Here is a 72,089-nt window from a genome sequence, read left to right as displayed (position 1 = left end):
TTTCTCAGATGAACAATCAGTCAGCAGTGACACATCAATAAACCACACGTATTCAATGGCTCTTCTTGTTCATCATTTGTTCCAAGCACATTACCCATGGCTTCCCATCTCCGAGACGATATATTGATCGGTTAATTGTAAATGTACAGAATTGATCAATATTTACCAATACAGATGAGGAGATGATGAAATGATTTCGTTTTTGGTTATTTCCTTGTTATCCCCAAGTACAGCCATTAACCCTCTGGGTACCAAAGTGCAGCAATTAACCACTCCCCCCTCCTTAGTAAATAGTGCAGCCAGTATCTGCCCACTCTTCCCCCTTAGCTATCAATGTGGCTGGCACCTGTCCCCCTCCCCCCTTGGCAGGGCTGCTCAGATACCCCTTTTCGGTATCCGGATCCGATTCGGATCCGGATACCCAGATATCCGATCCGGGTCGGATATCCGAGTTCAAAATTTTCTGATCCGAATCGGATATCCGACCCCAGTATCCGGGATATCCGGGCAAAATCGGATATCTGGATAGAAAACCGGAAGTGGCCTTTAAATTGCTTTAAAAACGTTTTTAGGGTAAATGAGGCATGTAGCATCATTTTTTAAAGGGGAACACTAATTGATGATGTGGGGACTTAAAATCCCCCCCCCCCCCAAAAAAAAAAATGTCTGTCAATTAACATCAGGCCTAGGTTCCAGACAGAGGTCGTGCAGCCCACATTGTGTCCAAAAGTCCAACCGCACAACTGGGACATGACAGTGTTCAGCCAGGACACCTCCAAAAAATTATGCAGCAACTGTGTTTTGGGTTAAATATAGGTGGTATCAGCACAGCAGCAGTGGCCTGTGGCACCCTGGCGGTGGGAGCTGCACAGGCAGCAGGAGCAGGGCAATGCAGCAGCAGCAGGTGTAACGTCTGCCAGGAGCATGCCAGACGTGGCACTTGGCAGTGGCACATGGCATGTGGCACTTTGCACTTGGCACTTGGCACGTGGCACTTTGCACTTGCAAAGTGCCAAGTGCAAAGTGCCATGTGCCAAGTGTAAAGTGCCAAGTGCCACATGCCAAGTGCCGCGTTACACATGCCAAGTGCCACGTGCAGAGTGACAGTCAGACAGCAGAGGAGAGGACACTAACTGTAACGCTGGCACTGTTCAGCAGCACAGCAGTTCTGTAGTAAGCTAACACAGTAGTACTACTACTCTGACAACTACTAGCACTGACTGCAGTACTACAGTACTAACTACACAATAACACAGCAATCCTATTCCCTAATTCCTAACCTAACCTATACTGTAGCTAGCTAAGGCTAATAGCTAGCCAGCAGGCAGCAGCTGGCCTGGTCTGTGCACAGCACACACACAGACAGACACATAGCAGCTGCAGCAGCCCTGCAGCACACACTCTGACTGTCACACAATGAAATCAAGCTAATTAACAATATAACAATAGTTTAGTGATAGTGAAGGGGTTAATCACTGAACAGCTTTAGGTTTATAACTGTGTACAGCACTTGCTAGGCCAGCAGCACTGGAGCATGTCTCTCAGTGAGCATTCACAAGCAAGGATGATATGTCTCATCACGGCAGCCCTCCTTATTATACAGGGGGGGGGGGGGGTGATTGGCTCAATAAGGTCAGGTAGCTCTGATTGGCTCAATAAGGTCAGGTGGGGCTGACCAGGGTTCCCCTCTGTGATTGGTTGCTAGGGCTTCTGCTGGGAGCCCTCTGATTGGCTCAATGACGTCATGTACTTAGTAACAGTATCTCAATAGTCGGATTTCTGCAGATATCCGCATTGCCAGCCAACTATCCGCAGATAGCTATCCGGATTTCCACAGAAATCCGGTATCCGAATCCGAATCGGATAGCTGAAAAAAGGTCGGATATCCGGCTTACCCAGATATCCGGAATCTGGATGAGCAGCACTGCCGGCAGTCATTGCTACCAGTATCTGCCCCCCCCCCTTTCTGGCAGTCATTGCTACCAGTATCTGCCCCCCCCCCCCCTGTATCTTTTCATCTCCCTCCTTGTTTCTATTGAGGGACGTTGATGCATGCTGACCGCCACAGTGAAGAGAGGAAAGAATTTCCACTTAGACTTGTGTTCTTGGATAATTATGTTATTTAGTCTCTTAATAAGTGATTTGAAATTACAAGTCGGTATGAAGCCGACTGCAAGATGTGAACTTTGGGCAGCAGGTGTTAGAGAATTAAGCCTAGTTCACATTATAAATCGCCAGTACAATCACAAACACTGAGTGCTTTTGTGAGCACAATTTAAAGCGGGAATGTCACCATAAAAATCAAATTTCAACAGCAACTGGTCTGAGTGTATTAACCTCCTTAGCGGTATGCCCGACACTTTGTCGGGCATACCGCCGGCTGTCCCCAGGAGTCCACCAGTATAATTTTAAGTGATCGCATAGCTGTAATAGCTTCAGCTAGCACTACGCTAGCTAGCAGTGGTGGCCGGCATCCCCCGATTACTTTTGATCCCCACGATCGCCTACGAGACACTACTGCAGCCATATAGACCAGCAGGGCTGCCAGGCAACTGGTATCATTTAAAAGGAAACAAATATGGCAGCCTTCATATTCTTCTAACTTCAGTTGTAGAGGTGACACCACTTGTGTCACCTATACTGGGCCTAAAGATTCACGGACACCTGGCTGGCACCCATTGCAATTGGCCGGGTTCAGTCAGTCGCTTTACATTAGTGACCACTGCTGCCGCCGTTGCCGTCCCGGATATCTGCCTATCAGGAGTCGAATTAAAGTTTGGAACTCAACTGTGGAGGAGGAGTTGGTGTTATTCCCCTGTGGAAAGATTGTTTTGGTGGCTTTAAAGGAACAGTATATCCATCTGTTGTCTAAAGTGGCCATTATCCGGTGAGCCCCTTCACTGTTGATGGGGGTGCTATCTGTTTGTCCTCACTGAGGGTGCCATGTGGGGATTGGCTGTGCACCCGGGTGTTGCTTGAAACGGTGGCTTGCTTATGTCATTTTGAATCTACACAGGTTACACTATGTTAGTTTTTTGTCTCTCCTTTTTAGGGATTGACACATAGTAGAGGTGAGTGCAGGTGGACCAATAGATTTTTTTTAAAAACTGCTTTTCTGAAGTCTCTGACTCTGCAAACCCATCTACTGAGAGGAGACTATTGATTTTGTGACTGGAGCAGTTCTAATCAAAGTTAATACCCATGAATCAAAAAGCTATCACTAGGGTGACAGCTTGGGGACGCAACGCAGTATAGATGCATTGCTATGTTGTTGCCTAGCAATGTATCTATACAGCGCTGGAGTTCCCAAACTGTGTGCTAGAGATCGCATGCTATCGCTACAGATGCACAGGCTGGCGATAATGGTACACTACATGCCAAACTAGTGATGAAATATGGCATGTATGGTATCATTGTAACCAGGACAAGCCAAATAATGGATTTTGAGGTGCTTTAAAACTGTGGCACTTGTCATGGAAAAAATAAAAAGGATGAAACATAAAAAAAAGTTTTAATTTTTGATTTTCTGGCTTATTTTCCTCATTAAAATGCCTGTGAAAATTAAACAATACTTGAAAAAAATATTACCCAAAGAAAGCCTAAATTGTCTTGAAAAAAAATATATGTATCACCTTGATGGCATAGGTAATAAAAAAATGATTGCTGTATCAATAGTGACACAGCTGATATGCCAAAATTGTCAGGACTCTTAAGGGGTAATAACCCAGGAATGCGAAGTGGTTAATTGAAAAGGAATATGAGTAAACGTGATTCAAGACATGCCAACGTGACACTGAACTCTTGTGCCCATAGTTATGCAGGTGATTGGCCACAGGTGTGTCATTTTTGGTTTCTGAACTTAAAATAGATGCATTGTTTGTTTTATTGTCTCCACAACTGATATTGGCACACCTCTCATAATTATGAGAACGAGATGCCACAGTTATGTTGGTGTGTCCTGAGCCACTTTCCTACCTAGGAGTGGCGACAGGTACATCAGGGGCAAACCCAGGATTTCAAGGATGGGATTCCTGGAAGGTCTCCCTTAGCCACGCACAACAGAGTATAATAATATGGTAGGACATCATGCGGGGTACACATAATACAATTTCCTGTCTGACTGACAGGATCTGACAATTATTTCTGACATGTCCGATCTGCTCCCGATCGACAATAGGATCGATCAGGAGCAGTTTGGATGCAGATAATAATGAGGACAGCCAACATTGTTAATGAAGGGAAAAGTGAAGCATTCACACAGCAGGGCACAGGCCAATGCCCATACCTGACTCTGTGCTCTGTACACACGCTGCTGCTCCATGCTCTGTACACACGCTGCTGCTCCATTCTCTGCACACACGCTGCTGCTCCATGCTCTGTATACACACGCTGCTCCATGCTCTGTACACACTCTGCTGCTCCATGCTCTGTACACACCCTGCTGCTCCATGCTCTGTACACACACTGATGCTTCATGCTTTGTACACATGCTGCTGCTCCATTCTCTGTACACATGCTGCTGCTCCATGCTCTGTACACACGCTGCTGCTCCATGCTCTGTACACACGCTGCTGCTCCATGCTCTGTACACACGCTGCTGCTCCATGCTCTGTAATACACACGCTGCTGCTCCATGCTCTGTACACACGCTGCTGCTCCATGCTCTGTACACACGCTGCTGCTCCATACTCTGTACACACGCTGCTGCTCCATGCTCTGTACAAACGCTGCTGCTCCATGCTCTGTACACACGCTGCTGCTCCATGCTCTGTACACACGCTGCTGCTCCAAGCTCTGTACACATGCTGCTGCACTATGCTCTGTACACACGCTGCTGCTTCATGCTCTGTACATACACTGCTGCTCCATCCAAAGTCATCTGTAGCAGGGAAAGAAAGGGGGCAGTGCTGTGAGCGGCAGGATGCCTGCAGATATTCTGGTGTCTCAACTTGTACTGCCCCCAGACACTGCACCGACCCTGGTCTGAGGGGGATTCTGGGCAACTGTAATCCCCTCCTGCATTTGCCTATGTACAGATTACTTACTGGTAGGATCTAGGTGGAAACACAAACTTAATTGTATGGCACTAAGATAATTAAAAGAAAATGTATTTATTTTTAATTGATTATTAAACGTATTCATTCGTAATGCCATACCTGTCACATTTCTGTGAGATGTCGAGGGAACCTTTTTAGGCATAAGTTTTACTACTCAGAACTGTCAGTTGGGTGCAGGGTAAGCTGAGTGGCCACTCACCGTGCTGCCGCTGAATTTCTGGGTGGTGTTAAAGTGTACAGAAGGCAACATGTGACATAAGATAAACATGTGCATGTACTGTACAAACCATATTAATAGCCAGGCTGTTTCTCTTGTTTTATTTTGCTGCCTGGAAGAGTTCATTTCAAGGCATTGAAGTGACAGCTTCTGTCTTGTGATAAGCAAATTACAGCCATAAAGGTTTTCCTGTCAGAATACAACTTCTGAGGGCAGGGAGGGATAAAATACATGAACTATTGACCTTTTCTAACTCTGGGACACTTTATAGGCTGCCACTGATTAGAGACAATAAAACATTCAACCTACTTTGTATATATTTAAAACTATACTTCAATTTGCTATCATGATGCACACCTGTGCAATGGTATACCATATAACCAGGGTAGCACTCTGGTTTTTGTTTACTTCCTCTTTCAGGGCCAGCGCTATTGGATAAATCTTCTTGGGGGCGTGCTTCTAGTTGTTGAGCAATGCAGCGTCAATCTCCATCGATTGGTACACACTTTCAATCTTGATTGGTCAATCACTTTCCAATGTTACCCCTCCGAGCAGTATGAGAATTTACCTATACAAACTGTTCAAAATGTATTGTCCCTAATACTGCATGGAAGTGGTATTATTGGCCAGTCAATGGTCACTCAAAATTGAAGGTTTGTACCAGGCTTTAGGGTGCATACACACATCCAATTGTAGTTGGTCCATGATTGGTCAATTTTACCGATTCTATATAGTATGAGAGCTTACCTACACCAACTGTTCATAGTATTCAAAGACTGTTAGCCCTCGTGCTACATAGAAGTGGTAAAATTGGTTTGGTCAGTGATTGGCCAATCAAAATTGGATGTGTGTACCAGGCTTTAAAGAGACTTTGTAACAAATTTTTCAGCCTTAGTTCTTCTATCCTATAAGTTCCTATGCCTGTTCTAATCTGCTCTGGCTTACTGCAGTCTTTCCTAACTGCACTGTCTCTGTAATAAATCAATGTATCTTTCCTCTGTCCTGTTTGTCGGGCTAAAGCTTGATTGTGTGGAATGTGCAGGGCTACTTGTGATTGGTAGAAGCGATACACACCCTCTGCAGGCCCCCTGCATACTCTGAATGACTCATACACTATGCTTAGCTGAGCCTATTAGAAGCTGGTTAGTTTGTTTGTAAACACTGCCTAAAACTGTTAATTACAAGCCAGGATTGCAGCAGAGAGTGTCAGAAACAGCACAGAGGGGCACAGGAGAAAATAAGGAATAGAATGGTATGCTTTTTATTGTAAGAATATTAGAGTACAGATTCTCTTTAAGGTGGCCATGCATGATTATTTATTTTTTTTTTCAATTTGAGAATTACAATCAATTTTTCTGATTGATTCCAACAGTTAAAAAATCTGACCAATGTATCACACACACACACGTGTTTTTAATTTCCCCAATTGTGAAAAAAAAGATTAAAAATGCTGATAAAATTGCTTGGGTCATTCTTTAAATCAAGAAATTGATAATGTAGCCTACACCAATGAATTCTCTGGAAAATTGTACAGAAATCTCCGACATTCTCAACTGAGTTTTATAAAAAAAAAAATTAGATCAGGTTTCTTGCTTGAATAAATAAATAATGAAAAAAAAATTAAACTTTTCTGTACCCCCCCCCTAAACCCATCAACTATCCTGGACTCCTGAAATTTAACTTGTAACAACTCATACAGGAATAGCTCTTATCATTAACCTCCCTAGCGTTCTGGACGAGCTCAGCTCGTCCAGCAAAAACTTGCTGAAAGTGTTTTGGACGAGCTGAGCTCGTCAATCCCGCCAGGGAGATTTCCTGTTTCTCTGCACCGCCCGCTGCAATTTTCCCTCATCAGAGGGATTCCCCAGGATGGCTGGATGCCTGACTGCACGCTGTGGATAGCGATCTGTGCTACCCCCAGCATACAGAACAAGCATCCAGCCACCCTGGGGAATCCCTGTGCAGCTGGCGGGGCAGAGAATGTGCTGCGTGCAAGGATTCCCCCTATGTGTGCGGACGGGTGTCCACTCTGTGCAGGGGGATTCCCTATGCGGGCTGGTAGTGGCCGGCGGGGATCCCCTCTGTGCAGCAGGGGGGGGGGGGGGGGGGGGTGTCCCGTTCTATGCTGGCTGGTAGTGGCCGGCGGGGACCCCCCTTCTGGGCGGGAGGGTGTCCTGGTCCTTTGCAGGCTGTGGGTGGCCGGCGGGGACCCCCCTTCTGGGCGGAGGGGGGGGGGTGTCCCCGTCCTTTGCGGGCTGTGGGTGGCCTTTCCCTCCCCCCTCCCATCCCCCATGCAAGCCCCCCCTTCCCCCTGAACCCCTTCCCTCGGTGTGAGTCCTGTTCTACTCACCAGGCTGTCTCCAGCGGCGCCAGCAGAATCCCTTCTTTCTCTAACGCCGAAGTCCCGGCCTGTGACGTTACTGCTACGAGGCTCAGTGACGTCACCAAGCCTCGTAGCGGTAATTACACAGAGCATGAGACTTCGGGGATGGAGGAAGAAGGGATTCTGCGCCGCCGCCGCCGCTGGAGACAGCCTGGGTGAGTAGAACAGGACTCACACCGAGGGAAGGGGTTCAGGGGGAAGGGGGGGCTTGCACGGGGGATGGGAAGAGGGAGGGAAAGGCCACCCACAGCCCGCAAAGGACGGGGACACCCCCCCCCCTCCAAAGGATGGGGACACCCCACAGCCCGCAAAGGACAGGGCCCCCCTCCCTGCCCAGAAGGGGGGTCCCCACCGGCCACTACCAGCCAGCATAGAATGGGGACACCCCACAGCCCGCAAAGGACAGGGCCCCCCTCCCTGCCCAGAAGGGGGGTCCCCACCGGCCACTACCAGCCAGCATAGAATGGGGACAACCCACAGCCTGCAAAGGACAGGGCCACCCCCCTCCCCCCCCCAGAAGGGGGATCCCAACCAAATAAAAAAAAATGATTGCAAAAAAAAAAAAAAAAAGTTTAAAATGATTGCAAATTAATTGAACCACTTCTTGCACGGAAATCCTGGGGAAATAGAACGCCAGGGAGGCTACAGGGGAACTTCAGCCTAAACAAACATACTGTCATTAAGTTACATTAGTTACTGTATGTTAATTAAAATAGATAGGTAATATACCCACCCTGTTTTAAAAGAACAGGCAAATGTTTGTGCTTTCATGGGGGCAGCCATCTTTTTCATGGGGCAGCCATCTTTTTGGTTGAAAGGATGTGACAGGGAGCATGAGACACAGTTCCAACTGTCCTGTGTCCTGATTACCCCTCCCAGCTGCGCGCTATAGGTTTCAAATCTTAAATTCAATAAAAAAAAAAAAAAATTGCCCCAAAACAGCAGGACGAGAGCAACAACATCAGAAATCCCATCATTCTTTGCACAGCATCAGGAGAAAAATGCCCGGGCAGTTTTCTTCTGTGCAGCTAAAAATGAGGCTTGGGTAAGAAAAACAAAGTTCTGATGCTGTGAAACTGTTAAAGAAACTCCAAGCCTTTTCAGTGCTGCTGAGTAGATTTTTAGTCTGGAGGTTCACTTTAAAGAGAGTCTGAAGCCATAATAAAAATGGCTTTTTTGCTTATATATAGCAGGGGCATGTGTGCCCCTGCTAAAACGCCGCTATCCCGCGGCTAAACGAGGGGTCCTTTCCCCTCTAAATCCCCCCCCCCCCCCCCTGCAAAATCACGACCAACTTGGTAGTAGATTTTGCTACCCCTGTGCGCTTCCGTGTGAGGCAAGGCTATGAGCTGCAGCCCTGCCTCACACGCGTCTATCAGCGGCTGATCTCCGCCTCTCCCCCGCCCCTCTCAGTGAAGGAAGACTGAGAGGGGCGGGGGAGAGGCGGAGATCCGCCGCTGATAGACGCGTGTGAAGCAGGGCTGCAGCTCATAGCCCCGCCTCACACGGAAGCGCTCCCCGGGCAGCACAGGGGGGATTTAGAGAGGAAAGGACCCTCGTTTAGTCGCGGGATAGCGGCGTTTTAGCAGGGGCACACATGCCCCTGCTATATATAAGCAAAAAAGCCATTTTTATTATGGCTTCAGACTCTCTTTAAGCATTTACTTATTTCAAAGGGGAACATCTGTCAATACAGAGTGTTTAATCTATATCTTTTCCAGGTGATTTGTATACTAGGACTAATATACTGTATATACCGCATTTTTCTGACCATAAAACTCACTGTTTCTCCCCAAAAACTGGGAGGTGGGGGTTTAGTGCGGCTTATAGTCCGAATAATACATATGGGTGTCTGCTGTACTCCTCTGTCCTCTGTTACCGTATCCTCTTTCCCCCTGTGTCCTCTGTCCCCATATACATACATGTCCTCCGATTAACAGGAAGTTGCCGCACCTAGCCTTCAGCAATCTTTGGGAACCATTCTACTAATCAGGCGGGAAGGGGGGGCACTAGTGGCAGTGCCCACATGTGATTGATAGAGGAGTTCTCGAAGCTTGCTGAAGGCTACATGCGGCAACCTCTTATTAATCAGAGCGCACAGTGTGACACGGCTGTCCCCCTGGGGGACACGATAGCGATTAGCTCTTATAGGCAGAAGCCTATGACAGCCGATCGCGTGATTGGCCGACTGGGGGAGGGAGGAGATTGGTAAGAAAAAAAATAGACGTAGTGAAAAATAATGAAAACATATAAACATAAATATTTGTCAAAAAAAAAATAACTGGGGGGTGATCAGACCCCACCAACAGAGAGCTCTGTTGGTGGGGAGAAAAGGGCGGGGGAATCACTCGTGTGCTGTGTTGTGCGGCCCTGCAGCTTGGCCTTCAAGCTGCAGTGGCCAATTATGAAAATAAGAGCCTGGTCTTTAGGGGAGTTTACCACTGTGGTCCTCAAGTGGTTAAAGGACACCCGAGGTGACATGTGACATGATGAGATAGACATGGGTATGTACAATGCCAAGCACACCAACAACTAGGCTGTGTTCCTTTTTTCTTTCTATGCTTGAATGAGTTAAATATAAGGTAAGTGGCTGACTCAGTCCTGACTCAGGCAGGAAGTGACTACAGTGTGGCCCTCACTGATAAGAAATTCCAACTATAAAACACTTTCCTAGCAGAAAATGGCTTCTGAGAGCAGGAAAAAGATAAAAAGGATCAACAATTCATAGATTTTTACCTCTGGCATACTTCAATGAATGTGTCATTGAGTAAAAACAATAAAACAGTTAACTCACTGCACATTGATTGCTGTGTTTGTTGTCCCCGTTTTATTGCCTGAAGAAGTGGGTCTGTTCCCACGAAACGCGTTGCAGATTTTGGGGTACTATTGAATAAATGTATTCGTTTGATTTGATGACAGACCTTGGTGTCTAATTATTGAGGGGAAGTCCACCACTTTCCCTCCCGGCAATTTTTAACAATTTTATATTAATTTTATTCTGCTGGCGCCTCTGATCACCTACCAGTACACAACTGAAGTAGTTCAAGCCTTTCATTGTTTTAATATTGATGATTTTGGCATACAGCTCATGAAAACCCAAATTTCCTATCTCAAAAAATTAGCATATTTCATCCGATCAATAAAAGAAAAGTGTTTTTAAAACAAAAAAAGTCAACCTTCAAATAATTATGTTCAGTTATGCACTCAATACTTGGTCGGGAATCCTTTTGCAGAAATGACTGCTTAAATGTGGCGTGGCATGGAGGCAATCAGCCTGTGGCACTGCTTGTGAGGATCCACGTGTCTGCCTGCGCAGACAGTCAGCCTTTTGACCACTGTTCAGGTCTGCATTTTGCAGGTCTCTGGAAGAGAGACCTTCTGTCAGTTTTGCAGCTTGCTGCAGAGGAATTTGCATACGTTTGTCATGCAAATTGCCTAGCCACATCCTTTGTAGGCTTGCACTATATATACCATGTGATATCACAGATCTTTGCTGGTCATAAGGGTTCTTCTGTGAAACACTCCTGGAGGAGTGTCAGCCTTGCTCTTTGTTTGAAGATTAGCTTATAGTAATTCCTGGGACTGCACTAAGCAGGTTTCCCTAGTGCAGTTAGGATTGCATATCTGTTTTGTTTGTCTGTTGCGATTGTCCTGTCCCAGCGGTGGCCGACAGGAGGTCGTTCTGATCTTTGTTCTTGGAGTATAGCTGGAGCAGCGGTTGCTACCAGCTATCTCATCTGATCTGTCTTGTCTGGATCGCACTCGCCTTGCGCAAGTGCTGTGGATGCGTCTGATGTCCATCTCTCTTTCTATACTTGGATCGCACTCGCCTTGCGCTAGTGCTGTGGATCCTTCTGGTCTGCTACTCTCTTGCTGTACTTGGATCGCACTAGCCTCTTGCGCTAGTGCTGTGGATCCTATCTCTCACTTATTCCTGTTTTCGCGTGTTTGTCTTGTCTGCTACGAACGCTTGCTGGAGGCTCGGTGAGGTAACCGTTAAGCAAGCGCTCGCGTCCTCTGTTTCATGTTTGTCTGTCGGTGGTTAGTTAGGCGTGCTTGTCTCTGTTGTGCTTATCACGCGGAGACTGCGCATAAACGCGTGCACTGTTGCGAATGAGTGCGGTGTTCGCGTTTAGCTAGCGTTTGTTATTTTCCTTGTCTCCTCATTGTATTATTTGCTGTGCCTTTGCTACTCTCGTGCTCTGCCTTGCTGTAGCCTTGTGTCACGTCTGGCGATCGCACTTCTCCCGATCCCGTTCCTATTTCGTATCTGCTGTTGTGTGTGCACTGTCGCGGGTTGGCGACTGGTTTGGTGCACACACATACAATCTGTCTCTGTGCTCATCCTCAATCGCTTCTCTTGCGATTGCGTTTCTTCCCTTCGTGCAATTCCTGTCTGGCGTCTGTGGTAGGGCAGAGGATCTGTTCCTCTGCACTCCACAGCTCCACCTGCCGACAGGAATTTCCCTCTACAGGTGCATTGCACCTTTTGCTGGGTTCCCGCAAATGATACGCTTGTGGAGGATTTCCGCAGTGTCAGCGCGCGTCTTGCGCGCTGATCACAGAGAGAATCCCACAATCGTTACACTGCTCAGGTGTTATGGAGGCCCAGGATGCTTTGATAGCGGCCTTAAGCTCATCCAGAGTGTTGGGTCTTGCGTCTCTCAACTTTCTCTTCACAATATCCCACAGATTCTCTATGGGGTTCAGGTCAGGAGAGTTGGCAGGCCAATTGAGCACAGTAATACCATGGTCAGTAAACCATTTACCAGTGGTTTTGGCACTGTGAGCAGGTGCCAGGTTGTGCTGAAAAATGAAATCTTCATCTCCATAAAGCTTTTCAGCAGATGGAAGCATGAAGTGCTCCAAAATCTCCTGATGGCTAGCTGCATTGACCCTGCCCTTGATAAAACACAGTGGACCAACACCAGCAGCTGACATGGCACTCCAGACCATCACTGACTATGGGTACTTGACACTGGACTTCAGGCATTTTGGCATTTCCCTCTCCCCACTCTTCCTCCAGACTCTGGCACCTTGATTTCCGAATGACATGCAAAAGTTGCTTTCATCCAAAAAAAGTACTTTGGACCACTGAGCAACAGTCCAGTGCTGCTTCTCTGTAGCCCAGGTCAGGCGCTTCTGCTGCTGTTTCAAAAGTGGGTTCGTGCTTCCATCTGCTGAAAAGCTTTATGGAGATGAAGATTTTATTTTTCAGCACGACCTGGCACCTGCTCACAGTGCCAAAACCACTGGTAAATGGTTTATTGTGAAGAGAAAGTTGAGAGACGCAAGACCCAACACTCTGGATGAGCTTAAGGCTGCTATCGAAGCATCCTGGGCCTCCATAACACCTGACCAGTGCCACAGGCTGATTGCCTTCATGCCACGCCGCATTGAAGCAGTCATTTCTGCAAAAGGACTCCCGACCAAGTATTGAGTGCATAACTGAACATAATTATTTGAAGGTTGACTTTTTTGTTTTAAAAACACTTTACTTTACTTTACTTTTATTGGTCGTATGAAATATGCAAATTTTTTTGAGATAGGAAATTTGGGTTTTCATGAGCTGTATGCTAAAATCATCAATATTAAAACAATAAAAGGCTTGAACTACTTCAGTTGTGTGTAATGAATCTAAAATATATGAAAGTCTAATGTTTATCAGAACATTACAGAAAATAATGAACTTTATCACAATATGCTAATTTTTTGAGAAGATCCTGTAGTTCATTTCATTGTGATAAGTAATGATAAAGTTATAGACGAATGAATGGAAGGAGCGCTGAAAGGTGAAAATTGCTCTGTTGCTCAAGGGGTAAAACCCCTCAGTTGTGAAGTGATTTCAGAGCCATTCTAGGCATGTTTAAAAACGTTTTCTAAACATGCCTAGCATTTTTTGGAGCGGTTTTGTGTAGCAGATTACAAATATTGTTACAGTAAAAGCTGTTACTGAACAGGTTCTGTAACAAAAACGCCTGGAAAACCGCTGTGATCTATCATTTTTCAGAGCAGTTTTCCACTTTCCTATACTTTAACATTGAGGCAGAAACGCCTCAGAAATCTAAAAAATGCTGCAGCCCCCAAGTTTGCGTTTGTGGAAAAAAACGAACTGCTCTGGTGTGCACCCTCCCATTCACTTTCCCCCTGCAAGCATTTAAAAAAACGCTCCAGAACCGCTCCGGTGTGCACCAGCTCAAAAAGAGTCGGGGAATTACTGGTGTACAGTATGTAGAAGTACAAATAGGAAAGGGAAAGCTTGTCTCATAACAAAATAGCACCATTCTATCATTTATATAACAATACTTTATTAAAAAAATGGTCAGGTATACTAAATCTTCAAATGAAAACAATTAAAGGAAAACTTAACCATTTCATCATTAAAGAGAGTCTGAAGCGAGAATAAATCTCGCTTCAGAGCTCATATTCAGCAGGGGCATGTGTCCCCCTGCTAAAACGCCGCTATCACGGGGGTCCCTTACCTCCCAAATCCCCTCCGTGCAGTGAGGGATCTCTTCCGCATTGAGGCAGGGCTAATGGCTGCAGCCCTGCCTCACGCGCGTCTGTCAGCGCGTATCTCCGCCTCTCCCCCGCCCCTCTCAGTCTTCCTTTGCTGAGAGGGGCGGGGGAGAGGCGGCGATGCGCCGCTGATAGACGGCGCTGAGAGGCAGGGCTGCAGCCGTTAGCCCTGCCTCAACAGCAGCAAAATCTACGACCAAGTTGGTCGTAGATTTTGCAGGGGGGGATTTGGGGGGTAAGGGACCCCCGTTTAGCCGCGGGATAGCGGCGTTTTAGCAGGGGCACACATGCCCCTGCTGAATATAAGCACTGAAGCGAGATTTATTCTCGCTTCAGAGTCTCTTTAAGTCGTTTTTCACCTTATTCATTCAAGCAATTTTAACCTCCCATTCATTTGCCAATGACTTTATCACTAACTATCACAATGAATATATGTATATCTTATTTTTTCCGCCACTAATTAGGCTTTCTTTGAGTGGTACATTTTGCTAAGAATTACTTTTTTTCTAAATGCATTTTAACAGGAAAATGAAAAAAAAATGAAAAAAAACAACAACATTATTGCTCAGTTTTCGGCCATTATAGATTTAAAATAATACATGCTACCATAATTAAAACCCACACATTTTATTTGCCCATTTGTCACGGTTATTACTCCATTTAAAGTATGTCTATATCACAATGTATGGCACCAATATTTTATTTGGAAATAAAGGTGCATTTTTTCAGTTTTGCGTCCATCACTATTTACAAGCTTATAATTTAAAAAAGAATTAGTAATATAATCTCTTGACATGCATATTAAAAAAAAGTTTAGACCCTTGGGTAGCTACTTAAGGTTTTTTTTTTCAAATTGTAGTTTTTTTTTATTTTTTTAGTTAAACATTTTATTTGGGTATTTCTTGGGTGTGGGGGATAAACAGTTATTTTTAAATGTAATTTATTGTGTTTTGTGTAAAAAAAATGTATGTACATGTAGTTTTACTATTTGGCCACAAGATGGCCAAAGACATATTTTTTAATTCCATCCTGTAAGCAAGCACTCTTTCTTACAGGAAGTATAACGAGGACGTGTTTTTCTTCTTTTTTTTTTGCTCAGAAAGACCAAAGCTTCTCATAAGAAGCTGTCGGTCTTTCTACCGGGGAATTAGATCAATGAATGGGAACTAAGTTCCCATTCATTGATCTCCGGGCTAATGGGGGGCAACACGGGAGCGCACGCAGAAACGCCACAGCAGCCGTTTGGACATGACAATCACGTCCAAGCGGCTAAAATGGTTAAGTCAGAGTAAAAAAGCCAGTTTTACATACCTGAGGCTTCTACCGGCCCCCTGCCTTGTGCCCACGCTGGTACTCTAGGATCCTCAGGTCTCCCTGCGCGGCTAAGTTTTGATATCGCCGACTAAGTCTGTCGCCAGCCACTGTGGCCAAGCACATCCTTGTTTGCGAGAAAATCTCTACTGTGCCTGCACAGGATGCTCTCGGTGACGGGAGAGCGAATGAGGATGTGCGTGGCCAGGACCGTGCAGGCACAGTGGCCAGCGACAGGAGAAATCGAAACTGAGCCGAGTTCGGGGGCCCAAAGGATTGGTTAGTGTTGGCGAGGGCACAGGGCGACTACAGGGGGCCTGTAGAAGCCACAGGTAAGTAAAACTGGCTTTTTTACTTTGACTTAAAGCGGATCTGAGATGAAAAACTAACTATAACAAGTAACTTGTCTATATATCTTATCTAAAATTTAGATAGTTTACACAGCAAATCCAGCTGCAACAGCTTTAATGGAAAATGATTATTTCTTCCTGTGATACAATGACAGCAGCCATTTTGTTTGTAAACATTACACAGAGGCAGGCTTATCTGTATCTTGAGCACTCAGCCTGTGAAAAAACCTAATCCCTCCCCCTCCTCCCTCCTCCCCTCTGCCTCTGAAAGTTGCTGTCAGTTATATATCAGCAGATGTCAGTTACAACTGAATGTGCAAGGTAATGTCCACGTTTGCCTATGGCTCAAGTGGGTGCTATTACAGTTTAACATTGTGCTGACCAGGAAGCTGCTATGGGGTAATGGCCATTTTTAAAATGGAGGACGAAGAATTTCATTGATCACTCCAGACAAATGGGACACAGGAGAGGAGAAAGAGATTGAGGAGTAGACTACACAGGAGGTAAGTATAACCTGTGTATGGTTATTTTGACTTTTTTATTTTCAGTTCAGGTTCTCTTTAAAGAGACTCTGTAACAAATTGTTGAGCCTTATTTCATCTATCCTATAAGTTCCTATACCTGTTCTAATGTGGTCTGTGTTACTGCAGCCTTTTCTAGTTGCACTGTCTCTGTAATAAATCTTATCTGCTTTCCTCTGTCGGCTCTGACAGCTGAGGCTGGAATGTGTGGAATGTGCAGCACTGCTTGTCATTGGCAGAAGCTTTACACACCCTCTCCAATCTCTGCATGAGTCACACAGTAAGCTGTTCTCAGCCTATGATACTCTGGTTAGAAACCAAGTCTTTTGTTTGTAAGCACTGCCTAAAACTGTTAATTACAAGCCAGGATTGCAGCAGGGAGTGGCAGAAACAGCACAGAGGGGCACAGGAGAACATAATGAATAGAATGGTATGCTTTTTATTGTAAGAATTTTAGAGTACAGATTCTCTTTAAAGTTAGGATGCAGTGCTGCGATAATATGAGGACATGCATGGGACTTTGGGGCTTTGTAAACACTGGACTGGACGTAGCTTATTGGGCTATCAGCACATCATTCTTTTCACTTTTCACTCTACACTGTCAATAAGGTCTTCTGTTGGATACTTGTAGAGGATAACCAATTTTGTGGCTGAAAGACCTAAAAGAAAAAGAAACATTTATTTGTAAAAGTAGCTAGATATATGTTTTCACAATCCATGCCACAGAGGCCTCCAAAACTGACATTACAGGGAACCAGAAATGAGAGAAATATAAGCTACCACCTTGCTATCAGCTTTTAAACATGCCATCTGTTTGGCTGCTGTATTATTATTTCTTCTTACCGTATATACTCGCATACAAGCCGAATTTTTGACCCCCAAAAAGGGGGTCAAAAGTTGGGGGGTCGGCTTGTATGCGAGTCTTTCCTGGTGGTCGGGTGGTCCGCGCCCCCCTCCCCCCGCGGCCGCCGCTGCTATTACCTGCTTAGGCAGCGGCCGCTTCCTAATCCGCGTTCTCCTTCTCATGTTGCATATACTGTAAGTGTATCACAGCAGCGCGCCCGGCGCTGCTGCTGTGACAATGAAGGGGGGCAGGAAAGAGCGGTTCCCCTGGTAACAGTGATACAGATCGCTGCTACAGGGAGCCGCGCTCTTTCCTGCCCCCCTTCATCGTCACAGCAGCAGCGCCGTGCACGCTGCTGTGATACACTTATATGCAACATGAGACGGGGAACGCGGATTAGAGGAAGCCGCTGCCTATGCAGGTAATAGCAGCGGCGGCCGCGGGGGGAGGGGGGAGCACTATACTTGGGCACTATACTAGCTATACTGGGCATTTTACTAGCTATACTGGGCACTATACTGGCTATGCTGGGCACTATACTAGCTATACTGGGCACTATACTAGCTAAACTGGGCACTTTACTAGCTATACTGGGCATTATACTAGCTATACTGGACACTACCTACCTATACTGGGCACTATACTGGCTAAACTGGGCACTTTACTAGCCATACTGGGGCACTATACTAGCCATACTGGGGCACTATACTAGCCATACTGGGGTACTATACTAGCTAAACTGGGCACTATACTAGCTAAACTGGGCACTTTACTAGCTATACTGGGCACTTTACTAGCTATACTGGGCACTTTACTAGCTATACTGGACACTACCTACCTATACTGGGCACTATACTGGCTATACTGGGCACTATACTGGCTAAACTGGGAACTTTACTAGCTATACTGGGCACTATACTAGCTATACTGGGCACTACCTACCTATACTGGGCACTATACTGGCTATACTGGGCACTACACTAGCTATACTGGGCACTTTACTAGATATACTGGGCACTTTACTAGCTATACTGGGCACTATACTAGCTAAACTGGGTACTTTACTAGCTATACTGGGCACTATACTAGCTATACTGGGCACTATACTAGCTATACTGAGGCCCTACCCACCCATACTGGGCACTATACTAGCTATACTGGGACACACTGGGGGGCTGCACCAATCCAGCATTTCCTACCCCCGGCTTATATGGGGGTCAATCATTTTCCCCTAGTTTTTCAGGGAAAAGTTGGGGGGTCGGCTTATATACGGGTCGGCTTATATGCGAGTATATGCGGTATTTGTTATTTATACAGCACCAACATCTTCTGTAGCGCTGCACATAGCACAATACAAATATTGGGGAACATTATCTACATGAGAAGTTCAAGACACTGTACAATCATGACATCCATAGTTACATAGTTTGGTTGAAAAAAGACATCCATCCATCAAGTTCAAACAGAAAAAAAACAAACACCACCCTGCCTACACATGTCTCAGCTGGTCCACGGGAAGGTGAAAAAACTTACATGCCCTGGGCCAATTAGCCTTAAAAGGTAAAAATTCCTTACCGACTCCAGATGGCAGTCAGATAAATACCTGGATCAACTCTCCCAGGAATCACCTAGTAATTATAGCGGAGGATACCGTTCAATGCAAAGAAAGCATTTCAACGCTCTTTAAATGCAGATATTAGGGATGGTCGGAAAGGGCGATTTTGGATTGCGTGGAAATTCGGAATTCCGTCAGAACGAAATTCCCTAACCGTTACATTCCGTTGGTATTGCGCGGAATTCCACAGAATTCCGCGATCCGGCGGTACAATTTCAGTAATCTCTTTGAAAACCTTGTTTTTGAAACATTGTGGGCCATGGGACCTAGTGGCTGTTCCACCGGTCATTTTTTTTTTTTTGGAGCAGCAGGAGTTGTCTTAGGCCATGGGACCTAGAGGTGGTTCCACAGCAGTCATTATAATTTTTTTGGGGAGAGCAGCAGGAGTTATCATAGGCCATGGGACCTAGAGGTGGCTCCACAGCAGTCATTATAATTTTTTTTGGGAGCAGCAGGAGTTGTCACAGGCCATGGGACCTAGAGGTGGTTCCACGGCAGTTGTCAATATAGCAACATTTTAATTTACTCTGACAAATCTTGAATCAGTGAGATGGGCCTTGTAATTGTCACTGATACATGACTCGTTCATTTTTATGAACGTTAGTATGTCCACGTTGTCTGTAACTAGCTTCCAGTCCCTCAGACTGGGTAGAGTGTTCCTGATCTAAATAATCGACAACTCTCTTCGCCTGCTGCTCTGTCAATATTTTCCTGCATGCGAACACAGGGAAGAGATCTCTGACCAGGGGGGAACGCTTCCTGCTGCTGCCACCCTCAACCTGATCACGTACTTTGCATGATCCACCAACACCACCATCACTCCATTTTCTTTTAGGAGTGGCAGGAAATTGCTGCTGCTCTTACTCCATTCTTTTGGGGCCACAAACTTTATTGGGGAAGGGGTATGAGCGACAGAACAGATAAGAAAATAAGGGGGTGAAATAAAAAAAATAAATCCAAAAAACAAAATAAAGAAAAAAAAATGAACTTAGAAAACAAAAAAACAAAAAAACTTGCAGTACACTCAACTAATCAATCACCTAACTCACTCTCACTCTGACACTAAGCCTGCGGCCTGGCTGGTAAAGGCCCATACACACGGGCTACAACTGTCACCACAAACACGTGGCACACGCATGTTGCGGCGACACGTCCTCCGTGTGTATGAGGCGCGCACCACGAACTGTCGCTACTCAGAGCTGTCGCCTGGCGATTGACTTGGCCAATCGCCGGCAACAGCTGTCACAGCAACCGTCGTGTGTATGTGCGGACTAGCGAGAGCTATCCACAGCCAGAAGGGAGCTTCCAGCGGGGGGACGAAACTTTCGGCGACAGCTTCCACCGCATCTCTGCCTGTTGGGCAGAGACGTGTAGCAACAGGCAGAGACGTGTAGACAGTTGTCGCTCAGGTGGAACTGTCGCCGAGCTGTTGCGCACACGTCTCCTGTGTGCTAGCAGCAGCAACAACGGTGCCCCGTGTGTATCAGCCTTAACCCTCTCCACACAGCAACTACTAGCACACTATACTACAACCTATCACTCAAAAAACTACTGTCTACTGTCACTACTGTCACTCTCTCACAAATACACCTAACTACTACTAATAATACCTCACACTCAATCTAATTCTCTCTCTCAGTCTTTAAAAAGACTTCTGTTTACTATACAGTCTTTAAAAAGACTTTTGTTTTATGTTGAAACAACTAATATGGGTCTGTCTCTCCTCTCTCTCCAACAGCAGACCCACAAGCTTCGTGACTGCACACCTCTCTTATATACAAAATGGGTGGGATAGCTGATGATAGGTAGCTAGGAGCTGGTTGCTAACGTAGGATTGGTTGTTTTTTGTTAAGACTCTAATTGGTGCTGAAATTCCTATTTTCATGCAGAAATCCTGTTTTCACTTTTCAGCTTCTGTCTAGGGTCTTCCTTCTGGTTGGCTTAAAAAATCTGCATTCCGACGGAATTCCGCATAGCAATTCCGGAATTACCGTTTAGCGCTAGAGCAATTCCGTTCTGTCGCATCGGAAATCTGAATTCCGCGGAATTCGGTGAGCATCCCTAGCAGATATAGAGTGTGCCATAACTACTACCTAAGGTAAGATGTTCCAGAATTTAACCACTCTCACTGTGAAGGATCCAGCAATACAAGCACAAATACATACATAATGTGTGGTTTGAGGTAACACTAAATTTGGTACACATTCATATGGCATTTACAGCAAATTTGGCAATAAATTTGTGCATGGTATCCCTCAATTCATTTTGGAACATACCACCTAATTACAAAGGATGAGGGTAGATCCAAAATGAACTTTGACGGGTGAGAATGGGTGGAAATTGTGATCCTGGACACACCTCCACTTGTCTAAGGCTGGGCTCCGACTACAGCCTAAAATGGCCTGATAGACAGAAAAGACCAAAATGGACAAAATGGAAATGTGGACAGATCCTATGTTAAATGACCAGTACTGCAAAACATTGTAAAATGTAAAATTCATGTGTACACAAATACACATGAAGTACATTTGTTCTAGAGTAAAATACTTTATAAATTACTTTTCGCCTATGTTGCTTTTGCTTGCAGTGCATAGATTTGACCAGTTTTATACTAGTCCATCTCCTTATGGGGAATTCTCTGTGTTTCCTTTATTCTTTCCAAAAGCACTCCCTGGACAGGACCTATTCCATATTTCTATGCACTCTATCTTGGCAGTTGGACTAAGCAACTGCCGTTCAGTGAAAACCCTGAGAATCTCCTATGAGGAAATGGACTATTCCAAAATCTGTGAGATGTTACAATCTACTGTAAGTGACAGCAACATAAGACATAGTGCATTTTACTCTTGGACAAATGCACATTTTATACATATACATGCACATATATTTTATATATATTTTTGTATTCCTTTATCATTTGTGCTAATGCAAATATCTGCTAATGGGAGTCAATAGCAGAAATTTGGACAGCCAATAAATAGTGGGTGCTGGGCCCATACTACCATTTTTTTGTTTGTTTTTTAAATGATTTTCAAAAGATTGTTTTGACATTTTTAAATGTATTGTTTTTGAAACGTATTTTTTTGTGTTTATATTATTTGAGGCAAGGGTGGATATGTGGGAAGGCGGTTATGTTTAGGCATCAGGAAGGGGGGTTTTAAAGTTAGGCGTCAGGAAGGGGGTTTTTAGGGTTAGGCGTCAGGAACGGAGGTTTAGGGTTAGGTGCTAGGAAGTGGGGTTTTAGGGTTAGGCGTCAGAAAGGGGGGGTTAAAGTTTATTCATCAGGAAGGGGGGTTTTAGGGTTAGGCAACAGGAAGGGGGGGGGGGTTAAAGTTAGGCGCCAAGAAGGGGGGTTTTAGGGTTAGGCGTCAGGAAGGGAGGTTTAGGGTTAGGCGTCAGGAAGGGGGGTTTTAGGGTTAGGCATCAGGAAGGGGGGGGGTTAAAGTTAGGCGCCAGGAAGGGGGGTTTTAGGGTTAGGCGTCAGGAAGGGAGGTTTAGGGTTAGGTGTCAGGGAGGGGGGTGGTAGGGTTAGGCGTCAGGGAGAGGGGTTTAAGGTTAGGCATTGGAGGCAGGAGGGTCCTGTGTGAGAGTAGAGTTTAGTTGTAGTAAAATATCGGTAACATTTACCAATGTTTTACTAGCGTCATTACCACGGTAATATTTTTCTGTTTTCATTTGGTGCCCAGTTCACAACGATATTCATCGTTTAGATTTATATCAGCTTCACCTGGCACCCATTTTTTGTCGTGCCCCTTTTTCATGCATGCCCAAGAACCACCACATGCTATAGCTGCACTGTGATACCAGTACAATGCAGCAGGTGGAGCTGCAGAACAAATGTGGAGGTATAGCACTTGGTAGTACTTGGTTTGCTTGACAATAATAGTATAGGATGCTTAGATTTGGTACCAGATAACTAGGTTATTGGCATATGTTATTGTTGCGATGCCCAAATATCAGCCGGTGGATTCAAACTCAGCTGCAGCCTACTGTAGCTGAAACCGAAGTGGCCTGGCACTTATACCAGGCATCAGGGCTGAGCCGAGGCAGAGGCGAGAGAGGCTCCAGCCTCAGGGCGCAGTATAGGGAGGGGCACACAACTCACTCAGCTATCATTCCCCTATTGTGTTAGAAGCAGAGAGAAGTAAGAAAAGGGGATACATGGCAGTGGCTGCAAGCCAGATAACTAGAGATTAAGATGTTGGGGGCCCTGGGGTGCCTAACCCTAAGACGCCCCTAGTGGTGCCTAACCCTAAGACCCCCCTGGTGGTGCCTAACCCTAAATCTCTCCTGGTGGGGCCTAACCCTAAGACTCCCCTGGTGGTGCCTAACCCTAAATCTCCCTTGGTGGTGCCTAACCCTAACCACCCCCCTGGTGGTGCCCCACCCTAAAGCCCCCCTTAGTGATCGCTTTATTATGTGGAGAATAATGTTTTACAAATAGTGACTGTAAAAAATATATTACAATTTACTTTACGTACTGATCGCTTTATTTTGTGAATAATAATGTTTTACAAACAGTAAGGGATAAAATATAAAATAATGTTTTAGTTAAATATGATAAATATGTTTAGTATTTTTGTAAACGTTATTCGTCACGGGCGCATTTTCTAAACTTAAATCATCACAAGCGCCGTTAGAAAACATTAAAAATCTCCGGACGCCGTTTGAAAACGTTAATAATCTCCGGCGCCCTTTTTCCCTGTTCGGCGCCCATCAAACGATATTTATTATGGGAGTGAATGGCGGCGCCCTTTTTGTCCACTTGCCTCATGCGCCCAAATTTCCTGCTTCCGAAGGGTGGGCCAAACCAGGGACAAGGTAGCTATACCCCCCCCCCCCCCCCGTATAGTGGTGCTTGCAAGGATTAAATCGCCCACGGATAACCCCCCCCCCCCCATACACACCACCACCACCAACCACCTCCTTTAGCCCCCAAATTTGGTTAACTTTTGTCACTGCTTAGCAAATATGTTACAAGGTTTTAGAATACTCACACAAAACAATTGGGCTTTCTCAGTTGATTTGCAATGCTTAGAAGTTCCCACAATAGTACATAAGCAGCCCAGTAATATAATGGCGGGAATAATATATATAAGTAACTTCAGATCATCTGTTTCCGGTCCTGTGGAATGAAGAGAAACCATCAGAAAAAACCCAATTAAAGTAGAATGTCCTCCTGTTTTAAAGCATAGATGTAATTACACATATAAATAACATGATCTATTTGCCCTCAAAAGTGAAACACTAAAATGCCCCCCCCCCCCCCCCCACCTAAATTGTTTGGATTCAGAGATCCAGCTACTGCAGTAGTGTAGTGCCCTTCTAATGGTAGTGGGTGGGGAAATGGCAGTTTACAGCTTTTATGCTTAAAGAGGAACTCCAGTGAAAATAATGTAATACAAAAGTACTTAATTTTTACAATAATTATGTATACATGATTTAGTCAGTGTTTGCCCATTGTAAAATCTTTTAAATCCCTGATTTACATTCTGACATTTATCACATGGTGACATTTTTACTGCTGGCAGGTGATGTAGCTGCTGCATGCTTTTTTGGCAGTTGGAAACAGCTGTAAACAGCTATTTCCCACAATGCAACAAGGTTCACAGACAGGAAACTGCCAGGAGTACCACAATCCTCAGAGTTTCTTGTGAAAAGGAATAGATTTCTCATGTAAAAAGGGGGTATCAGCTACTGATTAGAATAAAGATCAATTCTTGGTCGGAGTTTCTCTTTAACTACCGGATGAGGTGGAGGCTTTCCTATCATTCAGCACAAAATTCAAGGACCGCCACTCATCTACTAGTATTCACTTTATTGTATCAAAGTTAAAATTGACAACAACGGACCCTCCAAAACCCCCCACCTATTAAAACCCCCAAAACCCACACTGGAATTCAAAGGAGCGCTCCTGGTCACAACCATACTCAAACACCCACATTCATCCACCAAGGATTGATCAATCCACTAACTAGATGAATAGAGGCTAATATACTGATTTTCAGTCTGCGGTGGCTCAGTCCACTTCAATTATTCACTCCGGAGTATGACTTCCAGATAGCTAATCCTGCGGTATGGATGCACAGTCCAGAGTTTTAATCTTCAATAACTGCAACATACTTCTGCATATCCATGTCTTTTAACACTTCCTTATGTGAACGTAAGTGTACAGTCCCTCTTCTGAACACCATGCCATCATATTACAACCTGGCTTCCGCCCGGCTGGATGATTTTCAAACAAAGTTTCCCTTCAGCATAAAGGTATTACCTTCTCGCCGACGATTCTAATGGCAAGGACTTCCTTCTGCGGCGTCCCGCAGTATACAGGTACCTGTATTCGTGACTGTTTGCCGGCTGACCGTGTATCACGCATCCCTTCGTATGGACGCCAGTGCTGCTCCTCGTATCCAGCGTGTAGGCCACGCCCACATACGCGTTACGCCCACCAACGTGAGCTTCGTCAGTGTGATGACACTGTGGCTGGGTGATAGTGGGAACACCCTCTTCCTTTTAAAAACATGAATGTCCTATATCCACGCCTCTCTTTGGGTTCACTTTGATTCTGCGCTCTAGGTGTTTTTGGAGATGTGTTAGGAGATATATATCTCCTTAAATTCAAAGTAAGGGAAACTGAATCAAACTGAATCAAAGTGAACCCAAAGAGAGGCGTGGATATAGGACATTCATGTTTTTAAAAGGAAGAGGGTGTTCCCACTATCACCCAGCCACAGCGTCATCACACTGACGAAGCTCACGTTGGTGGGCGTAACGCGTATGTGGGCGTGGCCTACACGCTGGATACGAGGAGCAGCACTGGCGTCCATACGAAGGGATGCGTGATACACGGTCAGCCGGCAAACAGTCACGAATACAGGTACCTGTATACTGCGGGACGCCGCAGAAGGAAGTCCTTGCCATTAGAATCGGCGGCGAGAAGGTAATACCTTTATGCTGAAGGGAAACTTTGTTTGAAAATTATCCAGCCGGGCGGAAGCCAGGTTGTAATATGATGGCATGGTGTTCAGAAGAGGGACTGTACACTTACGTTCACATAAGGAAGTGTTAAAAGACATGGCTATGCAGAAGTATGTTGCAGTTATTGAAGATTAAAACTCTGGACTGTGCATCCATACTGCAGGATTAGCTATCTGGAAGTCATACTCCGGAGTGAATTATTGAAGTGGACTGAGCCACCGCAGACTGAAAATCAGTATATTAGCCTCTATTCATCTAGTTAGTGGATTAATCAATCCTTGGTGGATGAATGTGGGTGTTTGAGTATGGTTGTGACCAGGAGCGCTCCTTTGAATTCCAGTGTGGGTTTTGGGGGTTTTAATAGGTGGGGGGTTTTGGGGGGTCTGTTGTTGTCAATTTTAACTTTGATACAATAAAGTGACTACTAGTAGATGAGTGGCGGTCCTTGAATTTTGTGCTGATCGATTGATATTGGTCCTGCCTTCCCTCACATTGTGTGAGGTTTACTAGTGGAATTACGATCTGTGCGCCAGATTTATTAATATGGCTTTCCTATCATCTTGGGCAGCATAAAGCAGAAGAGAGCTTGACAGGTGTTTAATTGAAATGGACATATTTATGTGGACTATAATAGTCGATGCATGAGGCGCCTCCTTCTAATTGAAGTTTATATATTAAAATTACCTGGCTGTATGGGTCTCTTACTTCCGTTTATTTTCTGTAGAGGTGAGTAAGTTTACTGGACCTAAAGTAGTCCAGACTCCTCCCCCTATAACATCATCACCCACAAAAAAATAGTTGGGGGGGGGGTGCAGTCTTTCCCCGTCAATGCAATTTCCCGACCCCGCCGTGATGGTAAGAGATTCATTCTTTGTGACCAGCACTGCTGGAACAATAATATACACTCTTTGTGATATACTTTTCTATACGGATCATGGGTCATGTGGATGACATTTCCAAAGGGAAGTTCTCTGGAACAGCTCCATCAAATATGAATACTGTATGAGCAATTACTGTACATAGTCACCTATGCACCTTTCCTGACAGAGATATAAGTTTGATGTTGGCAGACATGAGAAATGAGAAACCACCACCATCAAAGGCACGAGCTATGCCTAAATGCCCACTGCAAAACCTGGCTGCCTGGTAAGTCTGCTCCCAATATTGGGTTGCAAACAGTGTAATGTCCAGGAATAAAACCCAGGCCTCTAGTTCTGCCTGGCAAGCCCCCGTGCTGTAACAACCAATCTCCATGCTCATGGCTTTAGTGGCCACAAAAGAGCACAAGAACTGCTGACTCCATGGTGGAGAAGGTGCTTTTGTCTTAAAGTTGCAACAATTGGAACGGGGTTCCTACAGCTAGGTGAATTCCTGCCCAAATAGTCTAATGCATAGGGAGTTTCTTAGACTGGCTCACCTACATTGATTATTCCTTGAAGAAACCCTTAAAGTGTACCCGAGTCGAAGCTCGGGTATACAAAATCAGATACTTACCTAAAGAGAGGGAAGCCTCAGGATCCTACTGAGGCTTCTCTCTCTAGTGCGGCCTCGATCTGATTGGCGCTAATGAGATCAGGGCTGCACAGCTCCTCTTCCGTATTAATGACTGCACAATACTCGACTGAGCCCGCCCGTGCATGTGCAGTAAGCTGGAGCCATGGGCTCAATGCTACTGCACATGAGCAGGCTGGCTCAGGCGGTTACAGCACAGCCATAAATACGGAAGTGGAGCTGCGCGTCTCTGATTCGGAGGGGGACCGCGCTCTGCAATGGGGGGCTGCCAACAAGAGGGGGAAACCTCAATAGGATCCTGAGGCTTCCCTCTCTGCAGTTTCACAACTTGTTTTGAACCTGAGCTTCGGGTTCACTTTATAGTAGACCAATATTAATGTTGATTATTGGCCATTGTGGACAAGTAAGCTGGGTGTTTATATGTCAATCTGTAAACCTAAGTGGAAAATAAACAGCACACTCACATAATAATACAGATATTTGTACTCTGTGGCTCCTCCCCCAGGTCCAGTGGAAAAAAATATGTGAAAGTGACCATTCTGTAGTGCCATGCTAGCCTCCCCCCCATCTCTCATGTGACACCACTCCATTGGCACTGAGGCTATGTGGGGAAGCAGCCACAACTTGGCAGCTTTGGAAAGTGCCATGAGCACCAATATCATGGCATATGTGCACAGATTGGGGGACATACCAGGAGTGTGGAGGGGAGTTCTTTGGAAGGCCCTGGAAGATGTGTGGATGGGAGGCAGCTGCACACAATGACAGCAAGCCTGCTAAGATTCAACCTCAGTGTTTACCGTGAGAGTGACACTATAGCGAAAAAACAAAAACGTATGATATAATCAATTGTATGTGTAGTACGGATAATTAACCACTTCCCAACTGAGGGGTTTTACCCCCTGACCACCAGAGCACTTTTCACCTTTCAGCGCTCCTTCCATTCATTCGTCTATAATATTATCATTACTTATCGCAATGAAATGAACTATATCTTGTTTTTTTCACCACCAATTAGGCTTTCTTTAGGTGGGACATTATGCCAAGAATAATTTTATTGTAAATGTGTTTTAATGGGAAAATAGGAAAAAATGTGGGAAAAAACTTATTATTTTTCAGTTTTCGGCCTTTATAGTTTTTAAATAATGCATGCTACTGTAATTAAAACCCATTAAATGTATATGCCTATTTATCCCGGTTATAAAACCGTTTAAATTATGTCCCTATCACAATGTTTGCCGCCAATATTTTAGTTGGAAATAAAGGTGCATTTTTTTCAGTTTTGCGTCCATCCCTAATTACAAGCCCATAGTTTATAAAGTAACAGTGTTATACCCTCTTGACATAAATATTTAAAAAGTTCAGTCCCTAAGGTAACTATTTATGTATTTTTTTTAAATTGTAAGTTTTTTATTATTTTTTTTAATTACAAAAAAAAAAAAATTGGGGAGTGTGGGAGGTAAGGAGTTAATTTTTTGTGTAAAACAAGTTTATTTGTGTGTAAAAAATGGTTAGGGTGTAGTTTTACTATTTGGCCACAAGATGGCAACATTACCAATTTGTTTCATGCGACCTGCAAGCGTCCTTCCGGACGCTTGCAGGAAGTAGAAAGAGGCTGGGACTTTGTTATTGCTCACAATGATCACGCTGCTCAGCCGAGCGGCAGCAGATCATTGCGGGGCTGAGATCAACGAACGGGAATGGATTTTCCCGTTCGTTGATCTCTGGGCGAGCGGGCGGCGGCGTGTTTACTAGCGGCGGGAGTGCGCAGAGTACGGATTTCTCCGTCCCTGGGGGTGAAAGGATGGAAAAAGGGCCGGAGAAATCCGTACGCGCGGGGGTAAAGTGGTTAATACAACATCAGTAACAAAGAAAAGAGTCTTATATTTTTATTTTCAGTTATATAGCTTTTTTTTATAGCATTGCATCATTCTCTAATATTTGCAGTTTACAAATTACACTCTGCATGTTAAACTATGAAATACAGCAGAGCTAATGCTCCTTTGAACTCCTCTGAAGGAAAATCTTATCTGAAGTTTTCTTTCATTGTTTCTTTGATATATGAGTGTCATAGGAGCCCTGGTGGCTGGAACGCGAAATGCCTTCCAAACGGTTCCAGCGCACAGAACGTGCAAACTGTGGTCACAGTCAATGCGCAGAAACCGTTGGGAATTGGCCGCAGACAAACCAGAAGGGAGCCTGTGGGTTACGGAAATACACTTTACACACTATTTCAGGGTATATCTGCCACCACCACTGGTATGGGCCAGTCTTCCCTGCCGCGTGACTGACTGAACCTGCAAATAAAAATTTCAGGGTATATCTGCCACCACCACTGGTATGGGCCAGTCTTCCCTGCCGCGTGACTGACTGAACCTGCAAATAAAACGGTTAAAACACGCTGTATTCTGTCTAGATATCAATAATAGTAGCGACTCTTCAGAGACCTGAGTTCAGTTTCTGTGTATGGCTGTATAGCAGGTGTAGCGGAACAGTAAACGACTTTGATAAAGTCTTTATTTACGTGCAATATAAATAATTAATATATACAGAAAATCGTTAAAATCAACAATTATAGAGACAAATGATAACACAGTATAAAAGAAACTAAAAGGAATAAAAAATACTTAGATTTGTAGAAATATGTCCTTTTGTGGGAAAAACTTGTAGAGTTCCTTTTGTTTCAGTTCAAAGTTCAGACCAGGTGGATGCGAGCATATCCTCAAGCTGGCACAGATGTGATCAAGATGGTGTTTCAAGGTGGAGGACACTTGCGTTTCAGCCTGTCAATAGTTTTATCACCCATCGCTGCGGGGAGTGGCTATGACAGGCACAAGTCCAGCCTCGGGAGGATGGAGCAAGGGCTGTCCCATCCTTACAGACCCTCAGACTGACAGAATTGTAGTTCGGCCCGTCTTGGGGTGCACGTGGGGGCAGTTAAAACCTATACCGCATATTCACACTCAGTATGATTTTACGAATCCTAGGACATGAAATATGACAGGTCTATCATGAAAATCCCCCCCCCCCCGTCTCTTCAAACCCATATTGCTATGAGAGTTTAGGGGACAGAGTTCTGGGAATTTCACAGAACCAGCACCGGGACTCATGCTACACTTTCCCCACATTTGGCGAAGCTGCCATCTCAGAAACCCCAGAAATATGACAGAACTGGGGAGTTATGGATTATGCTATGAGCCTCAGGTCATTCAGGGTGTGTGCTGGCAGCTGGCTTCCCTTTGATCCTTCCCAGGGAGCAAGGTGTCAAGTCCTCCCGGGGATTTTTAGCCTGCCTGGCTGAAGCTAGGCCTCCATATCAGAGTGAAACAGCTGGCATATCCTCTGAGGGTCCATTAGCTCTCCAGGGGGCCGGAGAACCAGCTTGTTACAGCTATGTGCTAAACGCAATTAACTACCTTTCCCAGAACTGTCTATATTAAAACCAAAGTTTGTCATTCTGAGCCCTGCAATAGATGTGCGATCGATTGCGGTGATCAGAAACGACTGCTGGATCTGCGATTTTTATGCGTTTTGGACGACTGGGCGTCGCCTGGCGTCACAATGAGTGCTTCAGAAAACAGCACTGTAGCCCACCAATTTTGGTTGGAGAGCTCAGAGAAGCTCTTTTGCATAGATAACAAGCGAAGTTGTATTGAAAACAATATGAGACTCGTACCTTTGCTACTAATGTCCTGTTTCTTAGCTGCTCTACAGATACAATTCATTACATCATAAGTTTATTTTCACTTCAGATTCCCTTTAAGTGACAGGGATAAGGGATTTTTTGTCTCCTCTAAATAAATAAAATTGCTCATTGCAACATGGTTATTATTATTCTGATCATATTATTTTCTGAGTTACTGACCCAGAATGACTATGCAGATCATCTGCTTTGTCTCAAGTTTGTCTTCTCTGGTAGTATGCTTGTTGAAACATACTTGGCTATAAGTCGAGAAATGTAGGTCAGATTACTTGAAGCAAAGTATAGGGGGAAACTTATATTCGCATACAGTGGTGTGAAAAACTATTTGCCCCCTTCCTGATTTCTTATTCTTTTGCATGTTTGTCACACTTAAAGAGACACTGAAGCGAAAAAAAATGATGATATTATGATTTGTATGTGTAGTACAGCTAAAAAATAAACCATTAAGATCAGATACATCAGTCTAATTGTTTCCAGTACAGGAAGAGTTAAGAAACTCTAGTTGTTATCTCTATGCAAACAAGCCATAAACTCTAAGACTTTCAAAGTCGTGGAGAGGGCTGTTTTCTGACTTTTATTATCTCAACTGTTCCTGGACTATTTACTTTTTCTCTGCTAGAGGAGAGGTCATTAGTTCACAGACTGCTCTGAAGGAATCATTTTGAATGCTGAGTGTTGTGTAATCTGCACATATTATAGAATAATGCAATGTTAGAAAAAAACACTGTATACCTGAAAATAAAAATATGAGAATATTTTCTTTGCTGCTAATCTTCTAGTAATTATTCATAGTACACAACCAATTCACTATATCATATTTTTTTTTTCGCTTCAGTGTCTATTAGCCAAAGATAACATAATTGAACACGAAATGCAGTTTTAAATGATGGCTTTTATTATTTAGTGAGAAAAAACCTCAAAACCTATATGGAGCTGTGTGAAAAAGAAATTGCCCCCTGAACCTAATAACTGAGTGGACCACCCTTAGCAGCAATAACTGCAATCAAGCGTTTGCGATAACTTGCAACGAGTCTTTTACAGCGCTCTGGAGGAATTTTGGCCCACTCATCTTTGCAGAATTGTTGTAATTCAGCTTTATTTGAGGGTTTTCTAGCATGAACCGCCTTTTTAAGGTCATGCCACAACATCTCAATAGGATTCAGGTCAGGACTTTGACTAGGCCACTCCAAAGTCTTCATTTTGTTTTTCTTCAGCCATTCAGAGGTGGATTTGCTGGTGTGTTTTGAGTCATTGTCCTGCTGCAGCACCCAAGATCACTTCAGCTTGAGTTGACGAACAGATGGCCGGACATTCTCCTTCAGGATTTTTTGGTAGACAGTAGAATTCATGGTTCCATCTATCACAGCAAGCCTTCCAGGTCCTGAAGCAGCAAAACAACCCCAGACCATCACACTACCACCACCATATTTTACTGTTGGTATGATGTTCTTTTGCTGAAATGCTGTGTTACTTCTACGCCAGATGTAACGGGACACGCACCTTCCAAAAAGTTCAACTTTTGTCTCGTCGGTCCATAAGGTATTTTCCCAAAAGTCTTGCCAATCATTGAGATGTTTTTTAGCAAAATTGAGACGAGCCTTAATGTTCTTTTTGCTTAAAAGTGGTTTGCGCCTTGGATATCTGCCATGCAGGCCGTTTTTGCCCAGTCTCTTTCTTATGGTGGAGTCGTGAACACTGACCTTAATTGAGGCAAGTGAGGCCTGCAGTTCTTTAGATGTTGTCCTGGGGTCTTTTGTGGCCTCTCGGATGAGTTTTCTCTGCGCTCTTGGGGTAATATTGGTCGGCCGGCCACTCCTGGGAAGGTTCATCACTGTTCCATGTTTTTGCCATTTGTGGATAATGGCTCTCACTGTGGTTCGCTGGAGTCCCAAAGCTTTAGAAATGGCTTTATAACCTTTACCAGACTGATAGATCTCAATTACAGTACTTTTGTTCTCATTTGTTCCTGAATTTCTTTGGATCTTGGCATGATGTCTAGCTTTTGAGGTGCTTTTGGTCTACTTCTCTGTGTCAGATAGCTCCTATTTAAGTGATTTCTTGATTGAAACAGGTGTGGCAGTAATCAGGCCTGGAGGTGACTACAGAAATTGAACTCAGGTGTGATAAACCACAGTTAAATTATTTTTTAACAAGGGGGCAATCACTTTTTCACACAGGGCCATGTCGATTTGGAGTTATTTTTCTCACTAAATAATAAAAACCATAATTTAAAACTGCATTTTGTGTTCAATTATGTTATCTTTGACTAATTGTTAACGGTTTTTGATGAGCAGAAACATTTAAGTGTGACAAACATGCAAAAGAATAAGACATCAGGAAGGGGGCAAATAGTTTTTCACACCACTGTAAGACCTACATTTCTGATTTATAGCCTGTATAATTTCTGCCCCTTCACCAGCCTGACTCTATTACCAGCCTCCCGGATTGCTGCTAGCCAGGTATCAAGTGCTCAACAAGCAGCTGCCCCTTTCCCTGCTCTCCCCAACAAGCGGGTGCCTGATCCCTGCTCTACCCATCAAGTGTGCTGCCACTACGATCCCTGCTCTCCCCAACAAGTGTGTCTCTTTCCCCGGTTGCCACAAACTCTTCTTTCCATAGAGCCCCAGCTGTAGATGTGCAAAAGTGCCCTGCTGTCTGCGGGTTCACCTTTTCCTGGTCGTCTGATTGCCGATCTCCCCATCCCTGCCAGCAGGGCCGCCATCAGAAATTTTGGGGCCCCTCACAAATCATCAGTCCGCCCCCCCCCCCCCACACAAACTGAGAAATGTGCGTAGCCATTACATGTTGGCAGAGCTAGTTGGAGGCTTGCTGTCCACAAATTAATCACGAATAACCACGGTGGATACTCGTGATTCAAGTTAGCTCTAATTGCCACAGCTGAGCGGCTAGATGCGGCGGGGTTAATTACCCAGAACGCCGCTCTCCGCCCAGCGTTTCAACGAGGTGCAAGTGTCCGAATGGACGCGTTGCAAGCCTCGATATCGAGCACTTCCTCCTTCAAGCCGGAAGGAGGAAGTGCTCCATCATTTTTTTTAGAACCTCCCAGTTTTATTTTCTGTTTAAAAAAGCTAAAAAAGTAGGTGTAATGCTATTGTCTCATATGGTAATGATTCAGCTTTTCCCATAGTCTCGCAGTTAGCAATCATGTGACCCCCAACAAGACAAATTCAGCAATCATGAGGCCCCCAACAAACCATGAGGCCCCCAACAAGACAAATTCAGCAATCATGAGGCCCCCAACAAGACAAATTCAGCAATCATGAGGCCCCCAACAAGACAAATTCAGCAATCGTGAGACCCCCAACAAGACAAATTCAGCAATCATGAGGCCCCCAACAAATCATGATGCCCCCAACAAATCATGAGGCCCCCAACAAGACAAATTCAGCAATCTTGAGGCTCCCAACAAATCATGAGGCCCCCAACAAGTAAAAATGCAATCATTAGGCCCCCAACAAGACAAATTCAGCAGTCATGAGGCACATAAATAGACAGCATTTCACATAAATAGGCAGAATGCCCCCTTATTATGGTAGACACCTCTCACCTGGATTCTGACAGGGACCCCCAGGTTAGGTAGTGAGTGACATGGAGCCCTTTAGGCAGTGAGTGACAGGGAGCCCTTTTAGGTAGTGAGTGAGTGACAGGGAGCCCCTTTAGGTAGTGAGTGAGTGACAGGGATCCCCTTTAGGTAGTGAGTGAGTGACAGGGAGCCCCTTTAGGGAGTGAGTGAGTGACAGGGAGCCCCTTTAGGGAGTGAGTGAGTGACAGTGAGGCCCTTTAGGTAGTGAGTGAGTGCCAGGGAGCCCCTTTAGGTAGTGAGTGAGTGACAGGGAGCCCCTTTAGCTAGTGAGTGAGTGACAGGGAGCCCCTTTAGCTAGTGAGTGAGTGACAGGGAGCCCCTTTAGGGAGTGAGTGAGTGCCAGGGAGCCCCTTTAGGTAGTGAGTGAGTGACAGTGAGGCCCTTTAGGTAGTGAGTGAGTGACAGGGAGCCCCTTTAGCTAGTGAGTGAGTGCCAGGGAGCCCCTTTAGCTAGTGAGTGAGTGCCAGGAAGCCCCTTTAGGGACTGAGTGAGTGACAGTGAGGCCCTTTAGGCAGTAAATGAGTGACAGGGAGCCCCTTTAGCTAGTGAGTGAGTGACAGGGAGGCCCTTTAGGGAGTGAGTGAGTGACAGGGAGCCCCTTTAGGGAGTGAGTGAGTGACAGTGAGGCCCTTTAGGTAGTGAGTGAGTGACAGGGAGGCCCTTTAGGCAGTGAGTGAGTGACAGGGAGCCCCTTTAGGGAGTGAGTGAGTGACAGTGAGGCCCTTTAGGTAGTGAGTGAGTGACAGGGAGCCCCTTTAGGTAGTGAGTGAGTGACAGGGAGCCCCTTTAGCTAGTGAGTGAGTGACAGGGAGCCCCTTTAGGGAGTGAGTGAGTGCCAGGGAGCCCCTTTAGGTAGTGAGTGAGTGACAGTGAGGCCCTTTAGGTAGTGAGTGAGTGACAGGGAGCCCCTTTAGGGACTGAGTGAGTGACAGTGAGGCCCTTTAGGCAGTAAATGAGTGACAGGGAGCCCCTTTAGCTAGTGAGTGAGTGACAGGGAGGCCCTTTAGGGAGTGAGTGAGTGAGTGACAGGGAGCCCCTTTAGGCAGTGAGTGAGTGACAGGGAGCCCCTTTAGGGAGTGAGTGAGTGACAGGGAGGCCCTTTAGGGAGTGAGTGAGTGACAGGGAGCCCCTTTAGGCAGTGAGTGAGTGACAGGGAGCCCCTTTAGGTAGTGAGTGAGTGACAGGGAGCCCCTTTAGCTAGTGAGTGAGTGACAGGGAGCCCCTTTAGGGAGTGAGTGAGTGCCAGGGAGCCCCTTTAGGTAGTGAGTGAGTGACAGTGAGGCCCTTTAGGTAGTGAGTGAGTGACAGGGAGCCCCTTTAGCTAGTGAGTGAGTGCCAGGGAGCCCCTTTAGCTAGTGAGTGAGTGCCAGGAAGCCCCTTTAGGGACTGAGTGAGTGACAGTGAGGCCCTTTAGGCAGTAAATGAGTGACAGGGAGCCCCTTTAGCTAGTGAGTGAGTGACAGGGAGGCCCTTTAGGGAGTGAGTGAGTGACAGGGAGCCCCTTTAGGCAGTGAGTGAGTGACAGGGAGCCCCTTTAGGGAGTGAGTGAGTGACAGGGAGCCCCTTTAGGGAGTGAGTGAGTGACAGGGAGCCCCTTTAGGCAGTGAGTGAGTGACAGGGAGCCCCTTTAGGCAGTGAGTGAGTGACAGGGAGCCCCTTTAGCTAGTGAGTGAGTGACAGGGAGGCCCTTTAGGGAGTGAGTGAGTGACAGGGAGCCCCTTTAGGCAGTGAGTGAGTGACAGGGAGCCCCTTTAGGGAGTGAGTGAGTGACAGGGAGCCCCTTTAGGGAGTGAGTGAGTGACAGGGAGCCCCTTTAGGCAGTGAGTGAGTGACAGGGAGCCCCTTTAGGCAGTGAGTGAGTGACAGGGAGCCCCTTTAGCTAGTGAGTGAGTGACAGGGAGCCCCTTTAGGGAGTGAGGGAGTGACAGGGAGGCCCTTTAGGCAGTGAGTGAGTGACAGGGAGCCCCTTTAGCTAGTGAGTGAGTGACAGGGAGCCCCTTTAGGGAGTGAGGGAGTGACAGGGAGCCCCTTTAGGCAGTGAGTGAGTGACAGGGAGCCCCTTTAGGTAGTGAGGGAGTGACAGGGAGCCCCTTTAGCTAGTGAGTGAGTGACAGGGAGCCCCTTTAGGGAGTGAGTGAGTGCCAGGGAGCCCCTTTAGGTAGTGAGTGAGTGATAGTGAGGCCCTTTAGGTAGTGAGTGAGTGACAGGGAGCCCCTTTAGCTAGTGAGTGAGTGCCAGGGAGCCCCTTTAGCTAGTGAGTGAGTGCCAGGAAGCCCCTTTAGGGACTGAGTGAGTGACAGTGAGGCCCTTTAGGCAGTAAATGAGTGACAGGGAGCCCCTTTAGCTAGTGAGTGAGTGACAGGGAGGCCCTTTAGGGAGTGAGTGAGTGACAGGGAGCCCCTTTAGGCAGTGAGTGAGTGACAGGGAGCCCCTTTAGGGAGTGAGTGAGTGACAGGGAGCCCCTTTAGGGAGTGAGTGAGTGACAGGGAGCCCCTTTAGGCAGTGAGTGAGTGACAGGGAGCCCCTTTAGGCAGTGAGTGAGTGACAGGGAGCCCCTTTAGCTAGTGAGTGAGTGACAGGGAGGCCCTTTAGGGAGTGAGTGAGTGAGTGACAGGGAGCCCCTTTAGGCAGTGAGTGAGTGACAGGGAGCCCCTTTAGGGAGTGAGTGAGTGACAGGGAGCCCCTTTAGGGAGTGAGTGAGTGACAGGGAGCCCCTTTAGGCAGTGAGTGAGTGACAGGGAGCCCCTTTAGGCAGTGAGTGAGTGACAGGGAGCCCCTTTAGCTAGTGAGTGAGTGACAGGGAGCCCCTTTAGGGAGTGAGGGAGTGACAGGGAGGCCCTTTAGGCAGTGAGTGAGTGGCAGGGAGCCCCTTTAGCTAGTGTCGTGAGTGACAGGGAGCCCCTTTAGGGAGTGAGGGAGTGACAGGGAGGCCCTTTAGCTAGTGAGTGCCAGGGAGCCCCTTTAGGCAGTGAGTGAGTGACAGGGAGCCCCTTTAGGGAGTGAGTGAGTGACAGGGAGCCCCTTTAGGCAATGAGTGAGTGATAGGGAGCCCCTTTATGGAGTGAGTGAGTGACAGGGAGGTCCTTTAGCTAGTGAGTGACAGGGAGCTCCCCCCCAGCCGCCGCCGCTGCTTCCCCTACCTTGCCAGCAGCCCAGCGTCAGACCTCAAGATCAGCGGCGACCCGACCAGTAAGAGCGGGCGCCGGACGCACCCGCTCGATATGCGGAAGTGATGTCACTTCCGCATATCAGTGCGGGCGCTGGGTCCTAGCGCCCGCACTATTGTCGCCGCCTGATCGGGGTCTGACGCGGCGGAGGCGGCGGCTAGAGGGATGGAGGGAGGGAGCAGCGGCCAGAGGGGTTGAGCGGCGGCCGCCAGGGCCGCGGCGGGGATGGGGCCCCCCTGCAGGCCCCGGGCCCATGACGGGAGTCACGGATGTCCCCCCCTGATGGCGGGCCTGCCTGCCAGTGTAGCGGACCCATATGTCCTTTTGTGTCCCGCTGAGTAGCTGCTGCCTCCGATTGCAGCCGGTGTCATGAAACTCCCGCTAAGTCCTCCTGTCCCGATCATTGCTGCATATGTCCTCTGCTTCTCCCTTAGCCGGAACTGTCAGCACTGGTGGTCTTAGCTCTGACAGCGTCATTGCACAGAGCCGCAGAGCAGAAAGGTAGTGCAGGCTCCCATCACCAGAGGTGATTACTATAGTATGCAATTAACCCCTCTCCAAGCTTGTTCCCCACTCTGCGCTTCTGTTAACATGTATTGACACAGTTTTGGCAGCATAGTGTGGAGAAGGTGTATGGTGATCAAGTGGGGTCAGTTGCAGCACACCTGGAGCAAATACTGCATTTACTGAACCTACTGCATTAAGTGAACGCAGGACAGCATTGTTCTTGACAATCACAACCTTTTCTTTTGCACGCACTCATCCCTCTGCATAACAACAGTCACGTCATCAGCCAGGGGCATCTGTTCAGTGTTGTTTGTACCCAGTCACCCAAAAAGAATTGTAACCCAATCCACATACTTTCAGATCTCTTCTGGACCTCTGTCACATAAGGGATCAGGAACCACATAATAAACCTCATGATGGCACACTTTCGTACTTTCCTGGGTCTACTTATACTTGAGTCATCAAAAATTCCAGCTTAAGAGGGTCAAATATTGGATTCAACTTATACACGAGGTCGACTTTTATCCGAGTATATACGGTAAACTGCAAGATTGGCATACCAGCCAAACACCTTCCGTTTTTTTAGTGAATAATGATGGCAGACCTCACATTTTTCTTACTTTAGATTCCTTTTAAAGTGTACCTGAGGTAAACACGTAACAGCTTACCTGTATCTTCTAAAGTTTTAGAGAGGTGTTTCTCATGGTGGAGTGCCGGATGACTCACCACACAAGTCACTTTATTCGACTCTTGAGTGACCCTGTTAGTGAAATTACTGATGACAGTTACTGTGCCATTGGGGTGTTCGATGGAGTAAGTCCGTGGCACTATCTGCAGCCCAGCTGTGAGGTTCCAGGTGATCTCAGGAGCTGGTTTACCATTGGCTGAACAGGTGACAACAAGATGCTTTCCTGCTTGGTCTGGAGAGTCAACCGTGTGTAAATCCAGCGCTGGTTCTGATATACTTGTTTCTAAACAGAAAAGGAACATAAGTCAGGAGATGAACAACATGACTGCTAAGAAATATATTAATACAACAAAAGTGACATATTTATGAGGTAATTAATTGTATGTGTAGCATTAAAGGCAAATTTGCAACACTAGGAACATTAGCAAAATAGAACAGACTCTCCTATTTTTATTTTTATTTCAAAATCTGCATTTTTAAGTACAACTAATCTGAGAGGGATATGGAGGCTGTCATATGTATTTACTTTTTAACAATACCAGTTGCCTGGCAGCACTGCTGATCTATTTGGCAGCAGTAGTGTTTGAATCACACCAGAAACAAGCATGCAGATAATCTTGTCAGATCTGACAATAACATCAGAAACACCTGATCTGCTGCATGCTTGTTCAGGATCTATGGCTAAAAGTATTAGAGACAGAGGATCAGCAGGATAGCCAGGCAACTGGTATTGCTTAGAAGGAAATACATATGGCAGCCTCCATTTCCCTCTCACTTCAGTTTTCCTTTAACACTTCACAACCAAACACTTTATTTATGTGAAAAGCATGTGGCTAATTCAGTCAGATCTCAGTCACAGCAATTGATCTGCATGCTTGTTCAGGGGCTATGGCTAAAAGTATTAGAGGCAGAGGAACAGCAGGTCAACCGGGCAATGTGCATTGTTTAATGTATTAGCAACCCTGCACACATTATCTCAAGTTAGATAATGCGCGTTAGGGCGTTTTCTAATGCCGTATGCCATTTAGCTGCCTAATGCAGCTGTGCAGAGTGGCGCAGGGAGCTTCCTGTTCTGGGCGGCTGGATTGGCTTCTCCTCGTCATCCAACCACGGTGCTGCACTCCCAGCATCCTCTTCTGAGTTCTGATCACATGATGTAACATGTGATTGTAACCTAGGGGATGAAGTCAGTGTTGCAGCGTCACCCAAGGAGGAGGGTGATGAAAGAGACTCTTCGATCACCCCTCTTACGCCACCAGGCGGTGCTGCAACACTGACTCCATCCCCTGGGTTACGATCACGTTACATCATGTGATCAGAACTCCGAAGAGGTTGTCGGGATTGCAGAACTGCCTGTGGAGGAGAAGCCTATCGAGCCACCCGGAACAGGTAATCATGACAGCTCCCTGTGCCTCTCTGCATACCCTGTCAGGCTGAGGAAAGCTCACTTCCCCAGTGGCAGAAAAAAAAAACACAACAAAAAGTCCCTGCAGCACACATATAACTTTGCTATATGTGGCAGCTAAAGGGTTAAAAGGAAATAAATGTATCAGCCTCCCTCTAACATCAAGGTAATATATAACACTAAAATTACCATGCAAACATAAAAATATAAATGATATCATGTTGCATGAACTAAAAAAAACCTACACTCATGCTTAACTGAGATCATAAAAAAGGTTCCTGAATGAAATAATGACCACATTAGCATTTGCTAAAATGTATAATTGTGTTTTTGAAACGACACCCAAAGCGAAAATAAACGAATGAAATAAACGATTGTATCTATCTTCTTTCTCCTAAAAAATGACTTTTTAAGATATTCCACAGTTGTATTTTATGTTTAAATCTACTTTTTAACTGCTTGCCGACTGCGTCATGCCGATGGACGTGGCCGCGGCGGCAGCCCCGGGACCGCCTAACGCAGACCGGCGTAAAGTCCTCGGGCAGCAGTTTGCAGGAGATCGCACGCATCTCCTGCTTGGTGGGCGGAGCGGAGCCTTCAGTCTCCGAGCGGCGATCGCCGCTCGGAAGACTGTTACACGGCGAAACCGCCGTGTATTTACATGTACAGTGCTGCGATCAGCAGCAGCGCTGTCCCCCTGGGGGACAAGAAAGCCATCGGCTAGAAGCCTATGACAGCCGATTGCCGTGAATGGCCGGCTGGGGGGAGGGAGGGGTTGTAAAAAAATTAATAATCAAAAAATAGTAGTAAATATAAAAAAAAAAGAACAAATAAATATTTATATAAAAAAATAAATAAACACAGAGGGGGCGATCAGACCCCACCAACAGAGAGCTCTGTTGGCGAGGGGAGGGGGGGAAATCACTTGTGTGCTGTGTTGTGCGGCCCTGCAGCTTGGCCTTAAAGCTGCAGTGCCCAATTAAGTAGAAAATAGCCTGGTCACTAAGGGGGTTTAACACCATGGTCTTCAAGAGGTTAAGTTTTAACTGTTTAATTGTTTTTGTTTAATGACACATTCATTGAAGTATGCTAGAGCTAAAATCTATGAACTATTGACCCTTTTTATCTCTTTCCTGATCTCAGAAGCCATTTTCTACTAGGGAAGTGTTTTATAGTTGGAATTTCTTTTCAGTGAGGGTCACACTGCAGTCACTTCCTGTCTGAGTCAGCCAATTACATACCGGATATTTAACTCTTTCAGGCAGAGAAAGAAAAAAAGGAACACAGAATAGTTAATTGTGTGCTAGGCACTGTACATACACATGTCTATCTCATTATGTCACATGTCACTTCGGGTATCCTTTAACGTTGAGAGAAAACCTTTGTGCAGTGATGTAACGATAAAGACAAAAGAAATACCGAGAGCCCAATATAGTGTAGTATGCAAAACAAGGGGTTGGAAATGAAAAGTATATAATGTATATACTCACAATCGTGGGTTACCTCCTAGGTAACCACTGTATAGGCAGGTGAGGAGATTAGACCTGTCCTCACTCAGGATTAAAAGTCGCTCTCTGTAGATAAGGAAATAAGGAGCAACACCCCTCCACCAGGGGTGGATATTGATAATGTAAGAGTGAACAGAGGCCCCAGCAGGATAACAGATTCTATAAGGCTTAAAATCCCTCAGGAGGTGGTGGTGGACTCGCCTCCCCGAAGCAGACAAGATACCGTCAGTTTTAAGACAACAGGTTTATTAATATACTCCAAAACAAACAGTGCAACGAGTTTAACGGGTATGTTCCCGCTTCCTCAGGCAATAGACAGATAGGAGTACACAGTATAGTCTCAAGGTCACGAATAGCGCCTCAGAGGTCGCCTCTGAGACGCTATTCGTGACCTTGAGACTATACTGTGTACTCCTATCTGTCTATTGCCTGAGGAAGCGGGAACATACCCGTTAAACGCGTTGCACTGTTTGTTTTGGAGTATATTAATAAACCTGTTGTCTTAAAACTGACGGTATCTTGTCTGCTTCGGGGAGGCGAGTCCACCACCACCTCCTGAGGGATTTTAAGCCTTTTAGAATCTGTTATCCTGCTGGGGCCTCTGTTCACTCTTACTTTGTGCAGTGATGTTGCACATACAAATTTGAATCAACCTCAGTAGACTAAAGTCTAGTACACAGACCAATACCTGACCAATGTTACCACCTCAATGTAGTAAGAAAGTTTACATGCAAAATCTGCTCATAGTATTCAAAATTTGTTGAACCTCACACTACATAGTGGTGGTAAAATTAGCCAATCAAAATTTAAAGTGAGTCAATCATTGACCAATTTTACCATCTCCATGTACTATGAGAGTTTACCTGCACAATCTGCGCATAGTATTCAATATCTGTCAGGGCTCATACTACATGGTAAAATTGGCCAGACATTGGCCAATCAAAATTGGATGTAAAGATGTGATGGAAGAAATCCCTATCAAGATATGTGTTCCATGTCAGGCGACTTACTGACTCATGTCAGCTTCTAAGCACCCTGTTTCGCCTGCCAGGCCTGGGTGGATGTTTTCGGAAGCAATCCAGAGGAAAGTATTGGCAGCTCCAAGATGGCTATGTACTGTATCTTACACTGATGATGGTGCTCACACATTTCACTAACTCTGATCGCCCCATGCTCCAAATGGTATCTCAGACCATCGGAGGAATATCCACCATGTCTGACTGTGGGTTGTACTCAGAGTCGGGACAAGGTCCTCCAGCACCCAAGGCTGAGACACCAAAGTGCGCTCCTCCATCCCCCCCCCCCCCCCCCAGCCATTGCACGCTGACTGCTATTAGGCTAAGAGGCGTCCCAGGGCTCCCAACACCTTAATCTCTAGTTATCTGGCTTGCAGTCACTATTATGTGTCATCTTTTCTTATTTCTCTCTGCTTCAAACACAATGGGGGAATGATAGCTGAGTGAGTTGTGCCCCCCCCCCCTCCTACACTGCGCCCTGAGGCTGGAGCCTCTCTAACCTCTGCCTCGGCCCGGCCCTGGTTGTACTACAATGGTGTAATGGATAGCACTCTCGCCTTGCAGTGCTGGGTCCCCGGTTAGAATCCTACCCAGGGCACTATCTGCTTTTGTTTTTTGCCTGTTTTTGTGTGGGTTTTCTACAGGCACTACAGTTTCCTCTGATATCCCCAAAACATACAGAAACAAAGTTCACTGACTTCCTCCTAAATTGCCCCTAGACTATGATGGATACATGACCATGGCAAATATTAGATTGTGAGCTCCTCTGAGGGATAGTTAGTGTCAAGACTATGTACTCAATAAAGCACTGCGGAAGATGTCAGGTCTATGTAAATGCTAAATAATAATGCTTACCTAGCAAGCTTCCAACTGCCAATCACTGTGTGGGAGAGGGTGTGGAGGGTGTCCATTAATCACCATAGAGAACTATAATGAGAATGGGAGACCACTAGTCCACCAATTAAAACTATAAGGGGAGATCTATGGGGGGAGGTGGGATACTAGACAAACAAAGAAAACTGTAGGGAGAGAGCTATGGGGAGGGGGTTGCTATAAAAAACTATAAGGATGAGCTATAATGAAACAATACAATGGAAAAAAATTGCTTCTGATTTTAAATCTTCACCATACACTGGGGTCTATGTTCTAAAAAATGATTATAATTACATGTACAGACAGTGCCATTCTAGTTTATCCTGTATCTATAAATAAGTTGGAAAATCCTTGCCTGGCTACACAGAGCAGTTCGGGAAAGGATATGTTTTCCTGTAAATCCTTCACAAGTGAAAGTGAAACCGGAGGATGAGATCAGCTGTGTGTGTCATCCAAGTCCCTGTAGAGGGTGCTTTTGAGGAAAGCTAATGCAAAAAAGAACTACAGGCGGTTTCAGTAAATGAAATGACTTAAAGCAACAAAAAAACCCTTATAATATACAGTATATGAATTTTATGTGTAGTGTGGATAAAAATATATAACATTATTAGCAAAAAAAGTCTCTTTTATATATTAGCTTATATAGCTATTTAATAATACTAATATTTTTTTATATATATATAATTAATTATATAGTTAATTTTTTTGTATAGCTTATTTTTTTTTTTTTTTTAATAACATTACATCATACTGTCACAGCTGCAGTTTTAAAACCACACTCTTATCTTTTAAAGAGAGTCTGAAGCAAGAATAAATCTCGCTTCAGACCTCATAAATAGCAGGGGCACGTGTGCCGCTGCTAAACCGCCGCTATCCCGCGGCTTAACGAGGGTCCCTGTCCCCCCAAATCCCCTCCGTAATGCGGGGGAGCGCTTCCGCATTGGGGCAGGGCTAACCGCCGCAGCCCTGCCCCAAGCGCGTCTGTCAGCGCGTATCTCCGCCTCTCCCCCGCCCCTCTCAGTCTTCCTTCACTGAGAGGGGCGGGGGAGAGGCGGCGATGCGCCGCTGATAGACGCGACTGGAGGCAGGGCTGCGGCCGTTAGCCCTGCCTCCGTCTGCGACCAAGTGTCGCAGTGGGGGGTTTGGGGGTGAAGGGACCCCAGTTAAGCCGCGCTATAGCGGCGGTTTAGCAGGGGCACACGTGCCCCTGCTATTTATGAGCTCTGAAGCGAGATTTATTCTCGCTTCAGAGTCTCTTTAAGCTATGAAACAAAGCAGACATAATGACCCTTTGAACTTCTCTGCAATAAAACCTTATCTCAAGCAGATCTGAAGCAGATTTTCAGAGCGATTCTAGGCATGTATAGAGAGGTTTTCTAAACGTGCCTAGCATTTTTTGGAGCGTTTTTGTGTAGCAGATTTCATATATTGTTACAGTAAAGCTGTTACTGAACAGCTTTTGTAACAAAAACGCCTGCAAAACCGCTCTAGCGTTTTTCAGATCGGTTTTCCACTTTCCTATACTTTAACATTGAGGCAGAAACGCCTCAGAAATCTAAAAATGCTGCAGCCCCCGAGTTTGCGTTTGGAGATAAAACAAACAGCTCTGGTGTGCACCAGCCCATTGAAATACATTAGCCAAGCGGTTTTCAATCCACAAACGTTTTTATAAACGCTAACGAACCGTGGTGTGCACCAGCCCTCTCATTGTTTCTTGGCTGTTTATGTGCTTCAGAAAACAGGACAGTATTCAACCCAGTGGGTGGAAGAGCTCAGAGAAACTCTTTTGCATAGACCGCTGAAGTTTTCTTTAACTCTTCCTGTACTGGAAGACAATATGAGACTCTTTTTTTTTTTTTGCTACTAATTATTATTTCTTAGCTGTACTATACATATGATTCATTCTCTCATAAGTTTATTTTCACTTTAGGTTTGCTTGAAATGATCTTGTGTTTACATAATTTAGGTGTCAGCAGTGTAATTTCTTGCACGATATCGATTAAGCTTGTACAGATGTGATTTGTTGCATCATCCAGCCTCGAAAAAAAAAAAAAAAAAAAAAAAAAAAAAAGATGCTTTTAAAGGGACTCCGAGCAGTGCAGAAACTATGGAAAGATGCACATCATTTTAAAGCTCTCTTTCTCCTCTTTCCAATGATATATAAACCAGCACCCTACGCCTTTTAGTTTTCGCTATTTTCGCGATTGAAATTGCCGCGGCCGCGATTTCAATTGCAAAAATAGAGAAAACGGAAAGGCGTAGGACGACGATTTAGGTGTCGCCAGAAAGAGGAGAAAGAGAGCTTTAAAATGATATCCATCTTTCCATAGTTACTTGTATTACACAGGACGACACTTTCCCCAGTGTCAGCAACTCCATTTTGCTGAAAAAGTCGTCCTAGGTAATACAAGGTAACTATGGAAAGATGGATATCATTTTAAAGCTCTCTTTCACCTCTTTCTGGCGACACCTAAATCGTCGCCCTACGCCTTTTAGTTTTCTCTATTTTCGCGATTGAAATCGCGTCCGCGGCAATTTCAATCACTAAATAGCGAAAACTAAAAGGCGTAGGGCGGCGATTTATATATCATTGGAAAGAGGAGAAAGAGAGCTTTAAAATGATATGCATCTTTCCATAGTTTCTGCACTGCTCGGAGTCCCTTTAATTAATAATGATTTACAAAGCTGTGAAGAGGATCCTTTAGAGCAGGGGTCTCAAACTCAATTTACCTGGGGGCCGCAGGAGGCAAAGTCAGGATGAGACTGGGCCGCATAAGGCGGCGCATCGCCGCCTCTGCCCGCACCTCTCACTCTTCCTTTACAGAGAGGGGCGGGGAGAGGCGGCGATCCGTTCGACGATTGACGTCAGGAGGGGCAGAGCTGAAGCTGAAAGCTCTGCCCCTTCCAGGAAATGCCGGCGGATTGCCCCCCGGGCGATTTGGGGGTCTGCAGCCCTCGTTTAGCGGCGGGGATGCGGCGGATTACTTGGTAGCACTGAAGCGAAATATAAGGAAGCTTTTGCCGGCGAGGGCCACAAAATATTGTATCGAGGGCCGCAAATGGCCCGCGAGCCGCGAGTTTGAGACCCCTGCTTTAGAGGAAGGTGCTCAAATAAAAGAAGGTTCTTCAAACCATCTCACCATAATTAATTAATGATCCCCATTCACATACAGCCCCTTAACCACGTCAGAACCATAGGCTTACACCCCCCTAGTGACCAGACTATTTTATACAACTCAGCACACAAGTGATTGCCCCCCCCCCTTTTCTGCCCACCAACAGCCAACAGAGCTTTCTGTTGGTGGGCTCTGATCGCTGCTGCCTTGTTTATTTATTTTGAATTAATATCGCTATTTTTTTTTTCATTTCCCTGCCCTCCCTTCCCCCGCCAGCCAATAACAGCGATCAGCTCTCATAGGCATCAGCCTATGAGAGTCGATTGCTCCTGAGCCTCTCTAGTAGACAGCCGAGTGACACGGCTGTCCACAGTACAGTGCTGCCGTAGACAGCAGCGCTGTACAATGTAAATAGTCGCAGTTTCGCAGTCTAACAGTCTCCTTGCGGTGATGATGGAGCATCAAGAGGGGATGCGCGCGAATTGACATGTGCGATCTCCTGCAATCTTCGCCCCCAGGACTTAACACCAATTGGCGTTACACAGTCCTGTTACACGCCAACTGGCATGAGGAGATCTTTAGGTAGTTAAATGTACCCTCTTATTGCCCACAATAAATATGTAGCCTATTCTACGTGCCCCATGATGCGTTTTTTAGTCTATTGAAAATCCAGCTTGAAAGAGAACCCAAGATGGGGGAATTAAAAAAATATATACATACCCGTCCAGGCTGATCATTCCCTCGCTGTCCTCCTCCTCTGCAGTACTACTGCCCAGGGGCAGAGCGCTCCCAGTGATGGGAGCACGATGGGGGAGCATGCACGGCAGGACTGCGCCTGCACCGACTGGGCCTGACTGAAGTACTTTTGGGGCCGAATTGTGGGCGATTCAGGCAGCGTAGGAGGATGGCGAGGGAGCAATCAGCCTGGAGGGGGCTGGAAGAAGCCCAGGTATGTGATTTTCTTTCCATCTCAGGTACACGTTAAATTTGTATTTGTATTATGGGCATGATCCAATTCCTTTTTCTCCTTGGAGACTATTTTGCACTCTCCAATCGAAAGAGTACCAAAAAGTAGGTGAAAAAGTGCTGTCAAAATTATTCTGAGCATTTTCTTGCTTGCTGGTGGTTTAACCTCCTTGCCGGTTATCCCGAACTCAGTTCGGGGTAACCTGCGCAGGAGGATTGCTCAGGCCCCGCTGGGCCGATTTGCATAATTTTTTTTTTGTTACAAGCAGCTAGCACTTTGCTAGCTGCTTGTAACTCCCGATCGCCGCCGCTCGCCGCCGATCCGCCGCGCCGAGTCGCTCCCCCCCGCCCCAGACCCCTGCGCTGCCTGGCCAATCAGTGCCAGGCAGCGTTAAGGGGCGGATCGGGATTCCCTATGACGTCGGTGACGTCATCCCGCCCAGTCGCCATGGTGACCGGGGAAGCCCTGCAGGAAATCCCGTTCTGAACGGGATTTCCTGCTTACTCTGATCGCCGAAGGCGATCGGAGTGGGTGGGGGGATGCCGCCGCTCAGCGGCTATCATGTAGCGAGCCCTAGGCTCGCTACATGATTTAAAAAAAACAACAAAAAAAACAAAACCTCCTGCGCTGCCTCCTTGCCGGGGAATTGAACCGGCAAGGAGGTTAAAGTGAACCTTAAGTCAAATAAAAAAAATGAGTTTTACTCACCTGGGGCTTCCCTCAGCCCCCTGCAGCTGTCCGGTGCCTTTGCAGCCTCGCTCCGATCCTTCCGGACCCGCCGGCGACCACTTCCGGTTTCGCCGTCAGGACCCGGCAGGCTGGGAACGCAAGTGATTCTTCGCGTTCCCAGCCACAATAGCTCCCTCTATGTTGCTATAGCAGCATAGAGGGCTGCTATAGCAACATAGAGGGCACTATTGTGGCTGGGAACGCAAAGAATCACTCGCGTTCCCAGCCTGTCGGGTCCTGACGGCGAAACCGGAAGTGGTCGCCGGCGGGTCCGGGAGGATCGGAGCGAGGCTGCAAAGGCACCGGACAGCTGCAGGGGCTGAGGGAAGCCCCAGGTGAGTAAAACTCATTTTTTTTAATTTGACTTAAGTGCCTCTTTAAAAGGCATTTTATTGATAAGGTGTGAAAATATTACCTAGGAGAAAACTTAAAACAGTGAATTGGATCGGGACTTATCTATGTGTTGTTTGCATGTTGTCCCTGTTTTCTAGCACTGTAAAGTGATGCAGAAGATGTCAGTGCTATATAAATGCATAATATGAATAATATGTTATAGATTGCCCAGCACAACAAAGGAATGAATTGCATATTCAGCAGTGATGCAGTGTGGGAGACATAATAGGCTCACTTTAACTTGAATAATCGCTAATATCTTCAGTTTAAGAAAAGGCAAATTTCTGTTTTGAATTGAATAATAATATGGTAGGACATTAGACTATGACTATAGTAGGATTAGATTGTGAGCTAACAAATTATTATTAAGTATTTATATAGCACTGACATCTTCTGTAGCACTTTACAGAGTACGTAGTCATGTCACTGACTGTCCTCAGAGGAGCTTACAGTCTAATCCTACCATAGTCGTAGTCTAATTAGTCTAACGTCCTACCATAATATTGTTATGTGTTTATATGGCGCTGACAATCTTCTGCAGCACTTTACAGAGTACATAGTCATGTCATTGGAATAATAGAACACAACAGAGACGCCAGCAAGAATAAAATATTTAAAAACCGTTTAAAAGGAGGAATGTAGGTGGACTCACCTCCCTCAGGTAAAGACCAGCCAATGAGCCGTTGGTAAACAACAATACAATTTATTGGGGATTCTCCAAATAATGCAACGCGTTTCATGGGCAAAGCTCCCGCTTCATCAGGCAATCAGAACGGAGAAACACTCCATAAAGCAGACACGAAAGACTGTCTGAATAGTAGCAATCACATTTATTAAAGAGACACTGAAGCGAAAAAAAAATATATGATATAGTGAATTGGTTGTGTACTATGAATAATTACTAGAAGATTAGCAGCAAAGAAAATATTCTCATACTTTTATTTTCAGGTATATAGTGTTTTTTCTAACATTGCATCATTCTATAATATGTGCAGATTACACAACACTCAGCATTCAAAATGAGTCTTTCAGAGCAGTCTGTGAAGTAATGACCTCTCCTCTAGCAGAGAAAAAGTAAACAGTTCACTTACAGTTGAGATAATAAAAGTCAGATAACAGCCCTCTCCATGACTAACTTAGTCGGAGAGCTTAATGGCTTGTTTGCATAGAGATAACAACTGGAGTTTCTTAACTCTATCTGAACTGGAAACAATTAGACTGATGTATCTGATCTTAATGTTTTATTTCTTAGCTGTACTACACATACAAATCATAATATCATTATTTTTTTTTCGCTTCAGTGTCTCTTTAACTAGTACCCCAAAACAGTGCAACGCGTTTCACAGGCCCAGCCCGCTTCATCAGGCAATAAACATGGGGACAAGACAGAATTTCAGCAATAGCAGGTGTAGCGCCTCAGTCACTGACTGTTTTCAGAGGAGCTCACACTCTTATCCCTACCACAGTCACAGCTTATTGTCTCTATAATAATATAATAGTTTGTCACCACATTTTTTGTTTTTGTTTTTGTTTTTTTTTGGGGGGGATCCCAGATTTTTTACTACCTGGCACTGCAAGATAAGAGTGCTATCCACTATACCACTAGGCCCCCCTGTTCTTAAAATTGTTTATTGATTAATGGGAGATGAGTAAAAAAAATAACTTTTTCTGCAGATTTGTATTTTTCAGGAGACAGAAGTGGCTGGGGACTAATAAGAATTATAAACTGACAGTTAAATACCTGCCATCTGATACATTTCAACTAGCCATACAAGGGCATACAGTGTCCCAATCTGATCAAGGCCGGATTTATACTCTTTGTGTTCCTAGGTCAAATATGTTGTGGCTCCCCTTTCTTGTACAGTAGCGCCCCTCCCATTCCATGTGCAGCCCCCTCTTCCATGTGTATCATCCATGTACAGCAGCCCCTCTCATTCCATGTGTAGCCCTCTCTTCCATGTGTGACATCCATGTACAGAAGCTCTCCCATTCCATGTGCAGCCCTCTCTTCCATGTGTAACATCCATGTGCAGCAGCCCCTCCCATTCCATGTGCAACCCTCTCTTCCATGTGTATCATCCATGTACAGCAGCCCCTCTCATTCCATGTGTAGCCCTCTCTTCCATGTGTGACATCCATGTACAGAAGCTCTCCCATTCCATGTGCAGCCCTCTCTTCCATGTGTAACATCCATGTGCAGCAGCCCCTCCCATTCCATGTGCAACCCTCTCTTCCATGTGTCTCATCCATGTACAGCAGTCCCCTCCCATTCCATGTGCAGCCCCCTCTTCCATGTATATCACCCATATACAGCAACCCCCCTCCCATTCCATGTGCAGCCCCCTCTTCCATGTGTATCATCCATGTACAGCAGCCCCTCCCATTCCATGTGCAGGCCTCTCTTCCATGTGTATCATCCATATACAGCAGTTCCCTCCCATTCCATGTGCCGCCCCCTCTTCCATGTGTATCATCCATGTACAGCAGCCCCCTCTTTCATGTGTATCATCCATGTACAGCAGTCGCTCACATTCCATGTGCAGCCCCCTCTTCCATGTGTATCATCCATGTACTGTAGCCCCTCCCATTCCATGTGCAGCCCCCTCTTCCATGTGTATCATCCATGTATACAGTCATGATGGACAACATGATGGAAGCTGGAAAGCAAACCAAACAAATGTCTCTGAACATTTGTTTGGTTTGCAGCCATGAATGGCTGGGACCTTCAGATTCTGCCAAACTTCGCAGAGCCAAGTTGGCTCATATGTTAGGAGACCATCATGCCTAAAAATTTGCCTTCCAGGCCAGTGTTTTCAGAGGGGTAGATCCCACATCCAAGCAGCAAAAAAAAAATAAAATCCAGGAGTCAGCAGGGATTCTCCACATATTTCCAATTGAAAATCTTTTCATTTTTGTTCGAACTTTGTAGATGATTGCTCTCATTTTATTATAATAGGTTCCTGTATATTGACCTCTGCATAAAACGCAAAATGTTGAAGAATGGAGCAGCCATAGACTTGTAGGATCCAATATGTATTCTTACCATAGACATCCAGGCAGGTTGTTCCAGAGTTAGCACCAAATGGGTAAACATTAAAGGTGCATTTGAAGCATCCCTGATCCTCCAGGGTGACGGGGTTGATAGTGATGGCTGAAGCATTGAGGGTATCAGCAGTGTGCTGTGCAGTCCGGCCTGCGGAGTATCCTAGTAACTTTTCTCCATATGTTCTGCTGGAGGTGGCCACTGTCCCGGTGAAGTTGCCTGACTCCTTTTCCCATGTGATTTGAAAGATATTCGATTGGTTGGCCTCTAACTGGCACAAAAGGGTCACATTGCTCCCGACTCTAGCTTCTTGTTTCGCCACACTTTTAACTACAAGTGAACCTTTAATTACAAGACAAAATAACTGATTACTATACTTTGCTCATCATAAGAACGTACAATATTTTAAACTTCAACTCATGGAAAAAATTTTTAGTTTTGGATTGAATTGAAAGGAATTTATCAGAACTACTCTAGGGCTAATTAACTTTCTCTCCTGAGTTCTCCTATGAGATAATTTTTCATTTTCTATTTAGAGTAACTTTTTCAGCACTTTAAAAAGTACCATCAAGTGTGTGTGTGTGTGTGTGTGTGTGTGTGTGGGGGGGGGGGGGGGGGGGGGGGGGAGGTAAAGTACTATCAAAACTATTTTGAAGTGGAATGAAACCCAGCGTTTCTTCTTTGCTGTAAAAGATTATTTACAGCAGTGCTCCTCAAACTATTGGCCCACGGGCCGACTGTGGCCCCTGAGGCTTTTTACCGGCCCCCCACACACAAGATGTATTACTTATAGATGCGGTCAGCTGCATCTTTAAATATTGGTGGTCAGCATATAGAATAGCAGTGCTGGCACCAACATTCCACATGTAAGCCAGAAAGCAGTAATTCGCTGGCTTCCAATCAAATTCCACGTCAAGTGACATTGCTGTCCAATTGGAATGCAGGTTGTCACCTGAGTATGCTTCACTGTCTGGCCCGCAAAGACTTCGACATCATTTTATGTATACTCCGGCCCCCCAGCAGTCTGAAGTATGTTGACCCGGCCCTCGACCCAAAACGTTTGGGGACCCCTGATTTACAGCATATAATATACTAACACAATTTTAATCACAGGACTGACTTTTTTCCTACAGGGGCAGCCTCATCCTAACTGGTGATAAAGTTATCTTGTGTTTACATTCTTCACATGAAACAATTAAGTAAACATTCTCTGACTGTGCAGAAACTTCTGCTAATGGGTCCTGAACTGAAACACTGCTCAGAAATCATTACTTAGAAAGACAAGAATGAAAAACCGAAAGCCAAATCTGGTGTAGTATTTTTGAAAGGTTGGGGATATATAGTAATAAAAGTTATACTCACAAGTCAGGGCTACCACATAGGCAACCACTGATAAAGCAGGTGGGGAGAATTGTAACCTGACTCCACTCAGGTCTAAAAAGTCGCTCTCTATAGATAGGAAGAATGGGGATACACCCCTCCACCAAGGGTGGACTAAGATATTGAATAACGGGAGTAATAGAGGCGCCAAACAAGTATAAAATGGGTTAAAAACCGTCTAAAAGGAGGGAAATGGGTGGATTCACCTCCCCCAAATATGCAAATGACCAGGCTAATATAGCCGTAAGATTTTATAATTATATTTATTAAAACAATTCTCCAATAGTGATGCAAGGCGTTTCACGGGCAAACATCCCGCTTAATCAGGCAATATAACAAGGAGAACACTGAAGAGACAAAATGAGTAGATGAAGAAAGAATCAAAAAAAAGGGAAAGGGGAGGGGAGAAAAAGAAAAAACAACAATGGAAAAGTTGATGCTAGAAAGTAGCATCAACTTTTCCATTGTTGTTTTTCAGAAATCATTACTGGATGCATTTACAATAGAATTATTACAGTTATGAATAAAATGCACCAGCAGCTTTCAGGCTGGTTTCACAGTGGGACGTTACAGGCGCACGTTAGAGCAGCCTGTAACGCAGCCCACCGCACAGTAATGAAAAATCAATGGGGCTGTTCACAGTGCGGACGTTGCGTTACATTGTAACGCTGCGTCACAAGACAACGTACTGCATGCAGTACTTTGTAAGCAGCTGAGCCGCGTTAGACTGCTTGCACATGCTCAGTAATGTTGGGGAGGAGTGGAGAGCGGCCAGGCACATGGCTAATTAATATGCACTGTACGTTATGACGTGCAGTGTTTACTTCCTGGAGCAGCCGCTCTGTGCGGCGATTGGCCGGCGGGACCACGTGATGCCGCATGCGCACAAGAGTGTGCATCACGGCATCACTGACGCCAGAGTGAGCTGCACAACGCGGCTCACTCTGACGTCCAGATCCAGCACCACCAGGCGTTGAGTTAGGGGGACGTTATGCGACCTTAACGCCCCCTCTAACGCAACGTCCTAGTGTGAAATTAGCCTCAAAGTAAATAAACGGAACCTTGGGAACTTAGAATTTCTAAATGAATATTAATACTTGTGCACAAAAGCAAATATGATAATTTATGGGTTATAAAAAGTAGGAAAACACATTTTTGTTGAATATTTTGTCAGAGTTTAAAACCGCTTTACGTATTTCCTTGCTTGCTGGTGATTTAAAAACATTGACCTGTTTGAAAATATCACTTAGGAGAAAACTCAGGAGAAAAATGTAATTGCATATAGGCCCCTGTTCTAACAGAATTACCTTATTCTATTACGGAACTTTGCTCCTGAGTTTTCTCCAAGGAGTTGTTTCCAAACCTTATCACTGAAATACCTTTAAAAAGAACCCGTGGTGGGTTCTGACAATGCAATCCACATACAGAGGCTGGGTCTGCCTATACTGCCCAGCCTCTGTTGCTATTTCAATCCCCCCTAACTTCCCCCTGCGCTCTGCTATCCCCCATAAATCACAGCCGCGCTGTCGACACACAGCGAGCTGTGTTTATCTCTGTACCGTCAGTCTGCTGCTCCCCATCGCCTCCTGCAGAGCTCCGGTCCCCGCCCGCATCCCTTCCCTCCCCGCTGATTGGAGGGAAGGGACGCGGGCGGGACCGGAGCTATGCAGGAGACGGGGGGAGCACACAGAGTGACAGTACAGATGTAAATATAGCCCGCACAGCGCAGCTGTGATTTATGGGGGATTGCAGAACGTTTAGGGGGGATTGGGAAAGCAACAGAGGCTGGGCTGTATAGGCAGACCCAGCCTCTATATGTGGATTGCATTGTCAGAACCCCACCTCGGGTTCTCTTTAAAGCTCTAAGCATGCAAGAAAATACTAAAAGTAAGTTTGATATAATTTTTTTACATATTGTTTAGTACTTTTTTGAATTGTAGGTGCTAAAATGATATTTTTAGATAAAATAAAAAATGATCTCCTAGAAGACATTGTTAATTTGATAAGGCCCAATATGGGTACACACTTCAAAAATGCAAAACTTAAAGTGACACTGAAGCAAAAAAAAACCCTCATGATATAATGAATTGTGTAATACGGATAATTAATAGAACATTAGTAGCAAAGAAAATAGTGTCATAGTTCTATTTTCAGGTATATAGTTTTTTTCATAACATTGCATCATTCTCTAATAATTGCAGTTTCCACAATACACTCAGCATTTGAAATGATTTCACAGAGCAGGCTAATTGACACTTTGAACATTTTTCTGCAGAAAAAACAAAAACAAAAAAGAAACAATGAAAGACAGTTGAGATAAGAGTTTCAAAAGACAGTGCTGTCCACAACTTTATAAAGTTGCAGAACTCACAGAAGCTCCTTTGCATAGATAACAAGTGAGGTTTCTTAACTCTTCCTGTACTGGAAACAATACGAGACTCATATCTGTGCTAATATTGTTTTATTTCTTTGCAGTACTACACATACAAATCATTATATCATAAGTTTATTTTCACTTCAGATTCCCTTTAACTGCTTAACGTCCACTCCATGCTGATTGGCGTGAGCGGAGAAGCAGCCCCAGGACCACTCCACGCCAATTGGCATGAAGTCCTAGGGAGGGGTTTTGAAGGAGATCACACGCTGAGAAATCTCTGTTGGTGGGCAGAAAGAGGGAGGGGGGGAATGAGTTGAGTGCTGAGTTGTGTGGTCCTGCAGCGAGCCCTTAATGCTGCAGTGGCCTTAAAGTGAACCTTAAGCCAGAAAAAAAAAATGAGTTTTACTCACCTGGGGCTTCTACCAGCTCCCTGCAGCTGTCCTGTGCCCTCGCAGCCACTCACTAATCCTCTGGTCTCCTGCTGCCAGCTAGTTTCGTTTTTGCCGACAGGCCCGTCAGGACTGGCTATGCGTAGCTTTTCACGCATTCCCGACTGTAAATAGCGCTATTGCGGGCCGCAACGCGTACAAAAATACGCGTTGCCGCATATCTATATATTCGTAAAGCGGCAACGCGTTAGGTACCCGTTGCGGCCCGCAATAACGCTAATTACAGTCTGGAATGCGGATAAAGCTACGCATGGCCAGTCCTGACGGGCCTGTCGGCAAAAACGAAACTAGCTGGCAGCGGAGGACCAGAGAATTAGTGAGTGGCTGCGAGGGCACAGGACAGCTGCAGGGGGCTGGTAGAAGCCCCAGGTGAGTAAAACTGATTTTTTTTTCTGGCTTAAGTGTCCCGTAAAAAATAGCCTGGTCACTAGGGGAGTTTAAGACTGTGGTCCTCAAGTGGTTAAAGTGTATTTGAAGTGAACCTCTGGTTAAAAACCACACCAGCCGATTCCCATTGTTTGCATTTTTATGGTAGCAGTTTAAAAACTGACAGTTTGCTGATTTTTTCTTTACATATGGTATGCATTTCTCACTCATTGCATGCCTATGAGCAAGCTGTGAATGTAAAACTATGAACCACACACACAGGGGCCCATATGCAATTCACGTTTTCACGAGTCTTCTCCTAGGTGAAAAATTGTCATCTTTGATTTAAAATAACTTTTTAGCACTTTGCAATGGAAAAAAGTATCAGAAAGTAGGTAAAAAGTACTAGCAAAATAATGTTGAGTATTTTTTTGCTTGCTGTTGTTTTAAAATGCATTTTATCGACAAGTTTTAAAACATCACCTAGGAGAAAACTCAGGTGAAAAAGTGAATTGCATATGGCCCAGGATGTCTGTGCATTGCATTCCTGCATTGCAGGCAAAGTGAACCGAGCACTATTTTTAGCACCCAGGGAATCTCAGTAGCACAATAACCAGTTTAGCCAATTTTCACCTCCCATTCATTCGCCAATAACTTTATCACTACTTATCACAATGAATTGATCTATAGCTTGTTTTTTCCGCCACCAATTAGGCTTTCTTTGGGTGGTACATTTTTCTAAGAATTATTTTTTTCTAAATGCATTTTAAAGGGAATATTAGGAAAAAATGGAAAAAAATATATTATTTCTCAGTTTTTGGCCATTATAGCTTTAAAATATTACATGCTAACATAATTAAAACCCATGTATTTTATTTGCCCATTTGTTCCGGTTATTACACCATTTAAACTATGTCCCTTTCACAATGTATGATGCCAATATTTTATTCGGAGATAAAGGGGCATTTTTTTCAGTTTTTCGTCCATCACTATTTACAAGCTTATAATTTAAAAAATAATAGTAATATACCCTCTTGACATGCATATTAAAAAAGTTCTGACCCGAGTTTAGCAGCGCATCCGGCCATACGGTTTCGTTGTCCGTTCCGCCAAACAGACAAAAAAATGCTGCAGGGCCTGATTTTGCGGACCGTTGTGGCCAGCGGAACGGAAACGGAAGGTTTTGCTGCGCAATAGAAATCTATGGAAAACGGACGTTTACAGCACACTTGGTGTAAAAACAAACCATTTTCCCAGATCCAGGTGGTCAGATCCATACGGCTGGAACCGGGCCTTAGGTAACTATTTATGTTTTTTATTGTAATTTTTTTTTTTTAGTTAAAATGTTTATTTGTTTTTTTTTAAGGTTAATTTTAAATGTAACTGAATGTGTATATTTTTTTTCCTGTAAGCGAGTGCTCTCGCTTACAGGAAGTGAAGGGAGGACGTGGAACTTTTGTTTACTTTAGAAAGATTGCGGCTACTCATGGAAGCCGTCGGTCTTTCTAACGGGGACTTAGATCATTGAATGGGAACTGTGTTCCCATTCATTGATCTCTGGGCTAACGGCCGGCGGCACGCACTTGAGCACGCGCGATCGTCCGCGGGAGCAGGCAGCAGCCTTTTGATCGTAGCTTAACTAGTTACAATACATGCCAACAATGTGTCTCATTATTATTAACAAAAAAACGTCCATTTTACCCTGTTTTTTACATTTAAAATATTAGCAGAGATTTTATTAGCCTTCTTCAGCCAGCATGCTCGACAGGAGAGGTTTTAGGCAGCTAAGGACTAAGGTAATTGTTTTATTGCACATAAATCATACCGTTCATCAACAGAGGGGGGTGGGTAATTAGGACTATTGCTACAAAGAATTTATAGAAGTCATAGATGGTATCTTCACACCATCTCTCTGGATAAATAAGGGCAGCTAGAAGAGGAGGGAGGATCATGGCAGCTCCTATAGCTATTAGAATCCAGGAGACATTCCAGGGGGAAAAAAGGTGCTTAATTCACTTTAAAAGGCAAGTGGGATCCTTGCCTTAGTGTGACCAATATTGTCTGAAATGACTAAAAAATGTTGAAGCTGTGGTCAGGAAAAGTATCACACCAATAGGTATAAAGCAAAAAAATATAGATAAATAAAAAGCACGTGGTCAAAATGGGAAAATGGAAATGATGTTTCTGGGCAGAAAGAAGTAGATGCTTGTCTCTTTCATTCTGCACTGAGCAGTCAAACAACACAAACAGATAGTAGCCTCAGTTACTTACCATGTGCTGAATAGGAGGAGAGCCAGAGGAGTAACAGACTGATTAGAGTCATGTTGCAACCAAGCAGCTGAGAAAAGAGAAACTGCACAGAGGGCTTATATTATGTCAGTCAAGAAGGGAATTTCCCCAGCATGTCTTTTCTCTTCTGAAGGTTGTAGTTTTGCTTTTGCTTTGAATTTTTTTTCTTGCAACTTTCTTTTTATGATGTTAGCCAGAGCCGGCCTTTGGGGTGGGGGCAAGTGGGGCAATCACCCCAGGCCCAGTGTTTGAAGAGGCCCCGCGCACCGCCACTAATTTAATATCCACTGCGGGCTGCCGATCGTGCCTGTGTGGCCAGCAGGAGGGGAGCAGAGAAGAGGAAGAGCTGTACGGACGGCGGGGAAGGGGGCCCATCTCCCCCCTCCTTCCCTCACCTTAGGGGGCTCTCCCTCCCTCGCTCTCCCCTCCAGAACTAATGTGTGGGTGGCTGGCTGGCAGTGGGCGGAACTCACCTCCGTCTCGCTCCAGCGCCGAAGTTCTGGTGCCGCAGCTCTGGTCTGGACCAGACCAGACTAGTGGCGAATCCATCCCACGCCTGCGACGAGATGGACGTAAGTTCCGCCCGCAGCCAGCCAGCCACTCGCACATTAGTTCTGGAGGGGAGAGCAAGGGAGGGAGAGCACTAAGGTAAGGGAAGGGGGAGGGGAGATGGCCCCCCTTCCCCACCGCTGATCCTACAGCTCTCCCTCTTCTCTGCGCTGCTCCCCTCCTGCTGGGGGGACACCTGGCTACCTATTCTGGGACATATACACCTGCCTACATATACTGGGACATATACCCCTGCCTACATATACTGGGGACATATACCCATGACTACATATACTGGGGACATATACCCATGACTACATATACTGGGGACATATACTCCTGCCTACATAAACTGGGCAAATATACCCCTGGCTACATATACTGGGCACATATACCCCTGACTACAAATACTGGGGACATATACCCCTGACTACATATACCGGGCAAATATACCCCTGGTTACATATACTGGGCACATATACCCCTGGCTACACATACTGGGCACATATACCCCTGGCTACAGATACTGGGCACATATACCCCTGGCTACATATACTGGGCAAATATACCCCTGGTTTATAAGCAATATGGAGGGCGCTTGTGGAGGTGCTCCTATGAGCGTGCTGTTTCACCTGCTGCAAACTAGTTAAATATGGGGACCCACTCACCTCATATAAATTGATAAATCAATAGTAAACAAAGAGACTAGTTGCGCTGGGCCTAAAGATGTTATCTAGCAGTTTAGCGAATAATAGATACAGTTCAACTTAATGAAAACATTTATCAGAATTTATTCAAAATATATTCATAAAACACAAACTGTCAGTTGTTGTATAAATAAAGCAATTTTTTCATCACGATATTGCATATATTTCATATTCAATGTATATACATATCATCCACTATACCCCTGGTTACATATACTGGGCACATATACCCCTGCCTACATATACTGGGCACATATACCCCTGGCTACATATACTGGGGACATATACACCTACCTACATATACTGGGGACATATACCCCTGACTACATATACTGGGACATATACACCTACCTACATATACTGGGGACATATACCCCTGACTACATATACTGGGACATATACCTGACTACAAATACTGGGGACATATACCCCTGACTACATATGCTGGGAAAATATACCCCTGGCTACATATACTGGGCACATATACCCCTGGCTACATGTACTGGGCACATATACCCCTGGCTACATATACTGGGCACATATACCCCCCACTACATATACTGGGCACATATACACCTGCCTACATATACTGGGCACATATACACCTGCCTACATATACTGGGAACATATAACCCTGACTACATATACTGGGCACATATACCCCTGACTACATATACTGGGCACATATACCCCTGGCTACATATACTGGGCACATATACCTCTGGCTACATATACTGGGGACATATACCCCTGCCTACATATACTGGGCACATATACCCCTGGCTACCTGTTCTGGGTTCATCTATACCGCTGGCCACCTATTCTAGGGACATCTATACCGCTGGCCACCTATTCTGGGGACACCTATAGACCTGGGGCTACCTATTTTTGGGGAACCACTGCTGCATTTAGTGGGGAGACAGCGTTTCTCCACTAAATGCACATAAGAGACAGCGTTTCACCAGTAAATGCAGGTAATGACAGACAGCCTTTCACCAGTAAATGCACGTAATGAGAGACAGCGTTTCCCCAGTAAATGCACATAATAAGAGACAGCTTTTCACTAGTAAATGCACATAATAAGAGACAGCTTTTCACCAGTAAATGCACATAATAAGAGACAGCGTTTCCCCAGTAAATGCACATAATAAGAGACAGCTTTTCACCAGTAAATGCACATAATAAGAGACAGCTTTTCACCAGTAAATGCACATAATAAGAGACAGCTTTTCACCAGTAAATGCACATAATAAGAGACAGCTTTTCACCAGTAAATGCACATAAGAGACAGCTTTTCACCAGTAAATGCACATAATGACAAACAGCCAGTTGTCCCCAGTATATGTAGCTAGGGATATATGTGCCCAGTATATGTAGCCAGAGGTATATGTCCCCAGTATATATAGCCAGGGATATATGTGCCCAGTATATGTAGCCAGAGGTATATGTCCCCAGTATATGTAGTCAGGGGTATATGTGCCCAGTATATGTAGTCAGAGGTATATGTGCCTGGTATATGTAGTCAGGGGGTATATGTCCCAGTATATGTAGCTAGGGGTATATGTCCCCAGTATATGTAGTCAGGGGTATATGTGCCCAGTATATGTAGTCAGGGGTATATGTGCCCAGTATATGTAGTCAGGGGGTATATGTCCCAGTATACGTAGGCAGGGGTATATGTCCCAGTATATGTAGGCAGGTGTATATGTCCCAGTATATGTAGGCAGGTGTATATGTCCCAGTATATGTAGGCAGGTGTATATGTCCCAGTATATGTAGGCAGGTGTATATGTCCCAGTATATGTAGGCAGGGGTATATGTGTTCAGTATATATAGCCAGCAGTATATGTGCCCATAAATATGTAGTCAGGGGTATATGTGTGCAGTATATGCAGCCAGCGGTATATGTGCCCAGTATATGTAGTCAGGGGTATATGTCCCCAGTATATGTAGTCAAGGTTATATGTGCCCAGTATATGTAGTCAGGGGTATATGTGCCCAGTATATGTAGTCGCTTGGAGCAACACGGAAGGTAAGTCCTGTCCACTGCCAAACGCCGCCACACTTAGTTTCGGAGGGAAGAGTGAGGGAGGGAGAGCACTAAGGTGAGGGAAGGGGGGGGGAGATGGCCCCCTTCTCCGCCGCTGCTCACAGCTCTCCCTCCACTGCGCTGCTCTCCTCCTGCTACCTGGGACTGCCCGGGACCTGGGGGGCTCATACTGGGATAGCCCCCCAAAATCGGGAGAATCCAGACAAAAAAGGGACGGTTGGGGACGATGGGATTATATTGTACCATGCGTGTAACTCTGTGTATGTATGATGTTCATGGGTGATGGCTTGTCTTTGCCTGCGCTGTTCTGTGCACGATTGTGTGGATACGAGAATTGCATTGTGTGTGATTGCTTGTCTATGGCTGTATTTGAACGGATGTATTTTTTTTGTTTAAAGCTTGCATATAGACTGATAACATATTCTGTTTGGCTCAGTTTTAATCAAAAGGCAAATGAAGCAACAATAGGCATGAAGTCCAAATAGATTTGTAATTTATCAATCATCTCTAGTGATGATGTCAAATGTCCCTGGAATAAGTGATGTCACACAAGGTATTATCACAGTAGTCCTGCACATACACTCATACCTCCCAACTTTTTGAGATGAGAAAAAGGGACACTTAAGCCACACCCCTGACCACGCCCCAGTCACAACCCTAGTCACGCATACCATAAACACTTCATAAGAAAAATATGTTGTTTTGTAATTCAAGCCACACTGGTCCTTTCTATCCTGGTTCATTTTCCTTCATATTAACATTTTAAAATTAGTAATATATCAATTTAAAGGATGGGAATAAAGTTTAGAGTCAAACACATTTTTTAGTCGAGAAATATATACATTTACATAGAAAGAGGGACAGAATCCTGAAAGAGGGACAAATGAGGAGGAAAGGGGGACAGAGGGACAGGGCTCCCAAAGAGGGACAGTTGGGAGGTATGTACACTGACACATCAGCAGAAGCTCATGTGCAGCTGTCATAACTTTAGCACTAGCCATCCCTCATGGCATTGCAAGAGTTAAAGTCTCCTTGCCTGGCCAGTCCCCGCCTCCTGTACGCCCCAGAACCTGGTCTGCATTGTGCGGGCTTCTCCCATAGCAGAGCATAGAGCTTCCTGTCCTCCCCAAAATGGCGCCCAGCCTCACTGAGCAGCCCGAGCAGCAGATGGACCTCTAGTGTCTGCTGGGGTGGGCGGTGCTGTGAGGGACGCTGGGAAGAAGACGGGTAGTCCCAGCCCAGGCAGTCAGGGGAAAGCTCTGGAAGGGGAGAGAGGGTGGTAGTTGTGCTGCGGGGATAGATAGGCGAAAAAGTGAACTAGAAAGCCAGATACTGCTTGTCCTGTTCTAATATTACACAGATGACCTCACAGCAGTGCTCAGTATGGGGACATTTACTAACTTCAGTGGGAAAACGTCCTTGTTACTGCCACGTGTTGGGAGCTGACTTTCCTATGCAGATGAAATCTACTCTGTCATGCAATCCACATGCTTCATCCATATGCAGCAAATCACTTATTTCACTAGCTAGTTTCATGTGTATTATCAGCTGCTATATCCTATAAACCCCTCGCCGCACAGCACAACATGGCTGCTCCTCTCTCATGCCTGCAGCCTGTCCTTTGCCTTCTGCAATCCTCACACAATCTCCTTCCTAGTAACTTATACAAGCCCCCTGGAGAAATGCCTCATAACTTCTTTCCTATCACTTCTGTTTGCTCCTATGACTTTGTGAACATGTTTGGTGCTGCAGAGACTGATTCTACCATGACAAACTCCGCTACCTAATGTTTCCTTTGTACTTTATCTAGAATTGAGAAGAATAATATATTACATTTTTTTTTATATGCCCACTCGCATGCACTGGCAGTGCTTGCTGTATATTACATCCACTTTCTTTATCTGTGCAGTGCACATATTGTTTATGCTGCACATTATTATTTAGTATTTTACATAGTGCTGACATCTTCTGCATCATATGTTCCACAGAGTACAACTCAGAGGGGCTCACAATCTAATCCCTATAATTGTCATATGTCTGTATCATGTAGTATAAATTGTAGTCTAGGGTCAATTAAGGGGAAGCCAATTAACTTATGTTTATGGGGTAAGGGAGGAAACAGTGCCCAGAGGAAACCCACACAGACAAGGTGGAGAACATACAAACTCCATGCAGATTGTGCCTCAGGGGCTTGCAGTGCTTTGCTTCTGCTGCCCATAATTTTCTGCAAATTTCGGGATTACGGCCCAATGTATTTAATACAGGAATTAGTGTATTATGCAGGAAAAAGCAAATTGCTGTGTGATTTTGAAATTGCAGCAAAAAATTGAATGCAAACACATGCAAACTAATGTATGATTCGCTAGCACAGAAGTGCGTGTTTTGCCATGTGCGACAAGACCAGAACAATTTTAACGTGTGCTTCCTGCCTTCGAGCTAGGGAAACTACAGAGTGTAAAAAAAACAAAACAAAAAAAACCTGCAAATTTTTATTATTTAAAACTTCACATCGTAGTGTTTGTTTTATTTTATTTATTTTTTTCCCCTTTAGAAAGCTTTAGTCCTGGTACTTTAGTACATCGTGTAGAATACAGAATCACACCAGAAACAAATCTAATCTTGTCAGATCTGACAAAAATGTCAGAAACCCCTGATCTGCTGCATGCTTGTTCAGGGTCTAGGGTTAAAAGTATTAGAGGAAGAGGATCAACAGGATAGCCAGGCAACTGCTATTGTTTAAAAGGAAATCAATATGGCAGCCTCTATATACCTCGCACTACAGTTCTCCTTTAAAGTTGGTTAGCATGAGTTAGAGGAAGTTTAGATGGAGGAAAACATAATGTAAATAGAATGCAAGAAACACTTCCTAAATCTATATACCCCTGTCTTCCCAATGATGTTTATCCTAGGCTATTTACAGAGCATTCTGGGAGACTGGGTATTATTTCTTCTGGCTTTGGAATACAGAGTAAACAAACATTCCGCAGTGATGGACCTGCCAGTAGTAAAAATATCACCACTTGTAATTTCAGAACGTAAATCACAGTGAGGAAATATTTTATAATGGGAAAAGTTAACTTATAAATCATAAGAATAAGCAATTTTATTCATTTTTCTGTACAGTTCCTCTTTAGAGTTGGAGGAAGTTTAGAGCCAGGAAAACTGTACATTAATATGTAATTTTTTGTTTTAATATTTTGTCTATAGTTAATAATTTTTTTTTATAGTAAATTTCTGTTTTGCAACTTTTGGTGTGAAAGAGCCATTGCTCATTACTGTGTTCACAAAAATGTGGCATGGGTAGGTGTGTGTTAAAAACAAACAAAAAACAAAAACGGACACAGTAGGACAGGGAATTTATGATAGTGTGTGTGTGTCTATACAATAAATACACCTAAATACATTATAAAATATATCTTCTACATATGCAGATCTATTTCTGTAAGGTCTGCATGCAAAATGTGTATTTATGTAGTGTGTGCATCTATCTGTGGGTATGTGAACACCTGCATCATATACAATTAATGTGTTCTGTGTTATCTCCTTGGAGATAATTTTCATCTTCTCTTTAAAATAGCTTTTCAGCGTTTCATACGTCCCCAAAAGTTGGTGTAAAAGTACAATGTTTTTAAAAAGCATATTATGAAAAGGTAAAAACAAACTCTACCTCTTCCTATTTGCATCCCACTCTACCTATTGGGGGTATTTTTTTTTCTTTGCTAAATGTATTCCTCCTTCATGAAATGCAATCTATTTTAAGAGCAAATTCTAAAACTTTCAAAATGTTTGATTTCTAGCTTAAAGAGGAACTTCAGCCTAAACAAACATACTGTCATTAAGTAACATTAGTTATGTTAATTAAAATAGATAGGTAATATAATCTATTACCCACCCTGTTTTTTAAAAGAACAGGCAAATGTTTGATTTCATGATGGCAGCCATCTTTTTGGTTGAAAGGAGGTGACAATGGGAGCATGAGACGCAGTTCCAACTGTCCTGTGTCCTGATCACACCCCTCCCAGTTGCTAGGCAACCTGAATAACAGGAAATCCCATCATGCTTTGCACAGCATCAGGGGAAAAAAAGCCCAGGCAGTTTTCTTTGATGGGTGGAGCTTAGCTAAAAATGCAGCTAAAATGATGCTTTGGTAAAAAAAAACAAAGTTGTTTTTTTTGATGCTCTGAAACTGTTAAAGAAACACCAAGCCTTTTCAGTGCTGCTGAGTAGATTTTTAGTCCGTAGGTTCACTCTAACATATGTCTTTCTGTCCCTTTTCCTCCCCCATGTAAGGCACCATGGGCTTGATTCACAAAGCCATGATAACTCATCACAATCGCGCTAGCGTTTTGAGCACGAAACTTTTTTTCACGCACAAACAAATTTTGCTGTGAAATAATTTTTTGCGTGAAAAACATTATGAGCACTAACGCTAGCGCGACTGTGGTAAGTTATCAGGGCTTTGTGAATCAAGCCCCATTTGTTCACCCCATTTTTATGATTGCGCATACATTCATCTATATTATACCAACTACATTTTAAAAATTACACTTGACACACAATTTTATTTCTCAACAGGTCTATGTAAAGGGAAACACATGATATATCCAGCCCATGTGCACCTCCCCAGTCCAAACTCTGTTAACCCACATGGCAAACTTGTCCTAAAGTTATTATATATAAGATGTACTAACACTATGGCCTCTTAACGGCTCCACGTCGGTTTTATAAGTTTTAAGCAGCGCTGCTGCCGCTGTGCACGTGAGAACAGTAAAAACAAACACTATAGACAAAATACACCTCTTTATTTCCAAATAATGTCACCATATTTTGTACTAGAGGCATAATTTAAATCTTGTAATAACCAGGAGAAATAGGCAGATGAAATGTGTGGGTTTTATGTACACTAGCAGTGTTTATATTAAAACTATATGGTGGATGAAATTGGAGAAATAGTTTGTTGTTTTTCCCCCCCCCCCCATGTTTTTTTCCCTTTTTTAAACTGCATAGAAAATTAAAGTAATTACTGAAAACAAATAACCCCAAAAAGTCTAATTGGTGAAAAAAAGCAATCATTTTAATTGTGATTAGTAGTGATTAAGTTATTTGCAAATGAAAGGGATGAGCACTGAAAGGTCAAAATCGCTCTTGTCTGTAAAAACACCTTTGGGGTGAAGTGGTTAAAAAAAAATCACACTTGACACACAATTTTTATTTTTCTCAGCATGTCCATGTAAAGGGAAACGCATGATATATCCAGCCCATAAACACATCCCAACACGGCAACTTGTCCAAAAATTGTTCCCCCCCCCCCCTTCTTGTAGCCACTATGGCGTTTTAACAATAAGTACCACATGCAGTAATGAAGTGTCAGAAAACTATTGACTGAAGCATGACCATGTCCACATTCACAATGGTTTCCACCTTAAATTATCGTTTCAGGAAAAGGTGCGCTACAAAAAATAAGTGTGGAAACATACTTTTTTTTTTTTAATCTTTTTTCTGTAAAATTTGTTACGATTTTTGCATATACTGTGTATATACTCGCATATAAGCCAACCCTCGTATAAGCTGAGGTACCAACTTTTCCCTACCAGGAAAAAGTGATTGGCTTGCATATAAGCCCCGCCCCAGTATAGCCCCCTCCACAGTAGCCAGATGTGCCCCCCAGTACAAGTCAACACCCCTCCCCATAGCCAGATGTGCCGCAAGGATTATAGTTGTCTAAAGATGGCGTCAAAGATATGAGACACAGCGAATGCTACACAGGAAGAATCCCTGATCACTGAACCGCTAACTCATGTTGCAGAGGATGGGGCACACGGTCACAGCAGGGAGCCAGCTGGCAAGAGAAAAATTTCTAGTGCTTGATCCATACGCTCCTCTGCTATTAACAGAACCTGCTCCACCATCCGTTCTGCTCCACTGACTCGCATATAAGCCGAGTCGGGAAACTTTTCAGCGTATTTTTTTGTGCTGAAAAATTAGGCTTATATGCGTGTATATACAGTAAATTGAGGCTTACTTGTATAATTCAATTACCAATTGGGGTTGTATGTCCTGTTACCCAGCTTTTCCACTGCCATTGTGATTAGTACGGTAACATGTTGGTAAAAATCATTTTAGAGGTAAATTCTGCAAACCAGTGAAATTCATAATGTCACAGGAGCCCTAGTGGTCAGACCGCAAATTGCCTTCCAATCGGTTTCAGCACACAGACCATGCAAGCTTTGGTCTTTGCGCAGAAACCGACAAATTTGGGCAGCAGCCCGACCAGAAGGGAGCCTGTGGGTTACGGAAATACACTTTACACACTAGTTCAGGGTATAACTGCCACCACCTCCGTTTACCATGGGACAGAGGAGCCCACTGACTGTCTGTGCCTAGATCTACAAATAAAAACGGTTAAAACACGCTGTATTCTGTCTAGCCAACAACAAACAATAATAGTAGCGTCTCTTCAGAGACCTGGGATCAGTTTCTGTGTATGCTGAATAAGGTAGCTAGAACTGACGATAGCGTCGGTTTATTGAAAGTAATATAAATAATTAATATATACAGAAAATTATTAAAATCAACAATTATTGAGACATGAGATAACACAGTATGAAAATAAAGGGGAGAAAAAACTTAGTTTAATGGAAAATTGTTCTTTTGTGGGAAAATCATCAAGTCCTTGATTTCAAGTTCCGCAGAGTTCTTTGTTTCAGCTAAGTTCAATCTAAATGGCCACCACTTGTTCCTCATGGTGGCCGTGTGTTCATGAAGGTGGAAAAATGGAGGAATGAGGGAAGAGCCCCTCGCATATGCTTTTGATGAAGCTGGTTTGGGGGTGTGGCAACGCCGGCCCCTCTGAATTACCAACCAATGGCAGTTCATTTCCTCTGAGAGATTTTAGGTTTTAAACTTACAAACGGCCGTAACCCACAAACGATATACGTCATATTCAGGTGGATAACAGATTCATACTTGTCAGAAAATAGATTAATATGACATCAGACATGGCTAGTGCAACAGACCCAGTTCTTGAGAAGGGTCATACCTCAATAACCGGACGGACTATCACAATGAATTTCATATCAGCACGATGGCCAGATTTTACCGAATAAGACTATATGAATTTCATAGCTGTGCGATAAACGGTTTTCGTATACCGACAGGAAATTATACATCACATAACTTCAGGTATGCTCTGGTTGGTGCCGGAGAGTCTGGCTTCCTCAGGGCCCCCCTGGGGAGTCAGCTTCCTGGTTCTTTTCCTAAAGACATCTGGCTGTAGGGGGAATGAGCTGGTCCCTGCAGGGAATGTGGCCACGTGCGACATTCCTGAGGGGTGAGGGTAATGCTTTGCTCACAGGGGAACAGATCTCTGGAATAAAAACACAAGTGTCGTTCTCTGATCGCTTGCACGACTGCACAGATCCGACAGGGAGCGTTTAGGCAATCGACTGGGAATTCTCTAGATTCACCTGCGTTTCTCACGGCTATTCCGTGACACATAATGAAAAGGCGCGCATTGGTTTCATCTTTAATTACCAATTTTTAATTTTTTTTTTTCTAAAGTATTTCTGAACTGATCTGGGACATTCTTACTGCTATGGAAGGTGGGGAAGCTGGCCTATAAACAGGGCTATTTTTAGCCATAGATAAACCAGGCACAGGCCTAGGGTGACATTTGAAGGAGAGGACACCACAGAGCTTTGTATTTGCAAAGTGTCTACTCAAACCTTATAACAATTATAGGAGGTCTTTTATTATGCAGATGCCCTGATTTTGGCCAGGTGAGCTGTATCCTAGTGATTGATATTTGTACACGCATAATGAATTAATGTAGTCTATTTTTTTTGTATTCACAAGGCTGTGAGGACAATAGGTGCATTGCCCAGAGCAGTGTTTAGGCCCATACACACGTCGGATTTCCGCGAACGACGGGTCGTTTGAACGTCCCGTCGTTCGCCCGCTAAATCGGGCGTGTGTACAGACTATTGTTCGTTTGATAAGAGTGAGTTTGAGCGATCCGCCGGGCGGATCGCTCAAACCCACTCTTATCAAACGAACGATAGTCTTTACACTCGGCCGATTTAGCGGGCGAACGACGGGACGTTCAAACGACCCGTCGTTCGCGGAAATCCGATGTGTATGGGCCTTTTTTCTCAACATTTTATTGGTATGTACCCCTTCTTTAACACCCTGTACTCAAGTACACCCTAGCATAGAAAACATCACAAGTACCCCTTGACAAATATATATTTGATCGTAGTACTTGAAAATTGGTTCTAAACAATTTCCAAGCATTTACTATTGCTTTCATTTGTCTAAAATACTAATTTGGTATAGTTTTTAAATATGATTTATCATTTTCTAAAACTCTTACATTTGTGTTTGGTACCCCCTGGAACCATCAGTTCTTTCTGGGGTATGCATATCACACGTTGAGAACCTAGGGCACCAAAATGGCTAGAAACAGCCCTGTCTATAGAATAATTACAGGAAAATTCTATTTAAGAATTTTTACTGCACAGAAAAAACCCAACAGACGTATTCACAAACATTCAATGCCACTCGCTCAAAGTACAATAGTGATAACATTGATGTATTAAGGTCTCCAATTAGAAACCACTTTTCTTTTATTAAAAAAAAAGTTAAAACTTTAAAGATAATCTGTACTGTAAAAATCTTACATAAATAAACGTACCGGTCTGTTTGTCTTCTCCTAGCCCCTCTGACATTTTCGCTGCTCCCGCTGCTTTCCTGGTGATTAAAATCACTGTTCATTGTTTTTGTAAACAATGAAGATGGCCGCCAAACAGGAAATTAATCATCAGAGCCGGTGCCCGTTTGCAGAAGCTTCTCTGAAATGTGACTTGATTGCTGGAATGTTACTCCCACGTGTTGCCTTAGCTGCTTGTCTGAGCTCTGCACTGATCTCTCTGCACTCAAAGCTGTTTGAAATGGCTCAGCTCCACAAGCCGTGCAGAGATGCGGGCTGTGAACGCACACACCTCTCTGCAGGAGGATGCATAACTTCTCCCCATCACAGCAGAGAGTGCATAACTTCTCCCCATCACAGCAGAGAGTGCATTCCTCTTTGTCTCCAAGGCTTGATAAGAAAAGATTGGATCTATTACAGAGACAGTGCAACTAGAAAAGGCTGCAGTAATCCAGACCACATTAGAACAGGTATATGAACTTATAGGTGTAACGATCGGTGTAGCACAGAGAGGATCTGATTACCGGTGATCTGCAGTATCACTGGGAATACAGATATATATATACCAGATTATAGATGATCTGCAGTATCACCGATAATCCGATATACAAGCTAACCTCTGGACACCTAAGCAGAGTGTTCGGTGCAAACAGTCATAATGAGAGGACTGGGCCTCAGAGCATTAAGGAGTACTGCCCAATGCCTTCTAGACTCTCCCGGAGGGAGGAGTCAGGCTGAGAGAAGGAACGACAGAACGAGAGTGACACCCGAGGGAGTGTCACTATCAGGACTGGGAACCTCCTCTAACAGTAAGGTCGGTTCTCGAGGTCGGACAAGCCAGGTCGTAAACACACGGACAGATAAAGTACAGATTCAGAAGGCAGAGGCGAAGTCTGAAGTACAGGCAGGGTATTGGCAACAGGGTATCAGAAATATCGAGGTACAAAATCAGAAGGCAGATGCAGAGTCTAAGGATGAGCCGGGATTCGGCAAGAGTATCAGAAAGACAAAGTACAGGATCAGAATTCAGGAGAATGGTCAGGCAGGCAGAAGGTCATAACAGATAATCACAATCAAACTAGTACTTTAAACTATCAAATCTAGCTAAGTGTAGGATTACAGCTCCAGCTGGTCCCGGCACACTTTCGGATCTGACTCAGGTCTGCATGCTACCACGTAATGATCGCAACGC

The 72,089-nt window shown here is 44.7% G+C and overlaps 1 protein-coding gene across 2 annotated transcripts; it reads right to left on the bottom strand.

Moving 5' to 3' along the window:
- Nucleotides 1-16,777: 16,777 nt before the first annotated feature.
- On the bottom strand, nt 16,778-63,355 carry LOC137545073 (OX-2 membrane glycoprotein-like). 2 transcript variants are annotated; one of them, XM_068266179.1, is made up of 5 exons: nt 63,227-63,355; nt 52,024-52,365; nt 38,954-39,256; nt 23,815-23,942; nt 16,778-17,017 (listed from the first exon to the last, which is right to left on the bottom strand). In XM_068266179.1, exons 1-5 carry the CDS (start codon nt 63,297-63,299, stop codon nt 16,952-16,954), a joined length of 912 nt encoding a protein of 303 aa, XP_068122280.1. In that variant the 5' UTR covers nt 63,300-63,355; the 3' UTR covers nt 16,778-16,951. The 2 variants fall into 2 exon arrangements, with proteins under 2 accessions (XP_068122280.1, XP_068122281.1); XM_068266180.1 differs by lacking the exon at nt 63,227-63,355 and adding an exon at nt 58,867-58,937.
- Between the last annotated feature and the right edge of the window lie 8,734 nt (nt 63,356-72,089).

Source organism: Hyperolius riggenbachi, chromosome 2 (assembly GCF_040937935.1).
Source record: "Hyperolius riggenbachi isolate aHypRig1 chromosome 2, aHypRig1.pri, whole genome shotgun sequence".
Lineage (NCBI taxonomy): Eukaryota > Metazoa > Chordata > Amphibia > Anura > Hyperoliidae > Hyperolius > Hyperolius riggenbachi.
Note: the sequence above shows the minus strand (reverse complement) of the source record. Positions and strands in the feature narration are given on the sequence as shown.

What these genes read in the sequence shown, in the direction of transcription:
- LOC137545073 (XM_068266179.1), bottom strand. Translation starts at nt 63,299, where the DNA reads ATGCTCTGCTATGGGAGAAGCCCGCACAATGCAGACCAGGTTCTGGGG. An exon ending in AACCTGCCTGGATGTCTATG is followed by an intron (nt 39,257 to 52,023) that starts GTAAGAATACAT and finishes TTTTCTGTTTAG; the next exon opens with AAACAAGTATATCAGAACCA. An exon ending in TAAAACTTTAGAAGATACAG is followed by an intron (nt 23,943 to 38,953) that starts GTAAGCTGTTAC and finishes TTCATTCCACAG; the next exon opens with GACCGGAAACAGATGATCTG.